We start from the raw sequence: 72,089 nt of genomic DNA on the forward strand, positions 1-72,089 counted from the left end.
TATACCTTTTTCACAGCAGACATGTTGACATGTCATAGTAGGAAAAGCACAGGTGTATTCAAAACCATTAATGATGGCTGCATTCCACTTAGGAGAGGTCCTGGTATTGTGCACGCTGACTCACTGAAATAGCTTACTGGGACACTTGATGGAATTGAGCCATCAATTATCAATTTCAGCTCTGCTTTTCCTACTATGACAAGTCAAAATGTCTGCCGTGAAAAAGGTCTATTGATCTGATCTCATTTTTTGTGTCCATTACAAAAGAAGTTAATTTGCCTTTTCCAGAGAAAATCCATTAGTTCTTAGCTATGGATCCCAACAAAACTTCCCTCGATGTCTTGTAAGTAAATCCCATAGAAGAGTTTGATTGGCCTACTTCTGATATCTCCTCTTAATTGCGTCCTTTCACATGTAAATTGTGTACATGCATCAATTACTGTATGTCATTTTGGCCTGGTCTTGTGATTTTAAAAAAAAGCATAGGAATGTCAGTGTGCTGGAGAAGTAGGGGCAGAGAGAGAAGTAGAGATTGTTTTTAAAAAGGCATACCTGCACAGCTGCACCTGTTGAGCAGGTTGGATTGGATAAACCTTTCAGGGGGAGGGGTCAACAGCACAAAGACGGAAGCAAGGAGAAAGGAGAGGAATTTGCCATCTGACACGCAGACACGTTGATTGATATGAGGAGAAAAGACGTGGGACAGTCTTGGAAATATGCTGCATCTGTTTACTGCCAAAATAATCTCTCCTCTGGAATCCCTTCACTCCTCAGAACTCACTTCACTCCTCAGAACAGGTAAGGCATGTTTAATTCGGGTAGAAACCCCATCAGTGGGATCTGTGTGTCTTGCATGTTGTATCTTACCATATTCTCTTCAGTCTATCAGTTGTCTTTCATAGTGTCTGGATAGTATCTAGTCCATGCTGAAGGAATAAACCGCAGTTTGTAGTACATTCATAATAACCAAAAAGGTTTTCAACACAGCTGTCTGTTATCCTAAAAGTGAGTTAAGATCACAGACAATAGTATTGGAAGTATGTACAGTGGTGGAATGTAACTAAGTACATTTACTCTAGTACTGTACCTAAGTACACATTTTGATTCACTTGTATGTTGGTGAGTCTTTTCTTTTCATGCCACTTTCTACTTCTACTCAGAGTACTTTTTACTCCACTACATTAAATCCGACAGCTTGAGTTACTAGTTACTTTACAAATTAAGATTTTTGCACACGAAACATGTAGTTAAATGTTTTATTATAAATTGAACTACCCAGCAATATACAGGCCTACAAGTATGGCTGATATGATTAGCTGAAACATTTAGTTGATTGACAGAACTGTTTAGATTGTTTCCAGTTTTTAAACTGAGGATATTTCTGCATTGAGTACTTTTATTTTTAGTACTTGAAGTACTAGATGCTTTTCGTGCATCCCTGTGGAGGCTGGGGGCATTGAACCCGAGTGGACAATGTTCAAAGTTTCCATTGCTGAAGCTGCGGCGAGGAGCTGTGGTCTTAGGGTCTTAGGTGCCTCAAGGGGCGGTAACCCCACGAACACCGTGGTGGACACCGGTGGTCAGGGAAGCCGTCCGACTGAAGAAGGAGTCTTTCCGGGATATGTTATCCCAGAGGACTCCGGAGGCAGTTGCAGGGGTACCGAAGGGCTGCAGCCTCTGGCGTGAAAAGAGGCAAAGCAGCGGGTGTGGGAGAAGTTTGGAGAAGACATGGAGAAGGACTTTCGGTCGGCACCAAAGTGCTTCTGGAAAACTGTTCGCCACCTCAGGAGGGGAAGGGGAACCATCCAAGCTGTGTACAGTAAGGATGGGACACTGTTGACCTCAACTGAGGGATAATAGGCGGGTGGAAGGAGCATTTTGAGGAACTCCTGAATCCGACTGGTGCGCCCTCTATGTTAGAGGCAGAGCTGGAGGATGAGGGGGATTGTCGTCGATTTCCCGGGCGGAAGTCACTGATGTAGTCAAACAACTCCACAGTGGCAAAGCCCCTGGGATTGATGAGATCCGTCCAGAAATGCTCAAGGCTCTGGGTGTGGAGGGGCTGTCCTGGTTGACATGTCTCTTCAGCGTTGCGTGGAAGTCTGGAACGGTGCCAAAGGAGTGGCAGACTGGGGTGGTGGTTCCCCTTTTTAAAAGGGGGGACCAGAGGGTGTGTGCCAATTACAGGGGTATCACACTTCTCAGCCTCCCTGGTAAAGTCTACTCCAAGGTGCTGGAAAGGAGGGTTCGGCCGATAGTCGAACCTCAGGTTGAGGAGGAACAATGCGGATTCCTTCAGCACTCACTGGATTGGTTCGCAGCCGAGTGTGAAGCGGTTGGGATGAGGATCAGCACCTCTAAATCGGAGGCCATGGTTCTCAGCAGGAAACCGATGGAATGCCTTCTCCAGGTAGGGAATGAGTCCTTACCCCAAGTGAAGGAGTTCAAGTACCTTGGGGTTTTGTTCGCGCAGTGAGGGGACAATGGAGGCGGGAGATTGGTCGGAGGAAATCGGGTAGTACGGTACATTCCATCTATCGCACCGTTGTAGCGAAAAGAGAGCTGAGCCAGAAGGCAAAGCTCTCGATCTACTGGTCAGTTTTCGTTCCTACCCTCACCTATGGTCATGAAGGCTGGGTCATGACCGAAAAACGAGATCCAGGGTGCAAGCGGCCGAAATGGTTTCCTCAGGAGGGTGGCTGGCGTCTCCCTTAGAGATAGGGTGAGAAGCTCAGTCATCCGTGAGGAGCTCGGGTCGAGCCCGCTGCTCCGCGTCGAAAGGAGCCAGTTGAGGTGGTTCGGGCATCTGGTAAGGATGCCCCCTGGGCGCCTCCCTAGGGAGGTGTTCCAGGCACGTCCAGCTGGGAGGAGGCCTCGGGGAAGACCCAGGACTAGGTGGAGGGATTATATCTCCATCCTGGCCTGGGAACGCCTCGGGATCCCACAGTCGGAGCTGGTTAATGTTGCTCGGGAAAGGGAAGTTTGGGGTCCCCTGCTGGAGCTGCTCCCCCGCGACCCGACACCGGATAAGCGGACGAAGATGGATGGATGGATGGACTTGAAGTACATTTTCCTGATAATACATAATTTTATTAAGTAACATTTTCAATGCAGAACTCTTACTTGTAACAGAGTATTTTTACAGTGTGTTATTAGTACTTTTGCTAAAGTGAAGGACCTGAATACTTCTTCCACCACGGAGTATATGTAAGTACTGGTACTTAATGCTTTATCAGGAGAAAAGTCCACTGACAACATGTTCTTGTGAGTACACACAGGTGTTAAAAGGTACAAGCTGACCACCGTGTTTGGTCTTTTCAGCTAAGTGCAATTTTCAGTATTAGAAAAGTATTTCAGTTTTATAATTGGATATAAAATTGTTAATCGTGTGTGAAGGAATGTGAAAATAAATGTAATGGGTGATTATGGAAGTGGAGATTGTAGAAATTGCGTTATCTCTTGTTCCTATAGAGATTGAATATTTTCATTTTGGACAAAAGCATTTGCTTATGTGCTTAGAAAGAAAAGAAGTGAAGACTGGCCTGTACAAACATCTGTGTGATTCTTGATGTACAGACCACAGGAAGTCAGATGGCCTTAAATATGGTTAGAGATAGACACCACGCTGGAAAAAGAAGAAGCCTTTTGCTGGAGAGTGTGGAAAAACATGAGAGATCGCTTTGAAGCAAAAAAACGGCCTCATGGAAAGAGTGTAACGTCAAGAGGCAGACAGTAATTTCGACCTGAAGCGACAGTAACGTTAATAATTAGAGTACACAAATGCAATGTTAGGCGTAGGAGCGTAACGGTACATGTATTCGTACCGGACCATTTCGGTACAGGACTTCAAAACCGAGGTACGTACCGAACCGTGATTTTTGTGTACCGTTACACCCCTAATATCGTGTATCATAAATACATGTCTGGTATCTGTAGCAAAGAAAACCACTTTAAAATTAATTGTGGATAGACCTCTACAGATGAAGAAATGTATTCACTGTTTTATCGTGGAAGACCGAATATGTTGGACCTCGCAGGCCAGACAGTTCCTGCTTATCAGACAAACATTAATACAGAAAGAAATACGCCTTTTAACCTCAAAGGTCCTCCTCCACAACAGCCCGTATCTACAATCTTCACCCTTAAAGCCCGTACACACCGGGACGAATATCGGCACACGTTATTCGCCCGCGTTTTTCAACGCGTTTTTTGTGTTCACACCCAAGCGATTTTCTTTGACGATGAGCCGAGTGAACATGCAAATTCATTCCCTGACATTAGATGGCACTTTTTCTTGTATATGTATCTCGCAGGCTTTTCCATTTCCGTTTTACCTCCTCCACTACAGCACACAAACGATGGCGATTGTCAAACGTTTGTGGGAAAAAGTTACAAGCCTATGTACATGAAAGACAAGTGAAATGAAACTCACTATCAAGGCCCATTTGCTCTGCAATACCACTCCACAGCAGTTCTCTTTTGTCAAGATTTTTGTAGTCGCTGTCGCGTTTGTCATAAAGTGCTTTATGTTCCAACACCAACGAGACCAGCAGCTCCACATTCATCTTGCCTTGCATCTTCCTCGTCTTATTTCTTCCCGGCAGTGTAGACGCTACTTGGCGTATATCTTCTTCGCCGTTACGTATGTGTGCTTGGCAAGACCGTTTTGTGTTTGAGCGCCCCTAAGTTGTGTTTACTGTAACTTCAGAAGCTCCAGACACGTGAGCAAAAGCGCCAATCTCGTCCCGGTGTGAACGAGTAAACCTGGATTTTGTGCTGACTCGCTAATCGTGTCACACTTGTTGCAGCAACATCCGTACGGATTAATCACGTTGAAAGCACCAGATGGAGCCAGAGCCTTAAGGCTGTTTCACAGTCGCCGTAGCCGAGCTGACGCACACCAATGTGACGTCAAAATGACAGATCTCGCTGGCGCGCCAGGATTTTGAGTGCGCGACCAGAGGTTTTTCAGCGGTTTTTCTTCTTCTTCTAGTCCGTAGAAACGGCAAAGTCGGTAGCCTTTCCTCATTAGCACCACCGCTGTTCAGGAGAAGACTGCAACTAGTGTCGCGACCGCCACGCACGAGTATAAACTGTTACAGCGCTCCCATGCTGAGCCGAGTATACCCCACATTTTATTATGGCAGCATGGTGGCCCAATGGTTAGCACTGTGGACTCACAGCAACAAGGTTCTGGCTTCGAATCCAGGTCGTTCTAGGCCTTTCTGTGTGGAGTTTGCTCTGATTTTCCCCACCATCAAATAACATATACTAGGTTCTCCAGTCAGTGCCCTTGATCAAGGCACTGGCTCATAACTGGAGTTGGTCCCCGGGCGCTGTAAATGGCTGCCTGCTGCTCCCTTGAGGGATGGGTTAAATGCAGAGAATGAGTTTTGCTACATGTATGTGTATGTGACAAAGTACCTTTACCTAATGTCAGATTTCATTCAATATTCTCAAGTTTCATTCCATATATTCAGACTTCCATTCCATATATTCAGATTCTACATTTTATATATATATATATATATATATATATATATATATATATATATATATATATATATATATATATATATACAATCATTTCCTGAACTGCATGCCATACTATATACTGACACAACCACTGTAAATATAGCGATGGGGGGAGCCGCCCACTTTGATCTTCAGAAAACCATCTTCAGAAATCAATGGGTGACGCCAAGGACACTCTGTCCATAGTTTTATATACGCTCTATGTGTAAAACTGAAAACACATGCAGCGTAGCACTAGCCCTATGTGTAAAATATAGCAGTTCTGGATTAAAGGGAACTTGACTGCTAAAGTTAAATGTTTTGCCGCTGATGATTATTCTTTGGCGTTTGCTAGAACGTCTATGCAGTAAAACCCTGAGTGTTAAGAATGCACACGCTTTACCATACCACGCATTTACCTCGCAGGCTGTGCGAGGATTTCAGAATGGTCACTGCAGCACAACAGCATGGTGCTCCCTGCATCTGTGCATACCGAAGCTGCAGGTAGGAGATAGAGAGCATGAGTTGCAAATTGATATGAGACTGTTTTAGCACCACTATTATGTATTATTTAGCAGCTAGCAGGGCGAGCTAGCTACCAGCAGGATAGAGACAGGGTAGGTGAATTTAAACAATGTCTGAGTTGAAAATGCATCTTGTTGTCAAGTAAGGGCCCCATTCATGTTGCACAGACTTTTTAATTACATTTTGTGTCTGTTAAGAGGCACAAAGGCACTCTAAAACTTGCCACAAACTGCCGTTTTAACTGAGTGGAAGCTCGTAGACATAGCTGCAGCTACTCAGTGTTGACCACACCGATTTGGCTTTTTTTTTTTCTATCGACTGTACTCATATTTTTAGCAATCAAGATCAATGTAAAAATTGGATCTTATGTTTGTAAGTTACTGATAGGAACAACAATATTTAAAAATTGGTCCAGTATTAAGCGTGAACGATTTAACCGGCAGCCACAGACTGGGCTGCAATGTAACCCTATAGAGCAAATGTGCATCGTCCATTTGGTCCTCTAAAAGTGCTGTTTTTTTGCCACTTAAAGGCTCAGATTATTATTCAAGTGTCTGATAACATTATGGAAAGGATCTCTACAGAGAGAGGTCTTTTTAAAACCTATTTAAGACCTTTCTGTTTAACCACAAACCGCTCTGAGGTCGCTAGCGCTAAACCCACCAGACTTTTAGCCAACATATTTTCACACAGAGTTGTTACGGTTGGAAAAGTGGACGACCCAAATAGGCTTTTCATAGTTTTATTTTGTTTCTGTCGACTTTGAACGAAGTGTATTTTACGATGCTAAAATCACTGTTTATTTACATGGAGTCTGGTGGGTTTAGCAAGAGCAATTTATTTTTATGTTTTAAAAAAAAGGATCTTACTCTTTAACAGAAAGGTCGACCTCCTTAGAAATGCTTTCCATAATGTTGTCAGACACTTACAATGTTAATATGAGCCTGTCAGTGGCAAAACAAGCAGTTTTGTGAAGGTAAATACAAGCTGGACAATTGTCCTGTTAACTTACATTGTAGCTTGTTTCTCTGCTGCCGACTGCAGCGATCTGGACCAATGTCAAAGATTGTTGTTCCCATCAGTCACTTAGACACAAACACATAGGGAAATAGCGTTGAAAAAAACTGTAGTTAACCTTTAAAACCAGCTTTACCTATTATAATAAGTCTCTGATGAGTGTCAGGTTTTAAAATCAATTTAAGATAATTAACTCATATGAGACAACATACAATTTTAAGATGAAATTGCTTAAAACGTATCTGCTCCGGGTCTGGAGACAGGATCAGGAAGCGCCCACAGTAACACTAGCTGCAGACAACATGCTTGGAATGGCGTGAAGGCTAGACGATGTATCGCGTTGTGATTACACAGCACGTGAAGCTCAGGCACAGTCACTAGATCCCTGTCCCTCTCTACCTAAAGGAGACACATGCCTCCCCTCCTAGCACAGGAACGGACCCCCTGCATGCTATCTTTACTGACGGCAAAACTAAAAGTTGTGAACAGCACCCTCCCACCACAGTGCCACAGCCCCAGCAATGGACAAAAGCAGTTCAGTCTCCATTATGCATTTCTCCACTGTAGCCGTCTGGAACCCGAACCCAGACGGCCTTCTTTTCCTCTGGGGGTCTCTCTTTGTATTGCCCAGGAATCCTTCTTCACCCCCAATTGCTGTAGGCTTCAGGAAAGATGTAGTACAATCAGATGATGATGGCTGCCGCTGATGGAGAACATCAGCTGCACTCTTGTCGGTTCGGCTTTAACATGGGACCCCCTCCGGCTCCCCCGGGCAGGCCTGCCACACTGGGTCGATGATGACAGGGTTACACATAGGGTTCAAGGCAGTTCAAATGTAACACCATCTCTGACTCAAGGTCACCTTACAAGAAAAAACCAATATACTAAGTGAAAAACAATATTAAATACTACCGGTCATATGGTAGATTAGGAGGCATTTTGGCCTTGTGTGCCCTGATTTATTTGGCATGCAGTTAACACACCAGTCATAATTTAGCTTGAATGAGAACTCAACTCCTGGCAATTGCTCCTGGTGTACCTCACCACTGTTTTGGAAGAAGGAAATAATGAGAGTAACAGGTGAACTAATGTTAAAAGTGAGTTTTCTTTAAGTGCCGTGTAGTGGATAGAGACTTTAATGTAGTAAGAAATGGATCCCACTTTAACCACAGCCTACAAAGGTAAACCTCTGGATGGTTGACAGGAAACCATGTCTACTTATTGCTACCCAGGGGTAGAAATGTAAGAATTTACATTCTGGTGACGATGCTGCTAATCAGATTATAGAACCCGTATAAATGAAATCTTGATCTGAAACATTGTCAGATGTGGCTCCAAAACTGTAAATACCTTCAAAGCTCATTGGAGAAACACACAATCAAACTGAATTTCTTCTCTTATCCAACTATGATCATTACGCTCAGGGTGCTTACTGCATATCTAAGCCCCTTTCCTATGGTTCACTACCAGAAAACTGGCACTACCTGTACTGCAGCTTCTCTGTGTGGAGTTGTATTATATTTTCAGGAATAGAAAGCTGCATGTGGGCTACATTCATTCTTCAAGTCCAAACAGGATTCAATTTGGGTAATGGTTAAAAAGAAAAAGGAACTTTATAATGCGTCACATACAATCGTACAGTACAATGGAGTGAAGTTAAATCTCTGCATTAACCCATCCTAAGCATTAGGAGCAGTGGACACATACACATACAGCGAGGGAGCAACTTCGGGTTAAGCCCTTTGCTCAAGGACACTTTGACATGTGACTGGAGGAGCATGGGATTGAACCACCAATCTTGTAGTTGATCCACAGCCACAACAATGTTAAGATACAAAAACACATTGTGAACGTTTGAGCTCTATCGCACAGAGGAAGAAGATATATCAGGCTTTGATACACACAATGTTAGGATTAGGGTTAGCACACACCACAATGTGGTGTTACCACACACACGCACCACATTCACTGCCGGTTTGGGTCTGGTAAGTAGTCTGGTACCTAATATTTCTGATTGCAGAACAAAGTAGAGGAAATGTGGAAGACTTGCAGCTTGAGAGTTTGTTGCCATATTTAACGATGACATCAAGGTCAACAGACAGTGTTCCAACCAAACCTGAATTTCCTGATCTTGTGAAACTACTCTCTTGTATTGTGTTACTGTCAATGTTAGTGTGGGTGTGTCAAAGTGCAGGAGCAACACACTAATTTAGAAAGACTTGCGTACTACCCGAATACCTACACAAGTACAATGTTTCGAAGTGCTACAACACTCGCTTCAAATATTAAAGCATTTTATGATGGATCAGGTTAGAAGCAGGATTTATTTGGAGTTAGGCATCTGGTTCAAATTAAGGATTAGGTTGAGTGTTAGGAAGGACTGATCTGTCTTTTTGGGACTTTGGCCAAATTATCACAAAACTCCAATCACAGAACTGGCACCTAAATCACCTTAGTCTCCCGTGTCTGTGATAGATCGCTGTTTAGCCTACAATGTGTTACGTAATAATGTGTGACTCCTTAAAGTGCTCATATTATGCTTTTTGGCTTTTTTATTTTGCTTTATTGTGTTTTTTTATATATACATACATACATACATACATACATACATACATACATACATACATACATACATACAGTACAGGCCAAAAGTTTGGACACACCTCATTCAATGTTTCTTTATTTTCATGACTATTTACATTGTAGATTCTCACTGAAGGCATCACAACTATGAATGAACACATATGGAATTATGTATTTAACAAAAAAGTGTGAAATAACTGAAAACATGTCTTATATTTTAGATTCCTCAAAGTAGCCACCCTTTGCTTTTTTTGATAACTCTGCAAACCCTTGGTGTTCTCTCAATGAGCTTCATGAGGTAGTCACCTGAAATGGTTTTCACTTCACAGGTGTGCTTTGTCAGGGTTAATTAGTAGAATTTTTTCCCTTATTATTAAAAAAGCAAAGGGTGGCTACTTTGAAGAATCTAAAATATAAGACATGTTTTCAGTTATTTCACACTTTTTTGTTAAGTACATAATTCCATATGTGTTCATTCATAGTTTTGATGCCTTCAGTGATAATCTACAATGTAAATAGTCATGACAATAAAAAGGAAACGCATTGAATGAGAAGGTGTGTCCAAACTTTTGGCCTGTACTGTATATGTATATGTGTACACGTTATAAGTTTACAAAGTGAAAAAGCCCAAAGTCCACCCCAAAGGGACTTACTATCTCCAACAGAAAACACTGTTCACAAACTGCTCCAAACAGCTATATTGTAGTCCAGCCTTTATTTCCGTGAGGAACGCTCGTCACTTTGTAACACGTTATAATGCTCGCCTAGCTGCTAGCGTGGCACGCCCTCATGCTCTGCTTCTGACTGGCTAGTAGTCCTTACCTAGCTACTGTCAGGGCACGACCTCATACTCTGCTTTTGACTGGCTAGTAGTCCTTACCTAGGTACTGCGCATGTGCAAATCACAACAAAGATGGTACAAAAGTGCAATGCTTCACTCTGTAGCTAAAACGGAGAGCTCAACACACTGGGTGAAAAGAGGAGCGTCAGCAATATGTAGTACAAAAAAAATATGTTGTTTTTTTAATTGAACCATATAAACCCATTTTGGTGCAACCTCTAAATACAATTATGAACCTGAAAATGAGCATAATATGAGCACTTTTAAAGTCAGAAAAAAAGAACATTTAGCAGCTCATCATTTCACAGGCAGTTGTACAGACAGCTATGAGTGTGAAACAAAACATAGGGAGAGAGAAAGAATGGCACCTGTGTGTATAAAACAGCAGCACGCGCCCGCGAGTGTCTGCTTTGCGAGGGCTGGAGGGCATACATACTCTCGCAGGTAAACTCTACTCTCAAAGTTTATTTCTGCTCGCCCGAAACCCACTTTTGACATTTTGGTGACAAATCATAAGATAGCCAGTACCTCCCTTGGTTTCCGCCCCAAAAGCGCACACAAAGCAGACACTTACATGCGTGTTGGGGTGTCTCTGTGCTCGTGCCATTCTTTCCATTTCCCTATGTTTTGTTTCAAGCTCGCAGCTGCCTGTACAACTCTTGAGTGTTGAATTGGTGCGCAAAGAGTAATATATGTGCATGTGAAATGATATGCTATGATTGCGAGATATGACCTAATCCAAATGCCATAAATTCCTTTTCATTAATTTTTTGTCGCGCGATTAACGCACACGTGTTCTGTGATTTGTGTGTACTGTCGATATGAATTGAGTTACCACCGGCGTATGTCGAGTCTCAAATACCACTCATCCTTCTTACCCAACATGTAATGTAGGATTAGTACCTAAACCATTTCATTCCTACAGTTCATATATCTATCTGGTGCACATGCTAAAACTCTAATAAAGAGTTAAGAAATCAGATACAGTCACATCCATATCAAGTCATTATATAAGTTATATAACCTATTATATAAGTTGCGCCACTATGAATCAACAAATAAGGTTCATTCAAATATGTGTGGTAAGGTTTTTTACAGAGAAGTTTGATGATTGATGTCCTCTTTCTAAGGCGGTCAATCAATTAAAATATTATCAAATTGTATACGAGCATAGGATAGTAATTTGTATATATATCCTGAATTACATATTTCCTTCTAATGCCAACACTATCTCTCACACAGCTTATCATTGAATGGCTATGGCGCTGCCTGTAGCCTTTCTATCTGAAGACCAGTTCACCTGCTCGATCTGTCTGGAGGTGTTCAACAACCCAGTCTCAACACCATGTGGCCACAGCTTCTGCCAGGCCTGCATCTCCTCCTACTGGGACGGAGGAGGAAGGGGCACCTTCCATGAGTTTTATGAGTGTCCCCTCTGCAAGGAGTCCTTCAGAAAGCGACCAGAGCTCCAAATCAACCGAACCCTGAAGGAAATTACTGAACAGTTCAAGCAGATGGCCAACACTGGAGTACCAATAGATGAAAGAGGTAGAGGAGGAGTGGATGTTCCAAACTCAAAAAAAAATCATCATCGCCTGGCCCTGTCTCCACCACAGAGGCTGGGGGAGATGCCGGAGACCATCTTTGCTGAGATGATGACTCGTTTTCAGCGGCTGTCAACTTCCGGGATACCTCAGACCACCCTCCCCTATCTCAATGACCCTCACCCCCAAAGCCCCAGTCCAGTCAACGCTCAGACGTCCTTCCATGCTCAGAACAATGAGCACCATGACCCGCTTCCACCCTACTCACGTCCTCGCAGGTGACAAACTACATTCCTTAGGCTACATTAAAATGGGTTTGACTCTCCACAGAACAAGGATATTATGAAAAAGTACTGGGATTGAGTAAATGTAGCACAATGACATAAATGAACCGCACATTTTTTTTAAACGGACACATTTATGGTATGATGTTAGGTGGGCCAAATACCAAGGAAATATGCTAAGACAAAGAAAAGAGGAATGTGGGAACAAGACCTGCCAGTATTGCCTGACAGAACCAACATCATAAGCCCTTTTTGCACTGGACTAGAATTACCTAGGGAACCTCTAGTAAGTTGTGATAACTGCATAGGTCGGACGGATTACTTCTTGATTTTTTAACCTTACCTTACTTACTTTCAAATCATTCACATATGGGGCCCTATCTTGCACTCAGCGCAATTGCCTTTGTACACCGACGCATGTATCGTTCCTATTTTGCACCCGACGCAGAGCGGACTTTTCCCTCCACAGACACACGTCGGTAAATTAGGGAATGTATTTACGCTCCCGGGGGCGGTTCAGCGAAAAGAGAAGGTGTGTTCTGGCGCAAACGTTACTTGGTGCTATTCTGCAGTTTCAGAAAACAATTCCGCCACTGACCAGGAAAAACCTGGTCTAAAGTCAGTGGCGCTAGTCTAAAGTCAGTAGCGCGTTATTCAGATGCTATTTTAGGGGCGCATGCTTGGCCATAATGTAGCGTGTGCACAACGCGCATACACTTCTCTCATCTAAATGGATGCAGCAGTTCCCATTTTTGCAAACCATACATAATTACAAAGAAAAATATTACTGAAAATGCGCTTCAGAGGTTTGGATAGGTCAGGAGGCACTTTACAATACAGTCCTCAAAAAGTCCCAGCATTCTTTGTGGCTTGTTGTGTTTTACACAACATTTCCATGAATCATGTATGTGTTGATGACATAAATGAGGAAATATTAGAGGACTTAAGGAGACGTGATGTTGAACTACGGCGGGATCTGGTCCGGGAGTAATGCGGAGTGGGGGGAAGAGGAAGGGGCACAACAGGTGCAGGTGGTGCGTTTGGAGGCCCATGCTCCATGGCTGCAGCAATCCTCTCCAGACTTGAGGAGATGCGCCCGAGAGGAGCAGCAACATCGCCACCCGGCAAAGACGGGCATTTATTACTTTGCTGCATCTGGCATCGGCAGCTCCCGCTGGCGTGCGGCAGGCAAATCCGCCGTCATAATAGCAATCCGCCATGGAACAAGCGCGCCTGCTCTTAAAGGGAATGTGAGATTACGCTCTGATTGGTTTATTGCACGTTACGCCCAAACCACACCTAGCTACCTCAGACCAACCCATTTTAGATTTGCGTCGGGCGCAAGAGTCATTTATCCCGCCGGTATAATAGCAACAGCGCCCGAGATCCGCCCACAAAGCTACTTGCGTTTTGCGTTACATACTTGCGTTTCAGATCGTTAAAATAGGGCCCATGGTCTTTAAAGGTCACCTAAAATTTTTACTTTAGTTTCATTAATTTAACGGTTTATCGGGAGGCCAGAAGGGCTGCAGCTTTGGCAGTCACAGAAGCAAAAACCCAGGTGTGGGAAAAGTTTGGAGAAGCTATGAAAAATAACTTTTTGTTTGGCCTAAAGGAAGTTCTGGTAAACTGTTAGACAACTCAGGAAGGGAAAGCAGGACTTCAGTTCACCCAGACTGGGGATATGGTTGAGCCGTAAAGAGAGCATCTTTGAGGAACTCCTTAACCCGACCAACATGTCCTCTGTGGAGGAGGTAGAGTAGGGAGAAGCCTCCTCTATATCCATGGCAGAAGTCTCTGAGGTAGTTAAGAAGCTGTTCAGCAGCAAGGTGCCAGATGTGGATGAGATTCGCCCTGAGATGTTGAAGGCTCTGGACATTGTTAGGATGTCTTTGCTGACACGCCTCTCATGTGTACTGTAGGTTGCGGACAGTGCCAGCAGAATGGCATGGTGGTTCCCATTTTTAAAAAGGGGGGACCAGAGAGTGTACTCCAATTATCACACTGCTCAGACTCCCTGGGAAAGCTTATGCCAGGGTGCTGGAAAGAAGGCTCTGACTGATTGTCAAACCTCAGATCCAGGAGGAGCAATGCAGATTTCTTCCTGGTTGTAGAACAGTGGACCAGCTCTTTACCATTGCAGGGTTATTGGGGGGTCATGGTCATAGTTTGATGAGTTTGAGATACATGGGGCCGTTGCTATGAGCCATTTGGTCCTTAATATAACTGGAGTGAGAGTGTGTTTGTATTCTTAACACAACTACAACCCAAGTGGGTGTCTGCCAGGGTTGTCCTTTGTTACAATTCTGTTTGTGATATGAATAAACAGGAGCTCATGGCACAGCCTGGAGGAGAGTGTCTGGTTTGGGGCCCTCAGAATTGCTTCTCTGCTCTTTGCAGATGATGTGGTTTTCTCCCACTTTTTTTGCAGTTGAGTGGGAAGCAGACGGCATAAGAGTTAAGACCTTCAAGTCTGGGGCAATTGTTTCAGCCAAGAACGGTGGATTGTTCCCTCTGGCTTGGGAGTGAGTTGCTGTTCCAAGCAAACGAAGTTCAAGTATCTTGGGGTCTTGTTCACGAGAACAAGGGTAAAATGTGGCATAAGATGGGCAGACGGTTTGGTGCCACGTCAGCAATAAAGTGGGGGTTGTGCTGGTCCGTCGTGGTGAAGAGGGAGCTGAGCCAGAAGGCAAAGCTTTCAAATTACTAGTTGATCAACTCTCACCTATGGCTTTTGAGCTTTGGCTAGGGACTGAAAGAATTGTATTCTTGACCAAAAGATCAAGAGTACAAACAGCTGAAATTTGACCTTCCAGAAGCTTTTTAATCCAGCCTGGAGCTACAGTGTCTTAAAATAAATCTATTATTATGAATTCATAAATTGAGTTATGTACTCCTCAAACCCCCTGAAGCGACATAAGGTTAATACTGTATGGGAGTGAATTACTTTTAAAAGATGGCAGCGATGGCGGAAAGCAGCAGCATAGCTTTTGTTTGGGCGGCACGGCAGCAGGCATGCAGCAAAAGACTGAGCAGAGCATTGACAGCTTAAACACGCCACCCGATTTAAAAGGGTGGGTTAGATATTTGCAGTGAGAAGAGTATATGTCATGTGAGTGTAGCAGTAGAATTGACTTAACTTGCTAAAAAACTTAATTGAAATTATTATTTGATTATCAAAATAGTGGCTGATTCATTTTTCATGATTTTATTTTAATATTACAACAGGTACACTCTGAGCGGGCCCGGTGACTCTTCACCCAATCTGCCTCTGTGTCCTGTCCACCTGAGAGGTCTCGAGTTCTTCTGTCATACTGACAACACCTGTGTCTGCTGCATCTGTATGGAGACAGCAGAGCACCGAGGACACCGCGTCATCCCTGCTCAGAGAGAGTGGCACATCAAGAAGGTACCTGACTCATGCTCTTGCATAGCAAGATGTATAGTCCAAGGGGCAATCCATTTGTGGGTTGGGTTAGGATAAGGCTGGTTATTAGTTATAGAAACAGTTAGTGTTGTCTGTCTTCTCTAGTCCCAGTTAGGTCTTGCAGAGGTGGAGCTGAAGGATCTCATCTGTGAGCGAGAGAGGAAAGTAGAAGAAATACAAAACTCCTTACGAGAGATAAAGGTGAGTTCTCAGTCTGTACCAATAGGGATCCTTTTTCCTGCTCCGTCCTGGTTTAAAACTGTGGACACATAGCAGTCTAAATCCTGGATTCCACCAGGCCCAGATGGCCGTATTATTAGCTGCGCGGTGGTTTTGTTCCGTCGTCCGCCATGCATCAAAAATAGTGTAGTGAAATACGATCAGGAGTCTGTTTATTTTGAAAATGAGCAGATGCTCTAGCCCATCCACTCCCTGTCCGGCCTGTTGAACACCCTGCCGCTCCATAAAAAATAGACCTGGGGCATTTGTTTTAGGAGAGGCAATAACATTGCACATTGAGTGGCCACAAAATTGTTTTTTATTTGTGTTATAAGTGTTATACGTTTTTTGGGGGGGTGTTTTATTACACATTAATACAAAAACACAAACAAACATACATACATACAATATAGTTTATTTACACTCAACCTTATCACAGCTGAATATTTCATTACTGAGCCTACATTAGGCTAGTCTTGATTTGGGTGATCATTTACATTTAAAAAGGTTGTAAATCTAGTTCATCGAACACTTATACGTTTGGCTTGCCTGTGTACCGCATAGCTCTTCCGCCGTACATCATGGCGTTCATAATTTGCGCAAGTAGAGCGTGACGTCACGTGCAAGTTTGGGTGAATACCAAACTAACTTTTTTTAACTTTCCTGGAGCATGAGCGAATAGCTGAAAGTAACATTGCAACTGTTGTGTTGAATAAGGTGGGGAAAAAAAGGCGCTACGTAACGCTGGCTTTTCCATGTCTATTATTTCACTAAGAGGAAACTCAAGCCATTTGCCAACACTAAATAGCAAACAAAAGCCAGACACTATATCATATTAAGTTGCTATGAGCTGTACATTCATTAACATAACCTAATCTCGTAGCTTATTCCTCCAGCGCTGTGCGATGCAAGACAATCTCGGAGCTGACTGGACAGACAAGGCAGTTTTCATCAGACTCACCCTGGGTCCGGTTAATTCTACTGCTAACTTATAACATTATAAACAAACCTGTATCAAATCTATACTTGACAGTTAACTGTTAACTGTCAAGCCACAAGTGTTAGATTCACTAAACGATCATAGGAGACGAGACAGCACCGCTGTCATTATAAATGCTGACTGTGGTGATATCAACAGGCAATATTGCTGACGAAAAAGACAACACTAAAAATGTATCTGTCTCTTTTTTCAATTTCAGTTTGCTTTATTGGCATGACAAAGAAAAATACATCTGTGTTGCCATAGCATAACAACAAACATACATATAAATAGTAACAAGGAGTAAATACATCTGATATAATAATACAAGTGAACAGAATAATTATGATATAATTGCAGATAATAAACAGATTCTGTGCATGTCACTCAAAGGGTACGTTGAAACAATAATTAAAAAAATGACTAATAAAGACTAATAAAAATGATAATGTATACAATTCTCTACTTACTGTTCGTTATATTGTGGCAGGAGAAGACATATTTAGCTGCTAGCCATGCTGTGTTATTATCTTCCCCTAATAAAAAAGGAAGCTTTTTGTCATCAGTGTAGGTAGTGAAGCCTGGTATATGTTTTTCAAATTTTTGAAAATATTTGGTTCTTTCATCTTCATATTTGGGACATGTGCATAAGAAATGTAATTCTGTTTCGATGTCCTGGTGGCAGTGTGTACAGACACGTTCCTCTCTTGTTCTCCACAATTTTAAATGTCAACCTCTTTCAATTTCATGGTACCTGACTCTGTATTTTGTTAAAATTTGTTTCTGGCAATTGGATATCTGTATTCAGGGATTGATAACAGAGGAGTTTGTGTTGTATTTTGTTTATTTTGCCATTGTTCTGTATATTTGTCTTTTAAAGGTCCCATGACATGGTGCTCTTTGGATGCTTTTATACAGGCCTTAGTGGTCCCCAATACTGTATCTGAAGTCTCTTTTATATAGACCTTAGTGGTCCCCAATACTGTATCTGAAGTCTCTTTTTATATAGACCTTAGTGGTCCCCTAATACTGTATCTGAAGTCTCTTTTATATAGACCTTAGTGGTCCCCTAATACTGTATCTGAAGTCTCTTTTATATAGACCTTAGTGGTCCCCTAATACTGTATATTTGTCTTTTATATGGTCCTTATACATTGCTATCTGAAGTCTCTTTTATATAGACCTTAGTGGTCCCCCTAATACTGTATCTGAAGTCTCTTTCCCAATATTAGACCTTAGTGGTCTATATAAAAGAAGTCTGTAACTATCTTTGAGGAGTGAGTGTCTGTAGCTATTGAGGAGGAGAGGGGGGGGCAAGGTGGAGGGTGGGGGTGTGTCCTTGACCAACTGCCACTTTGCTCATTTGAAAGCCATGATGTCTCTCTTTCTCATGGGTGGGCCAAATTCTCTGGCTGGGCAAAGCAGAGAAAGGGGAGGTAACCTTGCTCCTTATGACCTCATAAGGAGCAAGATTGGCTGGCTGCGGTTGGCATGTAGTGCCAGCCTTCTGGCATAATCGTACACTGACACATTGGGAAAGTGTTTCCAGGACAGCAAGAGATCCACAAAGTCACGTGGACTCTCTGCTCTAAGGTCGAGTTTGACTGAATATCCAACCCCACATGGGCAAGTGATAACTGCCCAACCACCTGTGAAACGGAAAAAACAGTAATAACTGACATTAGGAGCATGTATAGCTAACCTACTACATAATGATACTGTAATTTCTTTAACACAACAACGTATAACAAAGTGGAATTATCTTCAACATTCCATATGATTTCACTTACCAGAGGCTCCCCACACTTTCTCAAACACCTTGTTGTAGGTGACTCTATTAGACATTTTCTCAGACAGTCTCATGACAAGATCCATCTTGGACCCTTTGTTGTCCACGTCACATTGTTTGCACAGTGCCCTGACCTCCTCTACCTGTTGTGAAAATGCAATGCAATGCAATGAAATTGATATTGTTTTTATATTGGTGTAATGAAACTTATATAGCTAGGTGGTAGGATCTGGAGTCGAGTCTGTCAAATCAGTTCCCCATCTAAGCTGTAATAGCGGATAACGGTCTAATATGTTATTTAGAAAACTTGGAGAACCCCTGGTTGACCCACACACTCCAAGTCTGGCAGAAGGTAATTAATACTTGTGAGATACGTAGAATGTTGAGAATTTTCAGATGGTTTGCTTATGACTCAGATTTTATTCCCAACAGACACGGCTCTAGCTTTAAATCATGGACAATGTATGGTCTCACAACACTCCTTTCACTCACTCAAAGAAACACTGTTTTGAGACCTTGCGGGTCAAACATGGCTTGGCACGAAACGAATTTCATAGATACTTGCAACTACGATCATATATTGATCATGAATGTAAATTGACTGACGTTTCAGATGTTGAATCAGAATTTTACTGCATTCTGAAAAATGCCATGACCATGACCCCTTCTAACTCCATTTCAAAACTATACACAGCTCTTTCCCATGCCAATGATAATAACAATTTATACATCAAAGGTTAAGGGAATCAGGGATTGAGATTTCTGAGGAGGCGTGGGGCAATATCTGGTCCTTCCAGTGGACAACATCCAACTCCATGAGCTGGAGAGAGCATTGCTGGAAGATTATTATTATTAGATATTTCAAGACACCGTATCAGGAGAGGTGCACGTATGCCTTGCTGGAGACAATGTGGCTCGATTGTTGCTAACCATTATCATATTTTCTGGGATTGTCCCAAATTAAATGTTATTTATGGAAAAAGGGTATCCAGGCTTCCTTAAACACGGTCTTTAACACTCAAATACCTCTGAGTTTTGATGTTATGTACCTGGGTCTTGTATTTTTTTTGGAACGTTGGAGCGAGATAAAGCTGCTGCAATTACTCTTGGTGGAAAGTAAGAAAACAATTACAAGGAGATGGTTAAGCCCGATTCTGCCTACCCTGGATGATTGGATTGGAATTACTCTAGAGATATTTAGGATGGAAAAATGAACCTATCAATTATGTTGAATGAATCCAAAAGGACAAATTTTACCAAATTTGGAACAACTGGATTTCATTCATAGCCCCCATGAGAACAGACATTATTTGATCTCACTGGTAATATTGTTTTGTAATTTACTTATTTTATTTCTGACTAGTTATTGATGATTATTTCTCTGACAGCAGCAGCATGCGGCCACCCTGGTTCCTGTACATAGTTTCATGTATCCTGTTGTATCTATAATTAAGTTGTATCAGAGTACTTGTGAACCTCATCTGGCTCTGTTTATCCCGGGATAATTGGCACTACTGTCCTTAAGAGGATAATGAGTGACTGATGTTATTCTATCACAATTGCTGTGAAGTTTAAGTTAATAGAGGAGAGTGGGCAATACAAAGGATGAACGTAATCTGATCCACGATCCATGACTATACTTCCTTTGGTCCCGCATGCCTGGATAACTGGTGATGCACTTTTTCTGGACTCAAAACAAACAAAACTGGAAGGGCATGTGTTTTTATTTCTACTAATGTTTACTTGCCCATCCCAAATAAAGATACAATAAAAAAAAAAAAAATTGATATTGTTAATATAGCAGACATATATTTTTTATTTGTTCACAAGCTCATCCGTAAGGCACTCCTCATTAATTTTTTCATCATCATTAAGATTATCATCCCCATCATTTGCCGTTTTGGGGCTTTGCATATTTTCATATTTCCAGGTGTGTGGGCCAATCCGGGGGGCCCAGTGATGATAGCTCAGGGGCACAACAAAAGGGTTCTTCCGACCATCTTTGTGAACAAATGTGATGAGTATTAGCTATTATTATCACAATATTAAACACGTATTAATATACTTTACTCTCTCTCCAACTGTTCTTAAGCTGTTCTGTCTTTTGACAAGACTTACATGGAATTAATCCCCGACTGATTATTTCTGTGGCCACAAAACAGGAGTGGTTTATGTCCACATTAACATCATAACTATCAGGTGGACTTGGGATTTCACTTACTGTTAAAACAATAGTTTGTTATTCATAGCTCAATTACTAAAAAAAAAAAAAGGGCATGGTTAATATGATGTTACACAATTCAGAGAGAGCTAAAATATGTGAAATAATAGCTTATTAAACTCACCTGGCATATTAAAAACGCCTTTTTTGTGGAGGTCCATTACAACAACCGCTGGGCTGTATCCACATGACACACAACTGTACGTGTATTCATGGTTGGTTAGGGCCTCAAAGTGAAGGTATGCCTGCAGAACTCTTTCCTTGTTTGGAAAGGACACCTTCTCTGTTGTCTCTATAATTTCTATGACTTTATTGATAGCTGTATGGGTCTGGAAAATGATGAGACAGGAGTATTCCAATGTTATAAAAATTTCAAAATAAAAGTAATATATTTTGTTAGAGTTGCATCTTCAATCTTCATTTATTTTACAGTAATGATCTGTAATGAATAAATTATAATAAAGGAGGAACAAGCAAGCAAGGATAAATATGTATTATTATTATTAGTGTGCTTGCGGGAGCAAAGCACATCTACTGTTCTTCTTAAGTCCCGTTTATTAGGGCCCGAGCGCCAACAGCGGAGAAGGCCCTACTGAAACTGAAGGAATTATTATTATTACAGCAAATTAGTCACCTTTTTGAGGGGCTTAACATATTCAAAAACTCACCAAAGTTGGCGGGTGCATCAAGACTGGTGAAAATGTACATATTTTAAGGGTTAAAGTGCACAAAAATGGCTCGCTAGTGCCCCCTACAAAATTAAAGAAATTGAGCCCCTGCAGTACGTTTAATGTAAACGAAACTTGGTACACATATGTAGCATGTCAGTTTTTCAAACCGCATCCTCTCCTCATGGTATGTAAGATGTTCCCCCATTTAATAATTATTATGATGTGTCGACATCAAGGTCTTTAATATGAGCCATGCTTTTTCCCCTCTTTAATGTTGAGGGGGCTGGAGCCTTGGTATCTGCTTACAAGTGCTTCTTGTGCACTCTCCACTCTGTTAGAGCCGATTTATATTTAAACCAAGGAAAATGCAAATTGTGTTTTGGGAAAAGAGTAGATAACTCTTTCAAATACTTACTCAAGTATGAGTAGTAGTAGTTTTGGAAAAGGCTGCGGCCACTACACTTCATGTCTAACGGCTACTTCTACTTGAAAATTGCAAAAAAACTACCACCTACCACCACCTAAATGTTATTATTTACACGACTGACATAATCATGAGGCCTTTGCACGTTGCTTGCATGAATAATTTAATTATCAACTTGTTTGTTTCTCCATAGATTAGTTTCTAATTTACACAAACAGAGAGCAGCAACTTAGTTGACTAATCTACTTGAAAATTGCCAAAAACACCACCTAAATGCTATTATTCACACGACTGACATAATCATGAGGCCTATGCGTGTTATTGTCATTTATTTATTTACAATACATTATTCATTCACAAAAAAATTGGTGTCCTTAAAAGGTCGAATTTTTCCTTATTTTTTTAATTAAGGCATTAAGATCAATTTCCAAAAGATGATTTTTTTAGTCAACTTTAGCATGGGTATGAATACTTATATGCAGCACCGTGTGTGTGTGTGTTAAGTATTTATCAGTTAATCACCATAACAAAAAGCTTTCTACCTCAGGTCTAAAGAATAACAAAATGAATAAAAAAAACAAAACAGAATAACTTTACTTAATGGATAGCTTAAAATAAGTATACGTCTGTTGTCATACCAAGTTTTAGGTACTATCAGTCTCTTCCATACATATTGTATAATAGCGTTTATTTTTGTTTCCCTTGATTGCAACAGTTTTTAAAGCCAAACGTCTGTTCTCTGTGTGATTTCCATACCTTTCTATGAGATTCAATTTCTGTTTAGTTTTTGTTTTGTTTTATAGTCATTTTGATAATTCCTGAAGCATACATATCCTGATAGCCCAGGTTGTTCTGAAAGCCCAAAGACTGAGAAAAATGGCTAAATGAAAGTTGAAAGTGCTACATGTGTATATTATCAGCCTCCCAACAGGATTTAAGTCTCTAAATAGTTCAAACTGAACAAACTATCACATTTCCCCATCTTGCATATCTTGTGTGCACATTTTTGCGACATTGGCTTTGCCAAGTAGTAAAGCAGGTTTTGGTGGTTGGGCTGAATGCACAGATACTTCCATTTGTACTGGGATTCTTTTTTTTTTTTACAAACAAAACCTATTTTATTGCGGTTTGTTACTGTTTTGGAGGTGTTTTATTCATATTATTTTTCTTGACTTGAGAAACAAAGAAAAAAAACCTACACCGCAATCATATGATCATCAATATGCCAATCTTGCCCATATGGTATAATCCCATCTACTCCATGTCTAAGTATATTTAAAGGCCTCCTGAGAACAGTTTGCCCACTCCCCAAGAGCTATTTATCAGTGGTTTGTCCCACACTTAGCCAGCCAGATATCCTCCAGGCTGCCCAAAAGTTTACTTGTGAGCTGAATTGACAAACTTTCATGGCGGGCATTTAAACATCTCACATCTATTTCTGTTCATTTTCTATCCAGGCTGCTTCTGAGAGAGAGACAGATGGAGCTGTCTGTGTCTTTTCCAAGCTGATCTCCAGTTTGGAGCAATGCCAAGCTGAAGTCTTGGAGGTAAATAACAATGACAAGAGTGTTTAGATCATCTTAAAACTTTATTTAAGGCCTTTTCTGTTTTCATTGAAATAAAAGTAGGCAGACTGTTAACGGAAATTAGCTTTTTGAAGTATATTAACTAAGCTCCATGCATCCGTCCCCTCCAGGTGGTAGAAATGAGTCGGCGAGCGGCTGAGCACCGAGCTCAGGGCCTGTTGAGAGAGCTGGAGGAGGAGATAGCTGAGCTAAAAAATAGAAGTACAGCACTGAGCCAGCTGGCTCTGTCTGAAGACTACGTACTCTTTCTCAAGGTATGGATGAATGCATGGGTAAATCAAGTGAAACAAGATAATACAAAACCTAACTTGTACTGGTGTTGTGTCGAAGTCTGTTCCCCTATCGAGATCGGTTTCCCTCCTGTTAAAATGCGTAGCAGAGAGCCACAAACTTAGCAGAAAAAGGGAGCTATAAACACAACTAGCAGTTGACAAAATAAATAAATAGATTGCATAGCCTGTTTTTCTTTTACAATCGAAAAACCTTTCTTAGTTACTTTTGTATTTTGTTTTAATGATATTGTTCTTGATATTGTCAACTGCCAAATGCTCCGCCTTTCCTACCAACACCAGTATCCTCCCATCATCCCAAATTCAAACATTTTTTTTTTTTTTTATCCTTGTCGGTTCAAACAATCATAAAAAAAAAAGTGATGCAGAGATCGAAAATTGGTTGATGGCTTGCCACTATGGTACAACAGCATAAGCTTTTCCACTAGTGCCCCATACTGATCAAGGAAAAACACTGAATTAACACTAGTCTTTGAGGCCAGACCAACATCTCTTACTGCCTCCGCAAGAAGGTCTCATAGTATTTATAATTATAATTATTAAGTATATCTGTTGCATTGTTACAGACACGCACGCACGCACGCATCCACACACGCACGCACTCACAAGCACACACATATACACACACACACACACAACACGCACATATACACACACGCACGCACATATATACACACACACACACACACACACACACACACACACACACACACAAACACACCATACACACACATCTTAATCTTTCTGTAAGGGCCTCTCTCAGAGCCTTGTATCCTCTACTATGGTTTTTAATCAGACCACTTTAAATTGCCAAGATAAAACATCCATAGTTGAGTCTTATTACTCTCTCTTTACACGTCTTAACAAATCATCTCTGGCTACTGCCTCTAAATAGTATGCAGATACAGGGATTTGAAGATCATTTTGACTGATGGAACTATGATGTATTTCATCTGTTTGGACATTTCTTCTCTCTTCAGTTGTTCCCTACCCTGTCCGCCACTCCATCAGCTAAGGACTGGTCCAGTGTCTCTGTGGTGTCGGAGCTGACCTCAGGGGTGATTCTCAGGACTGTCACCCAAATGATGGAGCGCTTTCAGGAAGAGATGCAGAAACTGCCAGAAGTCTGTAAGTCTTCATTCATATCGAGAATAAAGCTGGATGTTCCAGTAAAGATGTTTAATTTAAAGATACATTGTGTAAGAATTTCTCCCATCTAGCGGTGAAATTGTATATGACAACCAACTCAATAGCCGAGTGCGTTTAAACTACTACGATGGCCGAACCCCAAATTGACGTTCCTTCAAGTGTAATAATAGTTTTCCGTTATTTTGGTACCATTTCATTGCTAACATCAGCTATCAGGTTCCCAAACATATGCAAGCTCCAATATTAACTTTGGTCTCGTTGCTTTGACTGTCGCGTTTTAATTCTCTTTTTAACTTCCTTTGTGACTCTGTTACATCTCATGATCCTCCATTTTTAACAGGCTTTCAAATCTGCCGGTAGTCGCTGAGTAATCTTCTCCCCCTCCCTCCCTCCCTTGTATTCATCATGGTGCCACAGAGTGAAAAGCGCGAAATGTGGAGGTTTGTCCCTCTTTGGCTGATGTATTTTAAAAATGGAAGCGCTACATGGTAGAATACATTCGCGCGACTCGCTCGTATGTATTCTGAATGATTCTAAATGTCAGATTCTACGCTTACGAGAATACTTTGATTAATTGGTGGAAGTAATTACACATGAATGAGCACATATCTTTGAAAGAACAAAGGGGTTTTTGCTAAGAAACAACTCAGAAAATTACACAATGGAGCTTTAAGGAAAACATAACCTCTAAAACAGCGACTAAGGGTGCTTTCATACCTGCCTCATTTAGTTTGGTTAAATATGTTCAAAGACACATCTGGCCAATGATGTGAATGTCTGCATTTTGGTTTGTTTTACCAACTCATCAACTGATTTGAACCAGAGCAAACAGTGTGGTGTGTAAATAAACCAAAACTGAAAGGCTGAAAAATGCTACAATACAATATTTTGCCCTTGGTCTGGACCAAATGAAACAAACTACGGATGTGAAAGTTCCCTAAAACTCCAATCTGAGATCAAGACCAAGGATGGGACTGTAATGTAGCACTACTGTCATTTTGTTACTGTGGCAAAGGACACAAATATCCCATATATTTTTGTTGTAGAAGGTCTAATATTTCTCTTACCTTTCTGATTCAGAGTTTAGATTGTATGTTCACTCAAAGGCTTAACTGTACGAGATCCAAAAAGCAGTATAACAGAAATGTTCTTAACCCTATTAACAGGCCAGCGATCCTCATTGGGCCAGTCTGTACCCAGGCCCAACCCAAGTAAGATTTGGATTAGCTACCAGCACAAAATATTACCTAGTTCAAGTTTTTCAGATCTTATTAAATTCAATGAAACAATAAAAAGTGTCAAACTAAATAAGAAAGTCACTATGCTTTCTTTTCTTTGCAGAGACAAGAAGGGTTCAAGAATATGCAGGTAAGGGTTGCAAAAATGTCTGCCTTTAAAGTTTGTTGTCATTTGTAATGTTATTTTTCTTGGTAATTTTTATTACATTACATTACATTACATGTCAATTAGCATTCAACCTTGAAGGTGCAAACTCCAGACAACAAGTAGTAAGTGCAAGTACAGTATATTTAAATAAGCAAAACTACAAAGAGCCATATGAAAGTGCAGCTTTAAGAATATATATATATAAACTTAGCACAGAAAGTAAGGAAATTTGTGTTTGGTAGATTATTTCTCTTTGGTAACAATGCTTTTTGGCAATAAATCGTATACCGTTGGAAAGCCTGTTTAGTTCCCTTTCAAATGGTGCCCCATTTGTAAGGAACATGCATTCGTGGGATGAGCAGCAGCGCTGAGTATTTGGGTTGCGCCCATAACAAATTTGCCAAATCTTCTCTGCCAATGCCAAACTGCTTAATATGCCATTGACTCTTTGGTGTTTGGTGGATTGGATGATTGAAGTTTGAAGAAACAAGACATATTGGCACTTTAACAATTTATTCATTTCACAAACAGGAGCCTCAGGAACCAGGAGAAGAACCATACACCACAACAGCCGGCCGCACCTCCGCCCGCCTGGCACCAGCCTGGTCACACACTGCTGTGGTATGGCATCCCATTCTTCAACAGCATTTGTCGAAGGTTAGCCAACGTGGTTGTGTTGGTCACTCTGGCACCAACAGCACGCCCAAGCTGATCCCACAAGTGTTCAATGTGGTTGAGGTCAGGACTGCTGGCAGGCCATTCCATCCTCTCCACTCCCACATTCTGGAGGTAGTCTCTGATAAACCCCGCCCTGTGGGGGGCGAGCGTTGTCATCTTGGAGGATAGAGTTCGGTCCCAGACTGTGGAGATATGGGATTGCCACTGGTTGCAGAATCTCATCTCTAAATCAGGCACCTGATTGGCAGCACCTGGGGGTACCAGAAGCTCAAAACAAGTGTCAATAGCAACAGCAAAATAACTTATTTGGCAATGGCAGAGAAGATTTGGCAAATGTTTCATGGGTGCAACCCACATACTCAGCGCTGCTGCTCATCCCACAAATGCATGTTCTTTACAAATCGGGCACCATTTGAAAGGGAACTAAACAGGCTTTCCAACGGTATAAGCTTTATTGCCAAAAAGCATTGTTACCACAGAGAAATAATCTACGAAACACGAATTTCCTTACTTTTTGTGCTAAGTTTTTTATATATATATATATATATATATATATATATATATATATATATATATATATATATATAACACACACACACACACAGTGCAGTCGGAAGGGAAGTGTTTTTAGCCTTCATCGGAAGACGTGTAGGGTTTCGGCCGTCCTGATGTCAATGGGGAGCTCATTCCACCATTTCGGAGCCAGGACAGCAAACAGTCGGGATTTCGTTGAGTGATTAGTTGTCCCTCGTTGTGAGGGGGCAGCAAGCAGGTTCGCTGATGCAGAGCGGAGTGGGCGGGTTGGGGTATAGGATTTGACCATGTCCTGGATGTAAGCTGGGGCTGATCCGTTCATGGCCCTGTATGCAAGTACTAGTGTCTTGATGCGGGCAGCAAAGTTTAATCCTTGACCATCACTCTCTTTAAATCTTTCAGCCAACATCACTTTAGACGCCAACACAGCACACCCACGTCTCGTCATCTCAGCAGATGGGAAGCAGGTGCACTGTGGTGACCGCCATCAGTTGGTACCTGACAACCCTGAGCGCTTTGACCGGGTGGTGTGTGTGCTAGCCCATCAGGGCTTCAGCTCAGGACAGCATTACTGGGAGGTTGGTGGGACACTATGTGAAGCTGTGTACATTTCAATGGTGGCCGGTCAGGAGAGGGTGCACGTGCAGCAAACCCACCTGACACAAAGCTTAATTAAGAGTCAGGAAGCTTTTATATTTATATATATATATATATATATATATATATATATATATATATATATATATATATATATATATATATATATATATATAAGTGCCCTCCACAATTATTGGCACCCCTGTTTAAGATGGGGTCATGGACTTCTAAAAATTCTCCTTTTTTTTTTAAACAACATAGAACTCAAATACGCAAAAAAGAAAAATCCAACCTTTTATTTAAGTATTATTACTTTGGTGGTAAAAAAAAAAAAAAAATCGCATTTAGAAAAGAAAACTTGAAATCATGTGTCCCACAATTATTGGCACCCCTAACAATTCCGCTGAAAAATTTAATAGATTTTTTTTTAAATATATTTTTCTGTAGTTGCTAAAGTTGGTCAGGGTATCTAGGAACTTTTAAATAGTAATTCATGACCTTCCTGTTTCCCTGGGGTATAAATATGACGTGACACAGAGTCCTAATTCTCTTACCCATTTGTCAACATGGCAAAGACAAGAGAACACACAATTCAAGTAAGGCAGATGTGTGCCCGTTAGCCATAGTCAGGCAATGGCTACAAGAAAATAGCCACTCGCCTTAACTTGCCCGTATCTACAGTCAGAGGAATCATTAAGAAGTTTAAAACAACTGGAACAGTGACAAACTAGGCTGGAAGAGGTCCCAAGTTTATCTTGCCACAACACGCACAGTGGGGAGGATGGTAAGAGAAGTTAAAAAAGTCCTAAGCTCACTGTCACAGAATTGCATCAAAGAGTGGCATCTTGGGGTCACGAAGTCTCAAAAACAACCATCAGACGCTCTCTACATGCCAACAAGCTGTTTGGGAGGCATGCAAGGAAAAAGCCTTTTCTCACTAACACTCACAAACGTAAACGTCTGGAGTTTGCTACGCGGCACTGGGACTTCAACTGGGATTGTGTGCTTTGGTCAGATGAGACTAAGATTGAGCTTTTGGCAACAAACACTCTCACACTGGGTCGGGCCGGCGAAACAAAAGATGAGTATGCCGAAAAGCACCTTCACCACCGTGAAGTATGGTGGAGGATCTGTGATGCTTTGGGGCTGTTTCTCTTCCAAAGGCCCTGGGAACCTTGTTAGGGTGCATGGCATTATGAATGCTTTGAACTACCAGGACATTTTAAATAAAAACCTGATGGCCTCTGCCAGAAAGCTGAAGATGGGTCGTCACTGGGTCTTTCAGCAGGATAATGATCCTAAACATGTGGCAAAATCTACACAAAAATGGTTCAGCAGTCACAAACTCAAAGGTCTTCCCATGGCCATCCCAGTCCCCAGACCTCAACCCAACGAAAACCTGTGGGGTGAGCTAAAGAGGAGAGTGCATGAGAGAGGACCCAGGACTCTGGATGATCTAGAAAGATTGTGCAAAGAGGAATGGTCAAAGATCCCTCTCTCTGTGTTCTCCAATCTTGTGAAATGTTATAGAAGGAGATTAAGTGCTGTCTTGTTGGCAAAAGGGGGTTGTACAAAGTATTAACATCAGGGGTGCCAATAATTGTGGGACACATGATTTCAAGTTTTTTTTTCTAAATGTGTGATTTTTTTTTTTTACCACCAAAGTAATGTACTTAAATAAAAGGTTGGATTTTTCTCTTTTTCTGCATTTGAGTTCTATGTTGTTTAAAAAAAAGGAGAATTTTTAGAAGTCCATGACCCCATCTTAAACAGGGGTGCCAATAATTGTGGAGGGCACTGTATATATACAGGCCAAAAGTTTGGACACACCTTCTCATTCAATGCGTTTCCTATTTATTTTCATGACTATTTACATTGTAGATTCTCACTGAAGGCATCAAAACTATGAATGAACACATATGGAATTATGTACTTAACAAAAAAGTGTGAAATAACTAAAAACATGTTTTATATTTTAGATTCTTCAAAGTAGCAACCCAGGGTTTGCAGAGTTATCAAAAAAAGCAAAGGCTGGCTACTTTGAAGAATCTAAAATATAAGACATGTTTTTAGTTATTTCACACTATTTTGGTAAGTACATAATTCTATATGTGTTCATTCATAGTTTTGATGCCTTCAGTGAGAATCTACAATGTAAATAGTCATGAAAATAAAGAAACACATTGAATGAGAAGGTGTGTCTAAACTTTTGGCCTATACTGTATATATGTGTATGTGTGTTTACAATACAACTTTAATTTATATTGTTTTGGGTTGAGCTATTCCTTTAATGAATTGAATCAAATTTCACTCCTCTACTGTTCACTTTATAAATGTGAGATAAATCATTACATTAATCAACATCTGTATTTTTAAGAGAACACCACCTTCGAGAATGTATCCACAGTGCAGTTATTGGCTCCTGATTCCAGGGTGGTGCCCCATTTGATTATTTGTTAATTTGATAAAGTTATTAATACATATATTCATTACTTCTTACTCATTACTTACAATTAATATTGATGAAATTTCTTTGATATTGCTAATAATAGTAACACTGCTTGTCTGAAAACTGTGTGTGAGGCAATCAGGTATATTTTCCAGGGACAGTCTTTAAAGCTTGCTAAGATATAAGGTGCATTTCCATGAAACTCAATATACCATGAATAATCTGAAAATGAGCCCACTCAGAATAAAACTGCCTCATGTATCCCCGTCAATCAGAAGAGACTGATCTGATCAGAAGGAATTTTCAACCGGGTTGAGAGGGTTGGTGTAAACATTTGATATTCTGACCCAGCTGCACTGGTCCAGTTTTCAGAGTCACTGTAGCCTGACTTGGGCAGTAGAAAAGCAGCTTTGCACCATCTGCTGTCAGACTAAGAAAATGGATGTATGTAGTTCCAAATGATGGAACTCCTTTTAAATCAATCTGCAAAATCACAACTAAGGCCTTTTTCCTTGGGAAAAAGTTCTAATGGCAGTAAATCAGAGCGAATTTCTTTCATTGATGAACTAGTTCTTTTTTTGCTTTCAGTTATTTCACTTGACATAATGACTTGTCTTCTAGTGCTTTTGGATATTAGCATAAATACTAAACAATTAAATGAACAGATTGAAATTTGCAAAGAGATTGTAAAATGCTATAGTTATTAATGTTGCTTTGGTCAAAGAGAGGAAATGTAATCACTGATGTCCAAACTAAATGTAATTTCTATTTCATATTGACCTTACTGTAATAGGTGGGAAGTCTGCACTTTTTGCATTAAACTGTGCCACACTACCCTCTTCTAGGTGGAGGTGGGAGAAAAGACTGACTGGGACCTGGGAGTGGCAAGCCGTTCCATCAATCGGAAGGGCAAAATCACTGTAAGCCCCGCCCATGGCTACTGGTTCCTCAGCTTGCGAGATCGGAGCGACTACGCCTTCCGAACAGAACCTTCAACCGCCTTGACAGTCAGCCATAGACCCTCCCGGATTGGAATCTATGTGGACTGTGATAAAGGACTGGTGTCCTTCTACAACGTGGAGGCCAGACTGCTCATTTATACATTCACAGATATTTTTTCTGACACTATCCATGCGTTTTTCAGCCCCTGTACTAATAAATCAGGACGGAATAAGGCTCCACTAACCATTGTTCCTGTTGCAAAGACGGAATGAAATGGGCCAACAAGTTAAAGACACATTTACTAATGGGGAATGCTCCTACATGCCTCCATGTATGTCAGAAGACTAGATGCACAAACATACTTCTAGAACAGAGATGATCACAGCTTCACTTCATTTGTTTATTGCATTAGAGTAGATAATGATCCATTAGCATGTTAACGTCATATTATACATGGCCACAGATAGCATGTTAACATTATGTATGTATTATGAGAATAGGATACTGGTTTCAAGATAATAACTATTTATCCAAATTCAAATGCTCATACAACACGTTTTTTTAAGGATTCCCTGGCATCTGTTTTTGGGCCTATAGAGCAAGTGTAGTAGAATCCCTCTGTGGCCGAGCTGGTTTAAAGCATTCAAATTAAGGATTTCCTCTGAGTGAGCAGTCTGACTTCCTATTGGCTCAGGAAGTTGGATTTCTTTCCCCAACAAATAAGATTAGAGATAAATTGGACCTACTGAGGCATTTGTGTGAGCAGTAGTCTTGGGAAAGGTTTTCTGTAGCATTATAAATAAACACAATATCATGAGTAACATAGACTTACTGTATTTGATTTTCCCCCACAAATTCTATAAATACGCACTTTCATTTTATGGGCTATGTATACGTCGTCCTTGTCTCCCCCTCTTTCGACTCCAACCAACCTCCAATTTCCAGAGCCAATCGTTTAGAAGAAATCAGCCTGAGTTTCCAATGTGAGCCTATGAGCGTTCAGAAAATGGCGAGGGGAGGGTCTAGAGCCAGGACAACAGGCAGAAGTACTGTTTTTAAAACATTATTACTCATCATCAAAATGACAGAAACGTTCTTAAGGTCTCATACAATATTGAGTTACTTCTTGAAAATATTTGGACTTTTTGAAAGGTTTCACATATTTACAGAGGCACTTTTTCTGATGTGAATGTGAGTGGAAATTCCCAGCTGTCCAGAATAATGTGAGCCGTCATGGTAATCTGTGTCTACTGACAATTTTTTCAAGATTTCTGCGCATTTATATTTTATTGGACTTTTTACTGTGCTGTGTGTCGGGAATGTCTGGAATACAGTGAGTGTACTATAAAGCGCAAATTGGCTTTTTATCGAACCACGCATTACTGACCATGTTTACACTTTACACACTAATCAATCAAACTGTACACCAAAAAACATAGGTAAAAAAGGCTTTTGATTTTATTTTGGCAAGAGGTATTATAAAATTGGTGTAGTGGGTGTCGGAAATAAAGTTTTTTAGATAGTAGATTTAAAGTTTATTACATTAGTCTGAAGGATGAACAATGGAATGGGTGAAGTACATAACTGTGTGATGACTTGTGATTTCAGGAAGAACTGTATAAAATGCCTTTTTTGTAATAAGCATGGCTCAAACGTCTCCTGTCTGAGGACAGAAACTATTGTCCTTTTGGTGGCTTAAAGATTGTATGTAAGGACAGCTACTTTTAAGGGATGAGAGAGAACACTGGCATCTTCTCCTGTGCGCACGTAATAAAGGTTTTGATTCATCACACCGAGCGTCTCCGCACTTTTTAAGAGAACAAGAAGGAGAATTTCTACGATGGGTAAATTTATGACATAATTTAGTTTATACCTCTCCCTGCACTATACATTGTTATGTTCATTTTAAATTTTGCAAAAAATTAAATAAATACATAAATAAGTCAGTGAATGTCCATCTTAAATGTGGAGTAACAATTGGAAACACATCTACAGGGCTCTTTACTCAAGGGAGAGGCGTCTTATAGGGAAACAGCTCATCTCTAAATCTAACATCTACTGTACATTATTGACCTAGCAGTACTGTTGGAGTAATCTGGAAACCCTGGCCTAACCCTACAGCAGGTCCTGAACCTACTTTGAGCAGTACTGTCAGAACTGGGCCCTAACAGTCAACTTTAACAAATCTAAAATGATGATCTTCCAAAAGGAGCACAGATTTAGAACATTATTACCTATTTAGAAGTTTTACAAAGTAGACATGCTAATTACAATTTGGACTAAAATATTTTAAAAGTGTAATTCAACCAATTGCGCTTTAGAGCAAGTAGTGAAGTTTGGGGTCCACTTAGCCATCAAGACTACACTAGTCTACATCGACAACGGTTCATTTACGGGATAGTTACAGTGCTGTCGGGAAGGTCCACCGGATGTCCCTCATTTTCTGCTTTCTTTGAGTTAACTTTAATCTCTGGTTGCATCAAGCAACATTAACCGGAACCTCTGAGCAGCGTTACAGGCTGAAAATGACAAGTTCTAAGGAAAATTTGGATGGTGCAACAAGACAGACCTGATTGGTTTGTTCGGGGAATGATTGTAAAGATTTACAAAGATTATGTTTATGGCCTTTACTCTCTAACTGGGACGTTTTGGGACCTATTGGCGGGGATTTGCTATGGACAAAATACACCTGGTGATACACTGGTATAAGCAAAATTGCATTTAACCATGTATCCAGCAAATGTATATAGAAATGTTACTGTACTGTGTGAACAGTTAACATCATTTAATATTGTATGTGCCATTTGCGGGGTGAACGTTCCACCAAAACAAATTTCTTCCCAAGACTATTTTGCAGAGCCACGCTCGCTGCGCCCGGAGCTTTGCAACGCCAAAGAGGCACCTATGTGATATAAATTAATTAAACAGAAAATTGCATGACCTTGTATAGTATACATGTGAGAGCATACTTTATTGACATTAAGTAAACAGACAAATGGTATAGTCCTCTGATCCGAGGACACAGTCAGAAAACAGAGCACCACAAATAAACAATCAACAATGTTAAACAAACCGCTTTGATAGCAGTGCAGCAGAACCAAGGTACCCTTTCAATAGCTGAAAGAGAGAGAGCAGGGACCCCCTACTACAAATATTATAGAAAAATGTAATTGCATATTAAAGCGTATTAATGAAATGGATGGATGGATATATATATATAACTTATTCATCATGTTTTAATGTTAAACATACACGTGGAAAGCACAGTGTATCCTAAAGCTTAACTGTAAGTGTGGATGGCTTCCATAGTGGTTACCTTACTTAGCGAGTCCTTAATAAGGATTTTTTTATTTATTTATTTTGCAAATAGGTCGATTCATCTTTGCTAATAATATGTTAGATTAATGTTAAATTTTTTTATATAATATATTTTTAGACATATTTGCAGACTGACAAGTCAAACTGCACGAATAATCCTAATAATAGCCCAGTCAGAATAAAACTGCCTCATGTAATACTGTGTTCCATTTACGGACCTTGGAAGCCGGAGCTGGGAATGACGTCACACCCGAGTTGACTCCATTTAACAAGTCGGATTTCAATGTGGGGTTAGCTCTAGGCAGGTTAGCCATTGATAGTCATACCGTTTGATAACAACACATTACGCTGTTTTTTGTGCATACTTCTTTTTCTTCAAAGTAGCCACCCTTTGCTTTTTTATTAATAAGGGAAAAAATTCCACTAATTAACCCTGACAAAGCACACCTGTGAAGGTAAAACCATTTCAGGTGACTACCTCATGAAGCTCATTGAGAGAACACCAAGGGTTTACAGCGCTATCAAAAAAAGCAAAGGGTGGCATTTTGAAGAATCTAAAATATAAGACATGTTTTCAGTTATTTCACACTTTTTTGTTAAGTACATAATTCCATATGTGTTCATTCATAGTTTTGATGCCTTCAGTGAGAATCTACAATGTAAATACTCATGAAAATAAAGGAAACGCATTGAATGAGAAGGTGTGTCCAAACTTTTGGCCTGTACTGTAAATAGTGCTAATAAACTGTATGTTACTTAGCTTTCACTGCTGCTGATGCACGGAGCAGCCATGTTGAATTTTGAGCTTGGGGTACTGCAAGGTTGTCCAACTTCCAACTATGACCTCGGAAATTCCTACTTCCGAGTCCAAATGGAAGGCACTATAACCACCTCAATCAGAAGAGACTGGCCCGATCAGAAGGAATTTTCAACTGGGTTGAGAGGGTTGGTATAAACCTTTGATAATATGTTCAATCGAAAAAAATATTAGTGCCTAATAAACATGTAAATACTTAATTGTGTGGCTGATTTTTAACAGGCAGAACCACTTCTACTCGTTCTATACTCCATGTATTAGATTAATTGAATTTTGAAAGTTGGGGGTAAAAATGCCTGTTCTTCTGTTATATTTTCAGCAGACTAGACACTCCACAGCTGGTGGAACAACTTTGCACAGTCGAAAAAGTTCTATATCTTGTCGGATTTTATTAGGTATCCATGTATAGTTACGATCATCTCTAATCAGAATGATATCAATAGGGTTGCAGAACCGCAGCTTTTGTTAGTAGGTTACATTTTCACAACTTGTGATTAAAACAATTGCACTCCTACGATTGAGATTTTAAAAAACGATTTAGAAACAAACGTGTGTTAAAGGGTTAGCATGAAGTCTATTACTCAACAGAGTGTATGCTAAAATGTTAGCATGAAGCTGATGATCTACCAAGAAACATATTAGTGTTATTCAAATCAGAAAACAAACCAAAAACTTGGTTTACTCCTGAAATAAATAATTGTGGTTGCAGCTTACCTATTCTAAAGTTACAATTCAACAAATAGCATACAGTATAGTAAAAAACAATAACATCTGACACATTTCTGTTGCCACTATGGTCTATTATTGACCCAACCTGATTTGATTCCATTTCTTGAGATATAATATAAATGATGCTAATAAAGGGAAAAACTGCAATCTTTTTCTCTGTTGGAGCGTTAACAGTGTATTAAAAACAACTCATACAATTCTTATTATTGTATGACTTATGACAGTATGTGCTGACTCTTTTTTCTTAATGTTAAACAGTTATATTGTACATATTTGTTTCTATATTTGTTGTTTATTTCATATTAATGTTTAATATGTTTATGTATGCACCAACCACCAAGGCAAATTCCTTTTAAGTGTTACTTGCTTGGCAATAAATCATTTCTTATTCTGCTTCTGATGCTATCATAATACACATAACAAAAAACAGTCAACAGAAAAGATGCTTAAGACAAACAGCTATTAAGGTGTTGTTTAAACGCTCCGAGCAATAAAATACAACACGCTTGCAGCATCCATGTTGTTTCCATATTGCGACTTAAAGCTCATGAAGACACTGAAGTTGGTAGGAATGACTTCCCAACTGGGGGAATGGGACCATCTAAGGAGCATGTGAATGCACCATTGTTCTGCACCATTGGTCTGCACTTTCCAAGCGCCATTCTAGTACTATATTGGGATTTGACCTTTTTTAATTTCAAGATTACTGCCTGCAGGTAGTCAACAAGAACACAAGAAGACCGAAGAAATGTGAGTGACTCCAGACCAGCCGGCTCTGTCTTTGAAACCTTGAACTCTTAAAAGGTCAAGTGTGTGACGTGTTTAGTTGTTCATTATCAAAATCTGTGTTGCCCGTTCACAAACGTGTCCTTTTTCATGAATATTTACCACCACCATCAATTCCAAGTGTTCCTTTTGGCTTGAAATGTTACATTTGCATTAGCATAAACTGGGGTAGACACTCCATATTCATGCGCCATCTTGAAATACATTAGCCGGTAAGGGACATACAGGACATACTGCGCCGCTTTTCACGTTTTGGCTGTCACATGATAAACTCACAGCTGCTGCTAATGCTGCTAATGGGTATAGTAGCTTCCCGGGCCGGCAAGTTTGAAGAGGACCAGACATATTCAAAATCCAAATTTCAGGAAGAGGAGTCTTCTTCTTCGCCCAGAAAAACAAAAAGGATATTGAAAAGAGCAAGAGACTGAAGGCTACCGTAGCTGTAATACGTACTTGTACTGGTGCGAGAGAGTTGATTGCAATATATGATCTCAACGCTAGATGGGAGAAATTCCCACACATTGGACCTTAAAGTGATGGTTCGGAGTAATTTCACCCTAGGGTCCTTTGCACCATGACCTCGAGCCAAACACCCCCCCAGAAGCTTTTTTCACCTGGGTCTAACATTGGGCGAGTTAGCGTAGAGTAGCGTTATCAGCTGAATAGCTTAGCGCAGGGGCTAATGGATCCAGTGATGTATCTCATAAATGACCCCACTAATAATGCCCGAAATGATACCAAACTTCTACACTAGTACATATAGGTTATGCACTCATAAAACGATGGATTGGAAAGTTTGTAAGTACACCAGAAGTTTATGTAAATAACACTTGCCTGCTGGCTTCTCGTCTCTGCTGCTGCTGTTACTACCTACGGGCAGTAAGAGTGCTTAGGGCCGTCTACAAATTACAACACCGAAAAGAGATGCAACAAAAATATTTATTAATTTAACTTTTTTTTAAAGTAAGTGCTGTAGTATAACTAGCAGGAGACAAGTTATAATTGAGGTAAGTTTGAAGACATTACCTTATTTAATCATTAAATTAAATAAATTTTTGTTGCATCTCTTTTCGATGTTGTACAGATGGCCTAAGCACTGTCTAACTGCCGCGGCAGCAGCAACAACAACAGCAGAGAGCAGAAGAGAGCAGGCAAGTGTTATTTACATACACTTCTTTCTTGTACAAACTTTCCAATCCAGCTCGTTTTATGAGAGCACAACCTATTTGTACTAGTGTAGACGTTGGTATCATTTCGGTATTAATAGTGGGGTACCGATACATCACTGGATCCATTAGCCTAAGCTATTCAGCTGAGCATCTACGCTAACTCCAATGTTCGACCATTCGGTGAAAAAGCTTCTGGGGGGGTGTTTGGCTCGAGGTCATGGTGCAAAGGACCCTAGGGTGAAATTACTCTGAACCATCATTTTAACAGAGAAATGACTGGCTTTGATCAGCAACACTCATGAAACCACAATTGAAAGTTTTGTGAAAAAGATCGAATAACACTGATTATTGCACCATTACCATTGTGCAAGTCTAATGTTTTTCTTGATGTATCTAAATCACAAACAATTTAATGTACTGTGTTTAATGAGTGTTCTTGGTTCTTGGCTCTCCTCTATGGTAGGTGTTGCACATAGTTAAGGAACAGTTACTTTACAGTCTACACTACTACTACTTTTAAGTCTCGTTATCAAACACATATTTTACACATTTAAGCAATAGCTCACGACAACAAGGGGCGTTGTCGTGGAGGGACGACATTTTAAGTTGAAGCGTTGCCTAGTCTCCCGCTCACACCATGAGTTCGAAGCATGTAGAATATGTAAACAGAAATGTTGTTAGGCCTACATTAAATTGTAAACAGAAATAATCGATTATGAGCCTGCCGATTATCAATGCAGCGTCGTCCATGTCCACAATTCGATGCATCGATTATTTGATTAATTTCAACACCTCTAAAATTCAAAAGTCTTCCCTCTAGATCGCCAGCTCGGGCACTGGTGGTATGGAGAGAGAGCGGGCACTGTTCATCTGATAAATACAGGTTTTTTAAAGAGATTTGGGAGCGAGCGGTGAGAGATTTGGGTGAAGCACAGTGAAATCGGAGTTAAGCATGGGGAAACATTCAGCAGAGTGGCCTGGTGCGGCAGGAACGAACAGCTCCTTGATTGAGGAGGGGACATTTTTCCCACTCCACTCCACTCACATCCTCTGATGTAATGAGATCTTTTCATTGTATCTGGTGAGACCAAAGGGGATTTTCTGGCCTTGGCTGGACAATAACAGTGTATTCTATTCTTTTTTATGATACTGCATTTTTAAACCGTTTTGAAATCTCACCCATCTCAATTTCAGTATTTGTTTGACCTGTATTTTTCCAACAAATATTTTGAAATTTCACTATTAAAAAAAAAAATAGTACATAGCACATCCCATTATTTACCAGTCAAATGAAGCTGTTTCCAATTAGGGCACCATATGTTAGTGTTCCTATACTATCACGCTGGGCCTTAACCCAGTCTCTGAATCACATTGTTTTAGATTTATATACATGATATCTGTGTATCTTTTCATCATATCTTCTCACAGTCGCTGCTGTGCTTTGTATGGGAGTCTTTCCGAGCACTCAGGCATCTCACCCCCTCCAGCAGCATGGGAGTCCCGTGTTGTGGGTCTGTACAGAGGAAGAGAAATAGATGAGGACAGTCTGCGTTCACTCCCTGTATTATACTTGTCAGGTGTCAGGCTCAGTCAGAGCTGAGGTAATACAGCCTTTGTCCGTAACCTTCTATATCAGGACACTGCTGAGTGCATTATGATGCTTATACCAAAAGCAGGCTGTAACTAATGGTTATTCTATCAATTATTTTCTCAATTAATAGATAACTTGTTTGGTCTATAAAATGTGAAAACATTTTGAAAAATGTCAATCAGTTTTTCCCAAAGCATGATATGTCTCAAATGTAAAGTAAAGAAAGAAATGTAAAGAAACTTGAACATTTAACAAGCTGGAATCAAAGAATTTTTACTTTCTCGTTAAAAAATGACTCAAACCACTTCATCGATTATCAAAATAGTTAACGATTAATTTAATAGTTGACGACGAATTGATTGATTGAATAATCTCTGCAGCTTTAATGCATTAAAACCTTTTTGGGTTTGTTTGTTGTCAGTTTTGTTAGGTTGGTTTTCCGAGTGAATTTAAAATGTGTTGACTTTTGAGCATGCTGTTAATTAATACATTTGTAACATGCAATGCATAAAGGGCATTTGGGAGCTGCCCACGACTGTAAAACCTTTAATTACATGAATGCCTTTGTGGATTTTAAACCAGCCCTGTGTCATATTGTGTGGGATGTGTGTGCAGATGAATCAGGCAGACCTTCAAAGACCAGAGCCTTTTTTTGTAAAAATCTAACTGTATAGCCGTTTGCTATAAATGGGCAATTCTATAAAGCAAGTGTCTGACTGAATTGTGGGTGGAGGTGAAACAGCAACAGAAACAAAGAACAAAAAATAAATATCGGTAACATATCTTTGGAATAACATGTTGCTGTGTGTTTGGGAAGTTAATCTGGCAGCGGCATTTAAAACTTGCAGTTTAAATTAAGTTTGTGATTAGAATATTTTTATGCACAGCTTTATTGAGTGTGTGTGTGTGTGTGTTGGCACATACCAATGACCCTGGCCTGGAATCTGACCTTCAGACTGCTGCCCTTTCTCCCTCTGGTTACCAGAGTGAGCTCCTCCTGCAGCACCCCCTCCTGGTGAGTCCTGTACTCACACGTTACCTTTACTCCTCCTATAAGAGAGGGGCAGGGATCAACATCTGCATTATCCAGGTTTACCCACCCATAAATCTCCACTGGATAACTTGCCTCAGAAGGGTTGAAAATCGGCAACTTTCCCTCTTTAGCGTTTAGCTTAGCGCAGTGCCATTGCAACCATAACGCTGGCTTTGCCGCGTCATCCTCCCCAGCTCCACCGTCTCGTCAAAAAACATCACGTCTGATTAAAAAACAAAACAAGATGGCAACATCCACATTGCCAAACTCGAGGCTTCAAAACAGCAGTCCACAAACCAATACGTGAAGTCACTGCTGCTACATCCATTGTTCTTAGAGTCTGCGTAGAAGTAGAAAAGCGAGCTAAGAGATTGGATGAGATAGGGACAGTTATGTTCTTTATTCACTCTGCAATGCCAGCAGACAGACAAAATGCTGACAGGGGGGAGTTGTATTTTCTACTTGTGCTTCAGATGCACTTTAAAATGTTATTTGTCGGTGCAGGATATTGTTACTCAGCTCTGCTTCAAAACTGTGTCTTAAACTGCATACTACATATTTATTGCACAGGCTTCATTAAGTCTCTTTTGAAAGCTGCTGTTCCGCTGGCTTCTTCGACTACTGTTGGTGTTCTCCTCCAGGCTTGCGTCATGGTACTTCCTCTTCCCAATCAGTCCACCTGGTATACCACCATGGGTCACCGCATAGCCGTCAGCCAACTCTGCTGCACGTCATGGGCCGTCCACCTCACGGTCATTTAGATGGAGATCAACCTCCCTGAGGATACTGACTTTTCACTGTTGAAGCAACATTAAGTCTTTCAATCCCTGATAGTCAAAAGCAGTACATGAACTCATCCAATCCACAGATCCAAATACGATAAGTTCTCAAATCAGGTAAATGCCGCCTGTAGACTTCCGGTACGCTACTGTAAGCCTCCAGCACAGCCTTCCTTAGAGCATTGTACTCAAGGCCCACACCAGTGTCCAACGCCACTGCTCTCGGAGTTCTCCCAGTAAGCACACTTTGAACTAGCAATGGCCCTTAGCCCAATCACTTTTCATAGCCACCTTCTCAAACATAGAAAAACATCAATAGCGCTTTCATCTAAAGGTGGCATGAAACCCTGTGCCCGGCTAAGATCAAATGCCTGCTCATCATGGCGTCTTTTGCAGCAGCTTTCTTAACCTCTAACCTGGCCAACATCTCCAGATTCCAGACTCGTTAAATTTCCTTTTCTCGCTCGTGTCGCATAAACTCCTGTTTTTTCTCTTGTCTGTCCATGTCTCTACCCTGTTCTGCCCAGACTTCCTCTAACTGTAGCGTCTCAATCAAACATGCTGCTATCTCTATCTGCGGTCTTTGCTCAGCAGGACAAAAATTCTAATTTTAAATTGATGACGGCACTAGATAAAAAGTCCCTAACGATCCATTTTAAAAAATAAATAAAATTGCCAAACAGACTTTTCACCTCTGCATTGTTTTTTTTGGTCAGTCGACCAATTTCAAGGAACTTTCTCAAGACACAGAGAAAGGTCCTTGTGATCATACGTCGACCAATCAAATAAACCAATGCAGTGGTGAGTGTGTGCGAGAATTTTCTTTCTTTTTGAACTAGATAAAAAGTAAGAAGTCTTCCTAAGTCTTTACGATGAATTGTCTGGGAACCGTGAACGTCTAGGTACAAAATGTGAGCCAATCAATCTAATATTTTTTTAGATATTCCGCAGGGTAAATGAGACTTTTGACCTTCTAGTGGTGTTAGGGGAAAAGGGTTAGGATTACCAAAATTAGGATTCATCCTCTGGGCACCATGGATATCTCTGCTAAATGTCATGGCAATGCATCCTTTTGCTTCAAGACATTTCACTAAAAGATAAACTTTTAACCAGCTGGTGGAGCTAGAGGTAAAGTCAGGAATCACCAAAGTCAGGAGGCTTCATTGTCATCCTCAGTACACTCATTCTGGTCTCATTCTGGACCAAATTGGTGTTCCGACTGACTGACATTGCAAGATTAAGGGTAAAAGCGAGGTGTAGGAGCATTTTTGCTTGGTTGACAGCAGTCCGGGACTATCACACACAAGATGGCATTCATTCTTAGCTCCACCCAGGCTCCATCTTTTTGCTCAGTTTTGCATTTTCTGGCTCCAGTAACTGACAAGCTGGTGGAGAGCCATCTCGAATACTTGGCCCAATTAGAATATTGGTAGCCATTGATCAGTCCAGTAATCTGATCGTACACCTGCAGGTGTTACTAACAAAAGTCTCCATTTCTAGAGGTCAGCTCATATTTACGTCTGTGTTTGTGGGTCGGAGTGTTTTGTAATCAGAACTTCTACAAATGCACACACGTCTGATAGCAACAGCTTTACCCTCTGTGTCCTCAACTAGATCGATTGACAAAAGACTGCAGAGTCTGGGAAACACAATAGAGAGGCAGATGGATCAGCACACTGCACACAGCCAGTCTGGCAAAACCTCAAGGTAGACCAAGAAGAAGCCAACCAAACAGGGACATACACGGGAGTCCTGTGTGTGCACTATACGCTATAATAATAACAGGAGTGTTATTTATGTTACACATTTGTACAAAACACTAGCGTTTCAAAATAGTGTTATTTTTATAAGTTGGTGCGTGATCAGATGGCAGGGTGTGTGTGACTTTTTCCGAATTGGCACACAGGTTCTGCACTATTAGGGAGGCGGTAAACAGTTCTACACTTACTCTCCACTATGGAGTCGATACGATTGACCCGGAGGCAGGGGAACCTCCGAGTTGGAGAGGAGGAAGGAAGACAGGAGAGCTCTTTGCCCAGTGTGGGAACATCTGGGATGGTGAAGACAATCTCATAACAGTGGTGGCTCTTCAGGAAACCAGCCTGGAGAGAGAAACGACAGGAGAGGGGAGAGAGAGAGAGATAAAAGGAGAAATAAAGCGATAAAAAAAGCAGATGTTGAGTTTATGAATAAGCTAAAGTGTTTATTTGGCAATATTTCGGATTTAAACCGATTCTATGAATACATGGATTAAAGCGTTATCACTTCATGTTCCCCATCTACAATTTCTCAGACTTTCTAGGGGGGTCTGGGGGCATGCTTTTTTAAAACAAGTTAAATGCATCAATCTGGTGTACTTTGTGAGGCCTTCTGGTGTGATATGCTTCTGTTTGACATCTGTAATTAAACAATTTTCTTCAAAACTTTCCATTTTCAGAGTGTAGCTTGCTAGCTCGAAGTTTGTAGTGGTTTCCCAAAGTGAGGGTGGGTTGATATGGTGAACTTGTTAGCGAACAGTTGCATAGTTACATTATGCATATAATGGGCCATAGAACAGCCTTTCCATGTACACACACATGGACACACCTTGACCAAGTAGCTGCCATCCTTCTCTGGGATAGCAATGAGAGTAGAGAGGTTTGACTCGTCATCTTTCCGTGTTGGAGAGCCGGGGGGCTCGTCGTCGTCAGGGAAACGCACCCCACCGGCCTTCGAGGTGGAGCCTGGTGACGGAGAGAAAATACAGGTTTTAAATCATCTAGCAACCACTTAGCCACAATGATGATTACTAGATGTGATTAAAAACATGGCTATATACAAAATCTATCTTGATGTCGCAACAAAGCAAAAACAGCGATGAGTATTTTAATAAATGTTTGATAAATTCACGTAAAGCAGGAAACTGAAGATGCAGACAAAGATGAATGAGGGCAGATGTGAGTTAATAAAAACATCTGGATAAATTGACAGCATGCCCACTACCTTCTGCTGGACAACAACACCCTGACTACTACAATAACTACTATTTCTAGTTATAGTTCCATTTTCTTTAATGTGACTATTATTGCCACTGTTCATCACACCCCCCCAACCGGCACCGTCACGACACCGCCTACCAAGACTGGGTCTGTCTGAGGTTTCTCCCTAAAAGGGAGTTTTTCCTCGCCACTGTCACATTAAATGCTTGGTCTTGGGGGAATTACTGGAATTGTTGGGTCTTTGTAAATTATAGCATGTGGTCTAGACCTACTCTATCTGTAAAGTGTCTCGAGATAACTGTGGTTATGATTTGATACTATAAATAAAATTGAATTGAATTGACTATAAATAGAAATGCCTCACAGATGCATTAGTGCAGAAGTGGTAGATTCAGCAGAGGCAGAACAGTCAGAGATTAAAAAATGCATTCCTTGGTTCCTTGGTTTTGTTGTCTCTGAATTTTGATGAATGTTGCTTCAACTGTTGACATGTTGAATTTGGGAAAATATGTGATAGTACTATTGGAAGCTGCACAATAAACTACAACATGAGGCGAGAGTGTGTGTTTGTGTGTGTGTGTGTGTGTGTGTGTGTGTGTGTGTGTGTGTGTGTGTGTGTGTGTGTGTGTGTGTGTGTGTGTGTGTGTGTGTGTGTGTTCCACCTGCCATTAGAAACTGTATGTGCGGTGGCCGCTGTAGTGAGCGACATAAACCACAAGGAGAGTTTATGTCACTGTACAATTGTGGCATACTAGCATGGTTCAGTATCGGGGTCACTCTTATATTTGGTCAACAATCTACACAAGTCTCAAGTAATGATAAGTAAGAAGTAAAACAAAAATTAATTGTATCTCATAGAGATAGTGCATGATTTTTAGTGCATGCCTATTATGTGTAAATTACATAGAAAAAAGGAGGGAAGCCAAATGCATGTAATGTCTTTCTGTCTGGGAAGCCTTTTTTCACTGTGTCTAAAGTACAGCAGCTAGGCTTACAGACATAACTGTGTGAAGGCCGAACTATTCACACACACAGGCTGGGTCAAACTTACCTTTTCTTCCTGTTGCCATGGTAATGTGGTTAGGGATTGGGAAGTGTCAGACAATCCCAGAGTGATGTCATCACTGACCTCCCGAGTATGAGGACAGATATTGGCACAAAGGAGAGAGACAGGACCATGATTGTTAGGTGTGACATGTTATGTGGCATCATTGTCTAAAGTAAGTCTTCAAGCTGTCCTGGGCTTCAGAAGAGATGGTGCACAGCATATTGATTAGGGCTGCAACCAACGATTATTTTCTTTTTTCGATTAATCTGTGGATTATTTTCTCGATTAATCAATTCATTGTTTGGTCTATAAAATGTCAGAAAATTTCAATCAGTGTAGAGCTGCAAAAAATAATCGATTAGTTGTCAACTATTAAATTCATTATTAAGTATTTTGATAAGTGATTAATCAGTTTGAGTATTATTTTTTTTTAAAGCTTCTTAAAAGTGAATGTCTTTTAGTTTCTTCACATGGGAGAAAACTGAATATCTTTGAGTTTTGGACAAAACAAGATATCTAAGGATGTCATATTGGGTAGTGATCGACATTGTTTACCATTTTCTGACATTTTGTAGACCAAACTAATCGATTTATCAAGAAAAAGAATTGACAGATTAATTGACAATGAATATAATAGTTAGTTGCAGCCATAGATCAGTGTTTTCCAAAGCCCAAGATGACGTCCTCAAACGTCTTGTTTCTGGGAATGCGAAACAAAGAGAGACCCTCCGCTTTTGTTAGCCCAAACAAGTCTCTTTGTAATCACATTTTCAGAACATATTACATCATGGCGTTTTTGGATATATGGATACCGACATGGGCAACATGACAGACTCTTTTAATGTGAGGCTGGTGTCTCCTTTCTGAAGTGAGATGAGAGTGAAAGGCAACACCCCTACTTAGGCTACATTGAATGAGCATCCCTCCTTCTCAACTGTAGGCTACTAAACATGACCGTCACGTTAAGCTCGTGAACGCTTAATGGTTAAAAATATCATTATAAGTAACCTACGCACGGACAATATAAAATAACCAGTTAAAACACAAGTAACGTTACACGCCTATCAATTTAGCGTCCTGCAGCCTCAAAGCCTAAATGGCCAATGGATTCAACCACATGGGACATACGTACCGCTCAGTATAGATGTGCTGGACGTTTGTAGTGCCTTTTTACATGCCGTTAGTTCCCCTCTGAGCATCTGTCCCGATGAAGCACTGGCAAAATGCTACTGCGTTGTCCTGCTACCGTCCGGGATGATGAGTCTATGGTCCAGACAGAGGGAAGGCTCGAACATGTTTCACGCGCAGGCGTGTGCCTTCTCAGCGGACACGCGCCTGGCGTCGACTCGGCACACTGGCTATTTATAGTTTATAGCCCTAATAATATACACAGGGACTGCCCAGGTCCTGCGGGCCAGAGGGTGGCGTTGTTAGCTTATTCCCGGTTTATCCTCTGAGCTGCAAGCCGTTTTAGCATGTAATAGCTATCTGGACATGTATTGTAGATATCCGTAATTCAAATTTTACTAGTCAAAAAGAACATTTCAGATATCCACAATGGCATTCTTCCTATCTACAAATTTAATTTCAGCTATCCACAAAGTCATTCTTACTAGTAAAAATTACATCACCTTTGCCATTCAAAAATTGGAGGCACCATCATGAAACCAAAAAGATATAATATACATTTCTCTCTTTTGTTTTCAGATCTTTTATCAAAGGCTAGGTGATTGACAGAGCAACACACACGTGATATCTGTGTGTGTGTGTGTGTGTGTGTGTGTGTGTGTGTGTGTACATGTGTGTGTGTGTGTGTGTGTGTGTGTGTACAAACATTTTATATTGTGAAATATTATCTTAAATATGGAATATCTCCTTGGGCTATATCAAAATAATGCAAAATGAACACTAGATGAACACTAGATGGCAGTATGATATGATGAGTGAACCATGAAGTGAACTGGCCTTACTAACCTACGGTATATAGCTCTACTTTACAATTAGCTTTATTATCATTCACTGAGATAATGAAAAAGTAAATTGTGATTTTAGTTCTGTGGATGAAATAATATTTTCATATATTTTTGTGTAGGAGCTTCTAGAGGGTTCCTCTGTAGTTGTGCTGCCTGAATTACTTGAACAAATCCCAAATTGCTTTTCCCAATAGTCTAACTACCTTCTTGCCAGCATCAACTAGTACTTCAACAGCTACTACCAGATGATACAATGGATTAAACCCCTCAGCTTCCTCTCTGGCCTCACTTTCATGTCTGTTCTGCAAATTTCCTCTCTCAGTTCTCTGTCATGCTTTTCCTTCATTGTATCAATCATGTTTGCATACTCCCTTTCTTTCTCCTCTCTATCTTTTATTCACTCTGATCCCGCGCCCCTCCTCTTTTTCTTTTTTTCCTTTTTTTTTTTTTTTTTTTTCTCTTTTCTTTCTTTCTCTCTCTCTCCCTCTCTTCTGTCTCTCCCTCTCTTTTTTTCTCTGTGTTTTTTTTTTTTTTTTTGAATCTTCCATCATCATTGTATGCTCTTTTGGGGTTCCGTCTTCTTCTGGTTTAGATTTCTGATCTTCTGGCGCAGCTCAGTGACCTGGAGCCGGTTCCCTTCAGCTTATTATTGAAGACATGGTACTGGCCATTACATCTGGTCACGAGTTCTTGCAGGTCTGAGGATTCCATCAAGAAGTCTTCAATAGTTGTGTCTTCAAGAAGGTCCCCATGAGTAAAGAGAACCATGCTGTATCTGTCTGCAGCCTGTCCAAAGATTTCTTGAATCCTTTGCACTGTCTGCTTTTCCTCTTCGGTGTATCTGCCCCGCTGGATGACCACCAGGAACACATGGGGTCCAGGAGCAGCATAAGAGATGAACTGGGTCATATCATTAGTTGTTCTATCCATGCCAAACCTGGTGTCAAACAGGCCTGGGGTGTCAATAACAGCCACCTGTTGCCCATCCACCTCAGCTTTGCCCTTGGAACAGTCTACAGTCATAGACTTTGCACTGAACTTTGATTCAAAGCACTGTCGTCCCAGAATGGTGTTGCCAGTGGCACTCTTCCCAACTTATGTCTTTCCAACCATCACTATCCTCATATCCTCATTATTTCTGCTCTAACCTGTGTAGAAGAATGCATGACACTGAATAAGAATCATGTTGTACATGCATTGTATTTAATACTACAGGAAATATAATTGTGAATATTTACAAAGTGGCTTATAATGTCGGCTATTTAGCTTTCTTTCCATGATCTAATATGGCTTCCATATATTTCTTAGTTCACTATTTACAGGAAAAGGCACCAGGTATTTTAACAAGAAATGGAAGTACTTATTCAAAACTGTACAAAGCACAAAGGTCCCCCTTCCCTTCAGTATTTACAAGAAATGGCAGCAGTTATCTTAAGGTCCTCAAGCTTATTCCACTCCTTTGGCTGGTGGCCAAAAAAGTTAAATTAAGGCCCTGCTTATCAATCATAGTAAGTGCAATAGTATTATTAAGACAGAGTTTACTTTTGGGGTAAGATAAGCATTTTCTTTGACTGATTAGAAAACTATTTTCCCCCCTTTTTATAGAACTGGGCCAGTCTGTTTTTTTGGTCGTGGGGTGCTCAGTCATGGCACTAGTTTGAAATTTGAAATTATTGAATATCAATGCAGTTCAGTGCTGCATGGGGCTGGGAGGAGTAGTCCATAATGGAGGATAATTTAGCCACTATCCTCCTGTCTCCCACCACCTCCACAGCATCAAGGGGGCAACCAAGAACAGAACTGGCCTTCTTAATCAGCCTGTCCAGTCTTTTCCTGTCTACCACAGCAATGCCACTGCCCCAGCAGACCACTCCATAGAGAATGGCTGATGCCACCACAGAGTCATAAGATGTCCTCAGAAGTGTCCCCTGCACTCCAAAAGACCTGAGTCTCCTCAGCAGATACAGTCTGCTCTGGCCTTTTTTGTTAAGTTGTAAGTCCAGTGTATTGAATCTTCAGGGAGACCGGATGGTGCAATAATAAGATCCATATTTAATCGAAAGACCTTAAGTATTTTCTGTAGAAAACGACTGCCCTTCCTTCAGCATTGTCCTGCTGCATCCTGCTGCGTCCTGCTACATCCTGCTATGCTCTGCTGTGCCCTGCTACAACCTGTAACGCCCTGCTGCGCCATGCTACGCCATGAGCTACTACAACTACTATTTCTAGTCACTGTTCCATTATCTTTATTGTGACTGTTATTGCCACTGTTCATCACACCCCCAACCGGCACCATCAGACACCACCTACCAAGAGCCTGGGTCTGTCCGAGGTTTCTGTCATGGTTGTGTATGTTCTGTTTCCTGTTTTATTTTGAAGTCTGTCTTTTCTCCCTTGTCTTGTCTAGTTTTACTTCCTGTCTTTAGTTTCCCGCCCTTGTGATTTCCCTAATGTGTTTCACCTGTTCCCCAGCCCTAGTTTCACCTGTTACATGTTTCCTCATCACCCTGTGTATTTAGTCTTTGTGTTTCCTTTGTGTGTTGGGGGATCATTACTTTTGTTTGACGTTCTGTGTGCAGCATGTGTTGCTGTTCCTGGTTTTGTCAGGTACTATTCTGTGGTGTACTGTGTGTACCTGCTCGTTTCTGGTTTCCTTGTTTGTTCCTGTCTTCTTGGCCTGCGTGTTTTTTGGGACTATTTTTGTGTTTGCCTGCCAGCCAACCTCTGGACACTTTTTTTGTAGTGTGTTCCTGTCTCCAATAAAACTCTGTAACTGCATTTGGGTCCAAGCTTCATCTTCCTCGGAACAGCACGTAACAGTTTCTCCCTAAAAGGAAGTTCTTCCTCGTCACTGTCACACTAAATGCTTGCTCTTGGGGAATTACTGAAATTCTTGGGTCTTTGTGTATTATAGACTGTGGTCTAGACCTACTCTATATGTAAAGTGTCCTGAGATAACTCTTGTTATGATTTGATACTATAAATAAAATGTAATTGAATTAAATTTGGTCCTTCAATAGCCACAAAAAAGACCCAGACTTCCCATTGGACATCCCGGTAACCAACATCCCCATATAAGGTCAGTCAAACGCCTCATGTTCTTCCAAGCAATTAGATAACAAGTTGTTGGATTGACTTGCAGATATAGATTTAAACTTTGTTCCTCTGTTCCACTTCAACGCTTGCTTTCCCTGACCCTTAACAAGAAAGGCAAGCACTGCTGCATAAGGCACCACAAAGCTCCACCTTCCCTTCAGTATTTACAAGAAATAGCATAAGTTCTCTTAACCCTTGTTGACTTCGGGTCAAATTGACCCGTTTTCAATTTTATTTTTAAATCAGAAAATATGGGACGTAAAAATAAGCGCTAGAAATGTGTAGAAGAAAAATTTAACAATTCAAAACGTTGGAAAAAGCAAAAACAAAAGTGTAAAAAATGTCAAATTAAAATGAAAACTATTTTTACACCTTTTTTATAGAACTCTATAACAGCCAATATTAGATAAATAAATCAGACATTGGCAAATAAATACTTGTATCTACAGAGATAAAAAGCTTGTTGATGGCATGCCACTGTGGTACAGAGGCATAAGACCCTGGTGACGTTACTCATTCAAAGTAGCCTTACGGTGAATAACAAATAACGTTATGCCATACGTATGCCTGGTTAATGTTCTGCAACGTGGAGTTTTGTATGATGCATTCTACTATTAAACAAGAGTAATATGTTTTATTATAGTGTATAGTTTTAGTTTGCTCTGAAGTTGTTAACTTAAAATCTCTGTTATGAGTTAGTCAGACTGTAAGCTAAGGCAGCTCTAATATTAATTTAGGGTACATCGGTAATCATGTATGAAATTACTCTAACATAACCAGGCCCAGATTGGCTAATTGGGAGCACCGAGAGAATTCGGTCAGCATGAAATCTGTTAACAGTCACCTCACATCTTTGAGTTTGTTAATGATACTATCAGGTATATTTCATCGTGTTTTCAGGAAGATGAATATCTCGCCCTGGGCAGCCATTCTGACTGCTACTCGGATTGGTTTCTCGTGCACACCAAAACGTATCTTGTGCACAACAGATCGTTTCTCATGCGCACCAGAAAGTATCTTGTGCTCTCCAGAAAGTTTCTTGTGCGCACCAGAACAATAAACCTAAATTGAGAAGCAACACTTAGTGTATTTTCACTGAATTGTGTGAATGCTGATTCAGCAGCATTCACAGTATTGTTATCAGATTCTTTCTTTGGTCTCTAACTTCTGCATACGTTCAGCTACAAAAAACATTAAAATATCAAAATGTTCAGCTCTTTAAACACATGATGGGACGTCTTCAACATTTATTCTGCTATTTATACTTTTTTTAAATACAAATTGATTTTCAACAATAAGTCAATGAGAGCAGACTTCAAATCCTTCAAATCCTCATCTACTTCAAAATCTATCTCCTCCATACTTTCACGTACAGACACATTTCAAACTTTAAACCATTCATGAAAAATTCAGCTATTAGGCTATATATCAGCAGTTGATATCTTTTACAGTTTTTGTGAAATCACTAAGTTTATTTTTCATTTCAGGATTTTTCTGCGTTGATGATGGGTGTGTATTGCATGACTTACAGTAGATGATGTCATCGCTAGAGCATGAAACCTTAAAAAATTATCTTATTCCCTATATAAATTGCTCTCATGCCCACAACTTTTACTTGTCATACATTAATTATATGTTAGAACATAGGTATTCTTGTTTAGTTTCAGCCAATGTGCTCACGTAAGCTATAGGACTTATAGTTTTTGAATTATCCGCCTCAGAGCAACAAGGTGGTCGGTGGATCTTTCATTGATGATTATGTTATCTTCATCCACTCTTGAGCCAAAAGCTGGGTATTTTAAAACTGCGATTTCCGAGTAATTTTTTATTTCTATCTACACAAATTATATACCAATACGCTCGCAAAGGCCTTCTGACACTCACAATGAGGTCATTTTAGTTATACCACCTATAGTTTAAGCTTCTTTTCACAGGTCGCTCTCTGTGTCCCTTAATGGCAGCAGTTTGACACAGGTGACATGGTCATTAGTCATTAGATGTATGTATCAGAGCATATCACACAGCGGGGGCACAAACATTGTTTGACACAAAGCATGAATGTTGGTGAACGAATAGCAGATTTTTTTCCACCAAAATGCCACAACAAAACTGAAACCGCAAGCCCCAGTTAAACCAGCACTGCAAACCCTTACGTTTTACACAGCATGTGTACACTGTGTTGTTGTGGAGATAGGTCTGGCAATGCGATACACAGATGGCCTGCCCGTTATACCACTTTCACACCAATGACAAGGGTTGTCTGATCAGGGTTCAACCCTCCTTTTGGAAATTCAAACCAAGCCAGTCAACATGGGTTTATACTTGGTCATGACAATTCAGAAATCACCTGGGTCAAACTGGGAGCAATGCCTAATAAGTACCTTAAAGGAATATTTCACTGCTGGAAAGCTGAATATATCTTTAAATTGGGTCACTTATGTAGTAGAAATGTGAAAAAAAATTGGTGCCTTCTAGGCTGAGAAAAGCCAGAAAATGTGTTTTGGTCTTATATGGATGAAAAACACCAAATCCCAGAATGCACCTGCTTCGTTGCTTTGAGTCCACTCCCAAGCCACGCCTACCGCTTGACAGACCCGGACAGACCGACAGAGGCATTCAACTCAACTCAAAGCGTGTTTTATTGTCATTTCAACCATATACACGAAACAACGTTTCATCGTGACTCAAGTGGTGTTACACATTTAACATATATAAAAACGACATTATATAAAAACGACATGCGAAACAGGCTACATTTAGTACACACATTTTATAGGCTCCGTAAAGTTCAGCTACGCATACTAGCATTAGCGGCGTGGGCTGTAAACACCGAGCATAAACACAGCCGTGAATTTGTGTGTAATGTAGAATGGTCGGCATTTAACAGTCACAAACTCCACCAGCAGTTAGCAGTTAAATGGATACAAATCACCACATTTCTGCGCCACTCGGTGTTAACACAGCCCACCTCTTTTACCTGGCGACAGAGCATCTCTAGCTCGGAGGGCTAGCAGGCCTGGTAGCTGGACAGTCCGGTACACTATTCAGGCATGTTTCCACAACAAAAACACAACAGTCTCTGAACTCACGTTGGGAGTGTCGTTGAAGTTGGATGTAGTCCAGTTTGTGGTCTAAATGAGCGGACACTTGCAAGCAGGATCCGTAAAGTTCAGCTAACGCATACTAGCATTGGTGTAGCTAAACACAGAGGGCCTGATTTACTAACACTAGCGCAGTTTGCGCTGCGTCTGTTTATGCGAGTTCGGTAATAGCGCACGCTATGCTTCCACATTTTGCGTAGTATTTATCAACCCTGACACCCATCAGGCAATCAGCGTCTTTCTCCGCCCACTATACCGTAAATTGCGCTGTAGCAAAGCGGTACTTGTGCTATGATACGGCTGAGTGCAGACTGCGATATTCCCACTGCTGATGCTATGACTGTTTGAAATGATCCTGATGCCAATATTTGTAATGTAGCGAGGAGTTTAACAACTGCTGGAATGGAATGTGAACGCTGAGTGGGAGATTCAATTTCATCTTTGATTTCTTCCAGTAACTCTAATATTGCATGGCTGCTTGATCTGTAACGCTAAATGATGTTGTGTTCACTGACAAAGTGTGATTCTTGTGTTTAAAAATATTTTCAGTCTCGCCTATGTCTTCGTCTTGCTCAAATTACTGTTGCCATTTCACCAGTTGCCAAAGGTCTACGCGGAAACTCGATTGCAGCTGGTTTAGACCTGCTTTTAAGAGGCGGAGAATTTCCCCCGCAGAATAGAGGCGCGCTCTTACTGACAGTCTTTGTAAATACCACAGAATATATAATTAGGCGCACTTTGCGCTTATCCTCCCACCTTTTGGGTGGAACTCCCACTTTCCCCACGACCCTCCCACGAACGCATATTGAAAGCGCAACTTGTCTCTTCTTGCTCATGTGGCAGACAATCTGCGATTCTACCCAAGTGCGCCCTGTTTGTAAATATGCCGCATCGGTTACGTCCGTCTTTGCGACCAATTAGCGCCTGGAAACAGGCGCAAATGGCTTGATAAATCTAGCCCAGAGTATAAACACAGGCGTGAATTAGCGTGGAACAGGGCCGTACTGGGACTGAAATTCAGCCCGGGACTTTAAGATGGAGAGGCCTTTTACGCGAGTGCCCTTGGTGCACGAGCAGAAGGATTTTTTGCAGTTATTTTAATTCTAATAGTGTTTTTATGGTATAAAGAGAATCAGATTACGCTGAAGACCTTCAAGAAACTTTAGGATGACACCTGCCTCCTCAGGTTGTATAAGCAAGTCACCACTGCACTGAACACAACCAGGTCAGCAAAACCTAATCTCGAACACATAAGTCACAGTATACTGCTAACTACCAGCATGTCATGTGCACAGTCTGTTGGAGTGATCAAATAGTTACAAATACTCACGCTCATATACTCAAAAACTACAATGCAGTCCCATAAAATAGAGATTTGTGTGTGTGTGTGTGTGTGTGTCCTTACTTTCTCAGCTTGGCTCCCTGGCTCAGCTTCCCCTGTGATGGACCCTGCCTCTGCTTACTGATTGTGCAGCTACATATGCATGAGAAGAACATCAGTTATAAATATGACTAAGAATAAAACATTTTCTAGTTCAATCTGTGCTTCAGTCAAGTTATTATCTAGTATGTGGAACTATTGGCATTTTATCCTATATGTAAATATCTGATTGATTGGTATGCCTAATATGATTGCTTACCCAGCCCTGCACACTGCCCCTCTACCTGTCTGTTTCCTGCTCTTCCTCTCTCCTCCTCTCTCCTGCTGCTCCTCCTCCTCCTTTCTCCTTCTGCTCCTCCTCCTCCTCCTCTCTCCTGCTACCTACTTCACATCACCAAATCCAAACCTGACTGAAAGTAAACTCTTTTTTCGGCGCCTTAAGTTTGAGCCAATCGGATGTCAGGAAAAACGAGGATCAGTCCAAGTTAGGAGGGGCCGCTCGTATCCCCCTCAAGACTGAAAGTATTGGTTTGGCCCGGTCTGAAACACACACACACACAGACACAGCGCTCCGCTGCAGCTGAACGGCCGGCCAGGCGGGTCGCGTATGACAGAAAAAAAAATAAAAAACGTATTGACCACGGGCCGGTTCGGCCTGAAATGGACCGGCCGTTCGGGATTGTTCCCGGTTTTCCCGATGGCCAATCCGCCCATGGCGTGGAATGTCGAATGGTCGGCATTTAACAGTCACAAGCTCCACCAGCAGTTAGCAGTAGCTAGTTGGATTTTATTTCTACTCCAGTCCACCTCCACGGGCCGGAGAGAGCAGCCTGGTAGCTGGATAGTCCCGGTTCCGGTACACTGTTGTTCAGGCATGTTTCCACAACAACAAAAACACAGCAGTCTCTGAACTCACGTTGGGAGTTTCGTTGAAGGAGGATGTAGTCCAGCTTGTTGTTTAATGAGCAGACACTTGCAAGCAGGATGGCTGGGACAGGTGGACAGCTAGCGTTAGCTTTCCAGCTAGCCGATGAGGATGTCCCCTAGCCGGCTAGCGGCATTGAGCGAGACCGCTGGTCTCCGTCGAAGCGCCGGACTACGTAGTGTGCCGGTATTGCGTCTGTAATAACGTTTCCTCCATATTCTCCGATCTGTACCGATGTATCCCGGTGGTACACACGTCCGGTAGTTTGAATGCAGATAATTGTTGTAAATGTTTTCTGCTGAAAACCGAGAGCCTGTTTAGCGAAGATTCAAGATGGCTGACAGTCGTTTTCATTCGGAATACCTCGGCCAGACTCGGCAGTCCAACCCCCTGTGGGCGTGTTGAAAACATACGGAAATAGATCCTACTACTGGCTGTAGTCCTTTGCCTCTGGCCCAAAAATCTTCCAATGACGCAAAAATCGTCATTTTACGTCATCGGAAGATTTTTTCCAGGCCCCAAATGCAGAAATCTCTCGTCTCAGGGGGACATGAGGGAGGGAGGCACGGTCATTCAGAAATACTATCGGGTTTCTACTGATACAAAGCTGAATGCTAAATCGGTGAAGTATCCCTTTAAGTTCTAGAAATGGGGCTTTACACGTCATATTCAGTGAACAGCTAACATCACATACTCCCGTCCAGCTGTACACCAGCAGAACTGTTTTGTAGCTACTTAAAATTGTTATTGTACAGCAGAGGGAGAGAGAGAGAAATAAAGCTATTTGATGATGGTTCCACAGTGATTACATTCTGATTCCTCCTCCTCTATATATTTATTGCAGCAGCTGAAAATGTCAGAATCAACCGTTGGCAATGCAGACACAGAAGAGGAGGAACACCCCAGAGGCACTACAAATCCACATTAACATGCCCTGGATTTGTTTCAGTTACCCAGTTACCTAACCTAACAACCGCGGTCCCACATAAGCTGTGTCACGACGGTGGTTAACAACTAGTTCAGTCAACCCTGGGTTTCCAAATCCAGCGGCACGTGTTCACATAAAAGAGGCGGTGTTTGTACAACATGACCAATAGCCACAGATTTTACATAAGAAGAGCAAACTATAATTCTACATAAATATGAAGAACACAGACACGGTTTTACAGGCAAAACGCAATACAGTCGCTGCTTCCTAAAACAGGAGGACAGCTGACAAAAAAAAATAGGCAACGCTGTAGATGCGTAAATCACAACGCTTATTAATATCACTTCCCCATCAGTTAGGCACAAGATCTGACCATAATTACACTTGTCCTTTCCATAAACTGTCGTTGCTTTAGACTATGATATCAGTTGCAAAACTGGCAGTGGAAGCGGTGACAGCAAATAAAAAATATAAAAACATAATTCAAACCGCTGTGAGCATTGGCGACTGACGGCTCAAGAAGCCGAGAAATAGCTGATATGTAATTCCGTTCATTAAAATCTATATATTTCATAAATATACCCATCAGGGAATGTTAACGGGGTTGTCGGTCTCTAAATGTTTTTTGTATGAGCGCCATCTCTTTTTTTTCTGCACACCGAAGCCCTTCGATCTTCTAAGAACGGTGACGCCGTTATCAATCGGGTATTGATTGGTCAGTAGGCGGTGCTTTTACACCAGTTGATCTCTAATCTCCAATTTAACCTGCTCCCGACCAGGTTAGGTGTTCAGCATAAGTTACCACGGCGATTGAACCCGGTATCAAGTGAACCACCTTCGTGATACAGAAAACCCTGGGTTGAACCTGAAGTTAGCTCGTTAACGCCAAATCTTGCTTCGTAGTACAGGCCACTGGCCTCATATTGAAAGCATGTTTACCTTAGTAAAAGTGCGAAACAGCAGCTACATTACCTTGTTCTAGTTCTGCCTGCAAAGCCTAGTAAAAGAAGTATAAAAGGTTTGGAAATTTGTGTTACTTGTGCTTATTTATTTTTTATGTATTATTATTTTATTGATTTTATTTTTAAGTACTTGAATTTACCTGGATTATTTTAATTTAAGCTATTTTGTAATTAATTTATTTTTTATTTATTTAATTGATTGGATGAACTATAATTTGCCTAAAGATGATTATTTTGTATTTTTGTCTGTCTGATTGAATGCTTGTGTTAAAAAATAAATCAGACATTACTCAACAGTTACTCAGTACTGGAGTAGTTTTTTCACCAAGTACTTTTTTACTCTTACACAAGTAATTATTTGGATGACTACTTTTTACTTTTACTTGAGTCATATTATTCTGAAGTAACAGTACTTTTACTTGAATAAAATTTTTGGCTACTCTACCCACCTCTGCTGAAGGAACTGTTCAGTGCTGACAGAGTGTCCTGCATGGGGTGGGAGGAGTCGTCCATAATGGAGGATAATTTAGCCACTATCCTCCTGTCTCCCACCACCTCCACAGTGTCAAGGGGACAACCAAGAACAGAGCTGGCCTTCTTAATCAGCCTGTCCAGTCTTTTCCTGTCTACCACAGCAATGCCACTGCCCCAGCAGACCACTCCATAGAGAATGGCTGATGCCACCACAGAGTCAAAAAATGTCATCAGAAGTGTCCCCTGCACCCCGAATCACCTGAGTCTCCTCAGCAGATACAGTCCAGTCAGTCCAGTCCAGTTTATTGTTCAGGTGAACACCCAGGTACTTATGATTTAACATACGATTTAACCATATCGATGTCCATACCCAGGATGTTCAACGACAGAGGAGGGAGTGTTTGACTTTATCAGAAAGCTTTGTAAAAAGTCAGTGTGGAAGGCACATCTTCTGTAAACTGTTGTACCACAGTGTGTGAACAAAAAAAACATGATCAGATTAGTTACAATATAACCACTTTATATGCCCAAATGGTCCGTGTACTTTTTCGTTCATTCGATTTTCATTTCATAAACAGGTATTAAAAAACAAAAAAACGAATGGTTATTTGATTTTCGTTTTAAAACACGACATTTGAAATTGAAATACAATGCGTTTTTTCTTTTTCATTGTCGAAATGGGATGGGAGAAATTTAAAATATGCTGTGATTTTCATTTTCTATTTTATATAACAAAAATAAAATCACTCGAAAACAGAAACGAAAAAAGGCTTGTTTTTTCATATTCAGAGACCGGATGTTGTCATTTCCAAGGCAACAGCGCCAGCCTAGCCTACCAGTGTTCAGCCCAGGCCAAAATTACTTTGGAAACCTAGCTAGCTATACTCTTGATAATCCTTGGGGGGAATTTTATTTCATAATGTCACATGTATTTATTACCCTCTCTCCCTGCCTCCCTGTCTCTACCCGCCGCAGGCAACTTCGCCCGAAGAGAGTCGAACCAGCGGAGCAAATAGCTAGACTTTCAGTTCACGGCTGTAACGTTACCGTTACGCCACCGTTAACAATCCCAGCAAACGTTCTGTTGCTGCTGTTAAGCTTGCTGATCTGGCAGAGAGTCACCGAGGGTTCGGGATCAGATCATGGGGATCAGACCTCCGGTGCTGGGTCTAATATTCTAATATTAGCTGCTGCTGCAGCTAGCTAGCACGCGCCACCAGCCCTGTGACCTCGGTCCTCGCGGTTCGCTTCCGGACTGACTCTGCAGAGGCTGGCGTTACCCGCTCTATGATCAATGAGGAATGATCAAGGATTACCAAATTTCTCTCTCATATTGCTCCTCATAACCACTGAAAAACTAAAAAATCTAACCCAAAGTACAATTATTATGGACGTTAGCTGACATTAAGGGTTTCTGCTTCATTAAGGGAAATTGTAAGGAAAAGCTTAACGTGGTTAACCATTAAGCTTTTTCGGAGCGTCGATTTTTGATCACTGTTTATAAACAGTGATCAAAAAATCTAACCCAAAGTCGTTATGGACGTTATCTGACTGATAACTGACTGATATTTGATTGATCATTGTTTAGGTACATTAAAGTTAAGCTTTTTCACGTTAAGCGTTTTAGAATGTCCCTGCTGCTGCTGAGGGAATCTGTAGCCTAACTTCCGTTTTTTGCCCCCCTTTACATAAATATACATATGGCTATGAAATAGATCATGAAATACAGGCTTTAGTCATAATAATTCAATAGCCTAAATACATGTATGTTTTACTATGTATTTCGAGGGACTTTTATTTATTCCATCTATTTATATGCACGTTATATTTAAAGGAAGTTTGGTTATCTCACAGACTCAGACTAAAAGCAGCAGCAAGCCTGCCTGACATCAGTGCATCATAGCATATCACTATCTGCAAATAAAATAAAATATGAATAAATCACGAGCGCGGCAGATTCCCAGCTCAGCTAGAGCGGGTAACGCAGCTCTGCAGACGGACCAGAGTCAGTCAGCACTGGGGGGCGAACCACGGGGACCGAGGTCACAGGGCTGGTGGCTATCTGCTAGCTACAGTGCCTTGCGAAAGTATTCGGCCCCCTTGAACTTTTCGACCTTTTGTCACATTTCAGGCCTCAAACATAAAGATATAAAACTGTAATTTTTTGTGAAGAATCAACAACAAGTGGGACACAATCATGAAGTGGAACGAAATTTATTGGATATTTCAAACCTTTTAAACAAATAAAAAACTGAAATATTGGGCATGCAAAATTATTCAGCCCCCTTAAGTTAATACTTTGTAGCGCCACCTTTGCGCTTACAGCTACCGTAACGCTTGGGGTATGTCTCTATCAGTTTTGCACATCGAGAGACTGACATTTTTGCCCATTCCTCCTTGCAAAACAGCTCGAGCTCAGTGAGGTTGGATGGAGAGCGTTTGTGAACAGCAGTTTTCAGTTCTTTCCACAGATTCTAGATTGGATTCAGGTCTGGACTTTGACTTGGCCATTCTAACACCTGGATATGTTTATTTGTGAACCATTCCATTGTAGATTTTGCTTTATGTTTTGGATCATTGTCTTGTTGGAAGACAAATCTCCATCCCAGTCTCAAGTCTTTTGCAGACTCCATCAGGTTTTCTTCCAGAATGGTCCTGTATTTGGCTCCATCCATCTTCCCATCAATTTTAACCATCTTCCCTGTCCCTGCTGAAGAAAAGCAGGCCCAAACCATGATGCTGCCACCACCATGTTTGACAGTGGGGATGGTGTGTTCAGGGTGATGAGCTGTGTTGCTTTTACGCCAAACATAACGTTTTGCATTGTTGCCAAAAAGTTCGATTTTGGTTTCATCTGACCACAGCACCTTCTTCCACATGTTTGGTGTGTCTCCCAGGTGGCTTTTGGCAAACTTTAAACAACACTTTTTATGGATATCTTTAAGAAATGGCTTTCTTCTTGCCACTCTTCCATAAAGGCCAGATTTGTGCAGTATACGACTGATTGTTGTCCTATGGACAGAGTCTCCCACCTCAGCTGTAGATCTCTGCAGTTCATCCAGAGTGATCATGGGCCTCTTGGCTGCATCTCTGATCAGTCTTCTCATTGTATGAGCTGAAAGTTTAGAGGGACGGCCGGGTCTTCGTAGATGTGTAGTGGTCTGATACTCCTTCCATTTCAATATTATCGCTTGCACAGTGCTCCTTGGGATGTTTAAAGCTTGGGAAATCTTTTTGTATCCAAATCCGGCTTTAAACTTCTCCACAACAGTATCTCGGACCTGCCTGGTGTGTTCCTTGTTCTTCATGATGCTCTCTGCGCTTTACACGGACCTCTGAGACTATCACAGAGCAGGTGCATTTATACGGAGACTTGATTACACACAGCTGGATTCTATTTATCATCATTAGTCATTTAGGTCAACATTGGATCATTCAGAGATCCTCACTGAACTTCTGGAGAGAGTTTGCTGCACTGAAAGTAAAGGGGCTGAATAATTTTGCACGCCACTTTTTCAGTTTTTTATTTGTTAAAAAAGTTTGAAATAGCCAATGAATTTCGTCCACTTCATAATTGGGACCCACTTGTTGTTGATTCTTCACAAAAAATTACAGTTTTATATCTTTATGTTTGAGGCCTGAAATGTGGCAAAAGGTCGAAACGTTCAAGGGGGCCGAATACTTTCGCAAGGCACTGTAGCTGCAGCAGCAGCTAATATTAGAATAGACCCAGCACCGGAGGTCTGATCCCCATGATCTGATCCCGAACCGCCGGTGACTCTCTGCCAGATCAGCAACAGAACGTTTGCTGGGATTGTTAACGGTGGCGTAACGGTAACGTTACAGCCGTGAACTGAAAGTCTGTTTCCTCAGCTGGTTTCGATTAGCGAGGTTGTTCTGGCGGGGGTAGAGACAGAGAGTCAGAGGGAGGCAGGGAGAGAGGGGAATAAATACATGTGGCATTATGAAATAAAATTCCCCCCCAAGCATTATCAAGAGCACAGGTTTCCAAAGTAATTTTAGCCTGGGCTAAAAGCAACACTGGTAGGCTATGCTTGCGCTGTTGCCTTGGAAATGACAACATCCGGTCTCTGAATATGAAAAAACAAACCTTTTTTCATTTCTATTTCCGAGTGATTTTATTTTTGTTATATGAAATACAAAATGAAAATCACAGCATATTTTTAATTTGTCCCATCCCCTTTTGACCATGAAAAGGAAAAAAATGCCTTGTATTTCAATTTCAATTGTTGTATTTTAAAACGAAAATCAAATAACCATTCGTTTTTTGTTTTTTAAGTCTGTTTATGAAATGAAAATCGAATGAACAAAAAAGTACACGGACCCCAAATGTTCCTAGTGACCTGTTATGCTTTTTATCATTGAAATAAGGATAGTAAATATACAACGCCCACGACTGAAAGGAAATATTGTTCAAATTGGAATACATTTATTTTATTCTTTATTTCTTTTTCTTTTATATTTTAATTTATTCTTTTATTTAATTTCAAGGTTTGGATATTTGGGAACACTTATTTGCAAAGTAAATAGATTCTGACATTGTTGTGTTGTGGATTTTCTTAGGCCAAGTTGTCGAATCAAAGAATCTTCAGGGAGACCGGATGGTGCAATAATAAGATCCATATTCAGTTGAAAGACCCTAAGTATTTTCTGCAGAAAATGACTGCCCTTCCTTCAGCATTCGGTCCTTTTATCCATAGCCACAAAAAAGACCCACACTTCCCAATGGACATCCAAGCAACCAACATCCCCATATAAGGTCACTCAAACGCCTCATGCTCTTCCAAGCAATTAGATAACAAGTTGTTGGATTGACTTCCAGATTAGATCTAAACTTTGTTCCTTTGTTCCACTTTGACATCAAAATGTTCAGCTCTTTAAGAACATGATGGGACGTCTTCAACATTTGTTCTGCTATTTATACTTTTTAAAATACTAAGCTTTTTTAACAATTAAAGTCAATGAGAGCAGGCTTCAAATCCTTCAAATCCTCATCTACTTCAAAATCTATCTCCTCCTTCATACTTTCACCTACAGACGCATTTCAAACTTTAAACCATTCATGAAAAATTCAGCTATTAGGCTATATCCCAGCAGTTGATATCTTTTACAATTTTTGTGGAATCACTGTCTAAGTTTAGTGTTCCTTTCAGGATTTTTCTGAAAGTTATTTTTGATCAGGATATATCCTTTAACGCCCACTTAAAATAAACCTCAAGAACAGCCTTCGTAACAACGTAAAATTAGGAACATCCTATCTCAAAACAATGCTGAAAAACTAGTCCATGCATTCGTTACTTCCAGGCTGGACTATTGTAATTCCTTACTATCAGGATGTTCAAATAAAACCCTTAAGACTCTCTAGCTGATCCAGAATGCTGCAGCGCGTGTTCTGACAAGAACTAAGAAAAGAGATCATATTTCTTCTGTATTAGCTGGTCTGCATTGGCTTCCTGTAAAATCCAGGATTGAATATAAAATCCTTGTTCTGACCTACAAAGCTCTAAATGGTCAAGCACCATCATATCTTGAAGAGCTCCTAGTACCTTATTGCCCCACTAGAGCACTGCACTCCCAGAATGCAGAGTTACTTGTGGTTCCTACTGTCAAAAAGTAGAATGGGAGCCAGAGCCCTCAGCTATGAGGCTCCTCTCCTGTGGAACCAGCTCCCAGTCTGGGTTCGGGGGGCAGACACCGTCACCACATTTAAGAGTAAACTTACAACTCTCCTCTTCGATAAAGCTTATAGTTAGGGAGTGAGGAGTTGCAGCGTTCGCCTAGACCGGCGGGGGAGGGTGTATAACTGCAGACACGGCACCCCTTCTCTTCTCTGCTTCTCTTCATAGTCGTCAGACTCATCTACCATATAATCAAAGTAGAGGGAGGCAGGCCAGTACAGCCCGATCCGGTTGGGGAGAGTTCTCGCCTGACCAGGCTCCTCTCCTTAACCTGTCTCTCTTAATTATATTGTTATAGTTTTAGACTGCTGGGGGACTTCCTTTGACACACTGAGCTTCTCTCTCCTCTCTCTTTCCATCTGTGTGCTTCCATGTTCCAGAAATGATTGTTACTAACCTAGCTCTGGGCAGCTTATTCCCCGGAGTCCATATGTTTTCTTTTCGGCCAGCATGTTTCCTTGTGTAGCAGTATGAGTTGAACTCCTAATTACTTGGTGCTCTGTTGACCAATCACTGCCTCAGGGCCCCGTATAAAAACTGCTAGGTTCCCCCTTCCGCCCTCTCTTGCCCGTTGGTGACGGAAGTGCGTCATACTTCCGCGTCGCTCACTCCGTGTAGTTGCTCTGCTGTTCTACAGGTAGGGTAGCGGCTTGGCTGCCTCCACACTCATTCACTTTCACTGTTAATTCGTTCCCGTTATTTATTTTGTACTGAACGTTTTTAGATCTTCGGTTGGTGGGCTATCCTTCACCTTACTGTTGAAGGAGGAGCGAGTAACACTGATAGCTGCTACGTTTGCATGCTCGGAGCTTCCTCCCTCTGGGCTTACTAAAACTCTGCTTGAACGGTATGTGGGCTAAATGGGGTCGGATTTATTCTTTGAATTTATTTGGTGTTAATTATTATTTTCTGTAAATGCTAGGAACCGGGCTGAAGCCGCCGGAGATCCTTGTAGCTGCTTAGCACTTCCACTACTGGCTGCTGTTTTGCCGACACTACTGTTCGCTTCAGACGGCTTTTGCCGAGACTGTTGCTGTTATTTAAAAATTGAATATCGTAGCGATTGCTACACGCCTGTCTTGCCTTCACGGCTACTGGGCCAATATTATATATTATTATTATTATTATATATATATATATATATATATATATATATATATATGTCAATTATAAATGTTTTGTTTCTTTTGAGGTTATTGCAAAGTCTTTTCTTTTGAATTCTTGCTTTGTATGGCTTCCTGGAACCAGTAGTGGTTCTGGCCATTATATTGTATTTATATTGTGTTCAATTTCTTTCAATTTGTTTCTTTATAATCTGTTGATATTGATTTTTGATATTCCTTTCGTGGAGTGAACCCCTTTAATTTTGTGTGTGTGTGTTTCCCATTTCTCTCTCCATTTTTAGTTACTGAGAGCCAAAGGTGGTGGTGTTGGTGTCCGGGTGGTGGTATCTCCTTTGCTGTGTTTCCCCATTTTCATTTGCTGTGTTCACTGTTGTGTTTTTGTGTGTTCACGGGTGACTTTCCCTGGGATCCCCCTTAACATCCTCGTTCCCTTCTCCCCTTCCACTGGTAAGCCTCAGCCCTAATTATTTTTCCCCTTTTAGTGTGAATGTGTTTTAAATTGTTTGTTTTTAACTTTATTGATTTTTATTGAAATAAATTGTATTCTTTTGTAAGTTGAACCTCGTCTTTGGCGCCTTTGTATATTGACCTGTGTGACCTTAAATATATCAATCTTGCAATTGGAAGTAAAATCATTCATTAGTAAGAGATAGCATTCTCTGGGTGAAATTCCCAGGGTGGCGTTGTCGGTGTGTTTGAGGTAGGCTTCATTTAGAATACTACCTCCTCTGTTCAGTCGGCTCTCGTGCCGCCACACTTGGATTAGGGTGGCCCCTAAATCATGGTTGCAGCCTGTCGCCGTGGTCCTGCTGCACGCTCTGCTATGCCCTGTTACACCTGCTACGCTCTGCAGTGCCCTACTACGCCCTGCTACGTCCTGCAGTGCTCTGCTACATCCTGTGACGCTCTGCTATACCCTGCTACGTCCTGTGACACCCTGCAGTGCCCTGCTATGCCATGAACTACTGCAACTACTATTTCTAGTCACTGATCCATTACCTTTATTGTGACTATTATTGCCACTGTTCATCACACCAACCAACCGTCACCGTCAGACACCACCTACCAAGAGCCTGGGTCTGTCCGAGGTTTCTTCCTGAGAAGGAGTTTTTCCCTACCACTGTCGCACTGAATGTTGGTCTTGGGGGAATTACTGGAATTGTTGGGTCTTTGTAAATTATTGAGTGTGGTCTAGACCTACTCTATCTGTAAAGTGTCTTGAGATAACTCTTGTTATGGCCCGAGCGCCGAAAGCGGCGAAGGCCCTATTGAAACTGAAGGAATTAGGGGTCCAAGCCCGAGGGGGCAGGGAACCGCGTGTTGCAAGGGAACCGCGTGTTGCAAGGGAACCGCGTGTTGCAAGGCAACGCGGTTCACATCTCCAACGAAGCTGTGGAACCCTATTGTTTTTTCTACTGATTATTCTTCTTCTTCTTCTCCACCTAAAACTCAGACTGCAGCCTAAACTGTACATCGTGGGGGGTTGCCATTTTCAGGACTGGTCCCAAACTCCGCAAGGACCTCAGGCGCAAAAATTGACTCACTTCCACCACTAGGTGGCGCTATAGCAGAAAAAACGCGTTTGTCCCTATAACTCCAACACCGTACTTCCGACAGTCAAAAAAAATACATCTACGTGTTCCCTGGGTCCAACTGAATCAAGTGATATATGCCACGCAAAACCTACTTTTTCGAACTCCTCCTAGACCGTGCGACCGATCTCCACGTAACTTGGACCGTAGCATCTTCTGCCTGACCTGACAAGAATTTATCAAAAGAATTTTGATAGGATAAAAATTGCGCATATAACGCACAAACTACTTTGTGTAGCTAACTATTAAAACACCAACTTTGCCATATCTCAGCCAAAATAAATGCTATCTACGCCAAACTTTAGATTATTCTTTGCCATGACCCTCTGGACGTCCCCATGCGTTTTACGAAAATTGGTCAATAGGGGGCGCTACAAGTACAAAAAGTTTATATCTCAGGAACGGCTCATCCGATTTCTACAAAATTTGATAGTTTACCATCTCGGGACAATCCTAAGGCCAACCCTAGAATGGGGTACCGAAGGGTCAAAGTGGGCATGGCCTATGGGACACACACAAATTTACCACTTACACTAATGTGAACAACTTTAAATTTACAGAGTAGATGGTCAATGGGCCCTGGACCACACCTACCAAAAATTACACATGTGGACCACTAGGTGGCGCTATAATGTTTTTTTGTCATTAACTCCCACAATACACATCGCACATTAGAAATTCTTATATCCTCGTGTTCCTTGAATAAAGCTGAATTACCTGATATAGGCCACGCCCATTTCTGCGCAAAGGTTTTTTCGCAATATCGCGCAATGTGCAAAACCAACTTTTTCGAACTCGTCCTAGGCCGTGCGACCGATGGATTTGTACCGAATTTGGCAAAGATGGGCCATTAGTGGGCGCTATAATCAACGTATAAGAGTTTTCCCCTGTTAATCAATGTTAATGGAATATTTGCAATGGGAATGTATCACAGAGCTTGCAGCTCACACTTCTCAATAATTACTAATGTTTATCTCCTAGCGTTACATTTTGGTTTTCGCTTTCGCGTGCTCCCCTGGTTTTCTACAATAAACAAACTTCCTAACCCACCTGACAAAGATTCTACAACCTTCACAGTGGACAAATGTAACTCTTTTCTCCCACTTTTTCAATCCAAAAAAAATTCGTAGGCGCTAATACCATGCAATTAAACATTGCAGTTGGTGCTAAGTGGAGAGTCTCTCATAGTGTGATTGGTTATGTCGGTGGCATTGATTCTTAATTTCCCACGAAGCTGATCGCGGTTACGTGTCAGTTAAACTTCTCATCTCCAATCCTATCTGTATGTGTGAGAAGTGGCGCTTTCCTGAGTTGAAAGCCTGCTTTACGGCTTTATTATCGAGTTAATAGGCGAGTGAGTTCTTTTCGGCCGCTCTCCATTTCCTAAGTTTCTGAAATGCAAACAACTTTTGACTACTTTTTTTTTTTTGAACGACGTGCGCCTGTGAGCACCCACGGAGGAAAACATCAATCGGCGCCTATGACACCATTTACAACAACCTGACCACCTCCCCTGCTCTTTCAACCACCACACCTGCCTACCCCCCTCCACCCTCTCAGTCACTCTCTCATTTCTCTCTGCTGTCCCCTGTGGTCAGGGGGGTTAAGAGGTTTGTTTATAGTAGAGAATTGGTAAAGGTAGTCTGTATATGCATATAGATGAACTGTTAACCACTACATTTGCCATGGCATAGTACCGCAGACCTTGTGCATCAAACCTCTCGATATTCGCCAACGTTTGTCCCCCCTACGTAATGCTTTTGGTCCCGCATTGGCGCAGCTTCCCAGGTCATCGGGGGCGACTGGCGCGGCTCCCCGGGGAGTGCGGAGACGACTGGCATCGGAGGCGACTGGCATCGGAGGCTTGGGCCCCGTCATAACTGCTTGCAGTTCTAGTTATTAGGGCCTGAGCGCCGACAGCGGCGAAGGCCCTATTGAAACTGAAGGAATAATTATAGTTTCTTTTTCCCGTCAAATGAATTGGCTTTTTGAGGGGCTTAACATATTAAAAAATCACCAAATTTGGCGGTTGCAACAAGTCTGGGGAAAATTTACGTATTTTAAGGGTTTCGCAAATAGCCGCACAAAAATGGCTCGCCCCCTACAAAGTTAAAAAAGTTGAGCCCCTGCAGTGCGTTTAACGTAGACTCACGAAACTTGGTACACTTATGTAACATGTCAAGATGTACAAACAACTTCATTAGAGCCATACCCTAAACCCAACAGGAAGTCTGCCATTTTGATTTCAAAGTTCGAAATTAGTGCGATTTTGGCCATTTCCACATGTCGTACTTTAACGAACTCCTCCTAGAGATTTCATCCGATCAACTTCAAACTCGGTCTGTGCCATCTTAAGATGTTAAAGATGAAAAGTTGTTAAAAAAAAAAACTTTTCGTCATAGGGCGTGGCGGTGGCGGAGCCGCCATTTTGTGCGTTTCGGCGCCGAAACAGGAAGTGGTTGTAACTCAAGAGTACGTTGTCCAACTGGCTCGAAACTTTTCAGGATTCATAAGAGTCCAACCCTGAGGACAAATAAAGGCTGATATGTACTTAAAGTCATAGCGCCCCCTAGTGGCAACAGGAAGTAGGCCTAAAAGTCAAGGTGCTATACTTTAAAGAACTCCTAGAAATTTCATCCGATGGACTTCAAACTTGGTCTGTACCATCTCAACACCTTAAAGATGAAAAGTTATTGAAAGAAAAACTTTTCATCAGACGGTGTGGGAGTGGCGTGGCGGCCATTTTGAGTGTTTAGCAATGAACAAAGAAGTTGTTGTAACTTGAGTGTACGTTGTCGGATCTGACCAAAATTTCTCACGATTGACAAGGGTCCAGGCCTGAGGACACCTACAGGTCAAAATTTACTTTTGGTCATAGCACCCCCCCGCTGGCACCAGGAAATGCACCTTATATGACAAACATCATCCGATTTACATGAAACTCAGAATGTGTGGTCTACATGTGATACTGAGCCGCCCCCTATAATGTGACCACGCCCACTTACTCAGACCACGCCCCCTTTGATAACATTTGAACCGTTTAAGGTAGAGTCTTGTGTGAGGTGTCATTGAACTCAGCAGAGAGTTCCTTCTTCATTGGTGATGGTTTGGCCCGGCCCTATATTTAAGCCACACCCCCTTTTATAACTAATGACCCGTTTGATGTCGACCGTTGTGTGAGATATCATTGACCTCAGCAGAGAATTCCTTTATAATTGGTGATGGTTTGACCCGTCCCCAAAGCTTTATTCAATTCAATTCAATTCAATTTTATTTATAGTATCAAATCATAACAAAAGTTATCTCGAGACACTTTACAGATAGAGTAGGTCTAGACCACACTCTATAATTTCCAAAACCCCAACAATTACAGTAATTCCATCAAGAGCAAGCATTGGCAGTGGCTATCGCGACAGTGGCAAGGAAAAACTCCCTTTTAGGAAGAAACCTCGGCAGACCCAGACTCTTGGTAGGCGGTGTCTGACGGGCCGGTTGGGGGTGTGATGAACAGTGCCGATAAAAGTCACATTAAAGGTCACAGTGACTTCGAAGGTTATCGTGGAAGTTCATGTCATAGCAGGGCACATTGTGTCATACTGAGTAGTGCAGTCCCCTATACCGGATCCAGATTACTCTGTGCATAGGAACATCACAGCAGGGCGTTGCGGGATGTAGCGTGGCGCTGCAGAGCATGGGTGGATGCGGCGGATGCAGCAGGACGCAGCAGGATGCGGCCGGGAATTGCAGAGAATCGCAGAGCATAGCTCTGCGAAGAAGAAACATAAGGCTCAGTGTGTCATAGGAAGGAAACAGCCTCCCCTGCAGTCTAGAATTGTAATAGCATAACTAAGAGAGGCAGGTTAAAGAGAGGTGCCTGGTCGGGCTAGAACTCTCCCCAACCGGATCGGGCTGTACTGGCCTGCCTCCCTCTACTCTTGCTATATTATTAATTATACAGTATATAAAACTGATGACTACGAGGAGAAGCAGGTGGGCCGGGTTAGGTGGACGCTGCAACTCCTCACTCCCTAACTATAAGCTTTGTCAAAGAGGAGGGTTTTCAGTTTACTCTTAAATGTGGCGACGGTGTCTGCCCCTCGAACCCAGACTGGAAGCTAAGGTTCCACAGAAGCGGAGCCTGATAGCTGAAGGCCCTGGCCCCCAGTCTACTTCCAGAGACTCTAGGAACCACAAGTAGCCCCGCATTCCGGGAGTGCAGTGCCCTAGTGGGACAATAAGGTACTAAGAGCTCTTCTAGGTATGATGGTGCTTGACCATTTAGAGCTTTGTAAGTCAGGAGGAGGATTTTAAATTCGATCCTAGATTTCACAGGAAGCCAATGCAGAGAAGCTAATACAGGAGAAATATGATCTCTTCTCTTAGTTCTCGTCAGAACACGTGCTGCAGCATTCTGGATCAGCTGGAGAGTCTTAAGGGACTTATTTGGGAAACCTGATAATAAGGAATTGCAGTAATCTAGTCTAGAAGTAACGAATGCATGGACTAGTTTTTCAGCATCGTTTTGAGACAGGATATTCCTAATTTTGGCAATGTTATGAAGATGGAAAAAGGCTATTCTTGAGGTTTGTTTTAAGTGGGCGTTGAAGGATATATCCTGATCAAAAATAACTCCCAAATTTCTGACAGCAGTGCTGGAGGCCAGGGCAATACCATCCAGAGTAGCTATATCTTCGAAAACGGTTCGCGGTGCGTTGGTCCTATCACAATAACTTCCGTTTTGTCTGAGTTTAACATCAGGAAGTTGTGGGTCATCCAGGATTTTATATCCTCAATATACGTTTGAAGTCTTGCTAACTGACCACTTTCATCTGGCTTAATTGACAGATATAATTGGGTATCGTCTGCGTAACAGTGATAGTTAATTGAGTGTTTCCTAATAATATGACCTAGAGGAAGCATATATAAGGAAAATAGAA

At 41.3% G+C, this 72,089-nt stretch overlaps 2 protein-coding genes across 5 annotated transcripts; one reads left to right on the top strand and one right to left on the bottom strand.

Moving 5' to 3' along the window:
• Positions 1 to 669: 669 nt before the first annotated feature.
• Positions 670 to 33,439, top strand: LOC120569418 (E3 ubiquitin-protein ligase TRIM39-like). The gene is made up of 11 exons (XM_039817292.1): positions 670 to 798; positions 11,723 to 12,302; positions 15,537 to 15,717; positions 15,841 to 15,936; positions 23,496 to 23,585; positions 23,735 to 23,878; positions 24,895 to 25,042; positions 26,230 to 26,274; positions 26,405 to 26,431; positions 28,064 to 28,239; positions 31,553 to 33,439. Exons 2-11 carry the CDS (start codon positions 11,734 to 11,736, stop codon positions 31,919 to 31,921), a joined length of 1,845 nt encoding a protein of 614 aa, XP_039673226.1. The 5' UTR covers positions 670 to 798; positions 11,723 to 11,733; the 3' UTR covers positions 31,922 to 33,439.
• A 6,217-nt stretch (positions 33,440 to 39,656) lies between these two features.
• si:ch211-151p13.8 (uncharacterized protein LOC562078 homolog) lies at positions 39,657 to 47,237 on the bottom strand. Of its 4 annotated transcripts, none has more exons than XM_039817212.1 (6): positions 47,030 to 47,237; positions 45,901 to 45,909; positions 44,458 to 44,594; positions 43,820 to 43,973; positions 40,984 to 41,109; positions 39,657 to 39,981 (listed from the first exon to the last, which is right to left on the bottom strand). In XM_039817212.1, exons 1-6 carry the CDS (start codon positions 47,094 to 47,096, stop codon positions 39,881 to 39,883), a joined length of 594 nt encoding a protein of 197 aa, XP_039673146.1. In that variant the 5' UTR covers positions 47,097 to 47,237; the 3' UTR covers positions 39,657 to 39,880. The 4 variants fall into 4 exon arrangements, 2 of the variants coding, with proteins under 2 accessions (XP_039673146.1, XP_039673155.1); XM_039817221.1 differs by having other exon boundaries at positions 45,901 to 45,973; positions 47,030 to 47,236; XR_005640869.1 differs by having other exon boundaries at positions 39,967 to 39,981; positions 40,984 to 41,455.
• Between the last annotated feature and the right edge of the window lie 24,852 nt (positions 47,238 to 72,089).

Source organism: Perca fluviatilis, chromosome 1 (genome assembly GCF_010015445.1).
Source record: "Perca fluviatilis chromosome 1, GENO_Pfluv_1.0, whole genome shotgun sequence".
Classification (NCBI taxonomy): domain Eukaryota; kingdom Metazoa; phylum Chordata; class Actinopteri; order Perciformes; family Percidae; genus Perca; species Perca fluviatilis.

Excerpts from the sequence above, each read along its gene's own strand:
- LOC120569418 (XM_039817292.1), top strand. The coding sequence starts at position 11,734 with ATGGCTATGGCGCTGCCTGTAGCCTTTCTATCTGAAGACCAGTTCACC. Across the intron at positions 23,586-23,734 it reads GCCAAGCTGAAGTCTTGGAG|GTGGTAGAAATGAGTCGGCG; the intron begins GTAAATAACAAT and ends CGTCCCCTCCAG. Across the intron at positions 28,240-31,552 it reads CAGGACAGCATTACTGGGAG|GTGGAGGTGGGAGAAAAGAC; the intron begins GTTGGTGGGACA and ends ACCCTCTTCTAG.
- si:ch211-151p13.8 (XM_039817212.1), bottom strand. The coding sequence starts at position 47,096 with ATGCTCAGAGGGGAACTAACGGCATGTAAAAAGGCACTACAAACGTCC. Across the intron at positions 43,974-44,457 it reads ATGGCAGCTACTTGGTCAAG|GCTGGTTTCCTGAAGAGCCA; the intron begins GTGTGTCCATGT and ends TTCTCTCTCCAG. Across the intron at positions 41,110-43,819 it reads TATCGACTCCATAGTGGAGA|GAGGAGTAAAGGTAACGTGT; the intron begins GTAAGTGTAGAA and ends CCTCTCTTATAG.